Genomic DNA, 51,071 nt, shown 5'->3' with positions numbered 1-51,071 from the left:
CATTATAAAAAAAAAAAATTCCCTTCTCACCCTCCGCGGGTGGTTTCTTTCATCCTCTGAGCTCGGGTCCTCTACCAGAGGCCTGGGAGCTTGAGGGTTCTGCGCAGTATCTTGGCTGTGCCTAGAACTGCACATTTCTGGACTGAGATGTCTGATGTTGTTCCTGGGATCTGTTTGAGCCACTGCTCCAGTTTGGGGGTGACTGTCTCCCCGAGGGCCCCGATGACCACAGGCACCACTGTGGTCTTCACCTTCCAGGTCTTTTCCAGTTCCTCCCTGAGGGCCTGGTATTTCTCCAATTTCTCCTTTTTCCTGATGTTGTAGTCACTTGGTATTGCTACATCCACCACAACGGCTTTCCTCTGTTGTTTATCCACCACCACAATGTCTGGTTGGTTCGCCATTACCATCTTGTCAGTCTGGATCTGGAAGTCCCACAGGATCTTAGCTCGGTCATTCTCCACCACTTTTGGGGGTTTTTCCCCACTTTGATCTCGGGGCTTCCAGTCCATATTCTGCACAGATGTTCCTGTACACTATGCCCGCCACTTGGTTATGTCGTTCCATGTACGCTTTCCCTGGCAGCATCTTGCACCCTACTGTTATGTGCTGGACTGTCTCAGGGGCCTCCTTGCACAACCTACACCTTGGGTCTTCTCTGGTGTGGTAGATCTGAGCCTCTCTGGTGTTTAGGGCCTGTTCCTGGGCGGCCAGGATGAGAGCCTCTGTGCTGTCCTTGAGTCCAGCTTTCTCCAGCCATTGGTAGGTTTTCCTGACATCAGCCACTTCAGTTATTTGTCGGTGGTACATCCCATGTAGGGGCTTGTCCTCCCATGATGGTACTTCCAGCACCTTGTCTTCTGTTCCCCATTGCCTGAGACATTCGCTGAGCACATCGTCCGTTGAGGCTTTGTCCTTGATGTATTTATGGATCTTGGATGTTTCATCCTGGACAGTGGTTCTCACACTCACTAGTCCTCTGCCTCCTTCCTTACGGCTCGTGTACAGTCTCAGGGTGCTGGATTTGGGGTGGAATCCTCCATGCATGGTTAGTAGCTTCCTAGTCTTAACATCTCTGAAATATATTATTTTAGAACATTAATCTATATGGAAACTTTAATTAATATAATAAAAAATATTATTATAAAAGTTTGATGACATTCTGAAAGTCAGAAAATGTTACTATTATTTTTATTTATTAATTAACGTGGCTGGTTTAAAATAACTGAGTTCGTGTCGCTCAGCGGAAACTAGCGAGACAGTTGGTGCAATGCAAGGATTCTACCACTAGAGGTCAGTGTTGGATGTCTGACGCTACAGCTATTCTTTCCTGTTTTTCTTTGCTTCTTTCTTTAATTTTTGTTCCTTTCTTTCTCTCCTTTTCTTTTTCTTTTGCTATATTCATTTCTTTTCTTTGTTTGTTTTCTTTCTTCTCTTTTTTTATTTCTTTATTTAATTATGTATAAAGAAATCGCGGTAGAAGAGATTTAAAGTGATTTTTTACATTTTTATATATTTTAAGGGACAATAACACAAATTAGAAACATTTCTGTTTGATCTTATTAATAAGTACACTGTGTTTCTGGCTGCATTGTTTTGCTTTAGTCAGACAGACACACAGTGTCTCTGTCCTCCTCCTCCTCCTCCTCCTCCTCCTCCTCCTCCAGCAGATTGAACCACAAACGTCCAATTTCTGATCAGAAACATGAACACGTTGTTCTGCTCCGCTCCGCTTTTAAACTGAATCATTTAGAGATTGTTCCTCCCTCTGCTACAAACTTTAAATAAATATTCAGTTTTGTTTTTCTTCTTCGTCTCCATGTTTCACCTCGGTTTCCTATCAGCTCTGGACTCGTTAAAATGTTGTTTTGTTTCCAAACGGCTCCTGCAGCAGGAGAGGAGAGCGGGCCAAAAGGAGGAGGCTGCTATGATATCAGCAACATCTGTTTTCCTGCTGGTTCTGAATCAGTTTCCACACAGCCACGACTCTTATTCAGCTATAACATTATAATTAAAAAAAATCAGCTGTCAAGCCAGAAAGTGTTAGTCTACTGAAAAGCACAGGAACAAATAAAGGGGGAGTAAATTTCCGCCAAAAAAAACTCAGACGTTTTTAGATTAATCTAAAAAATTAGCTAGAAAAAAAATCTGAGTTTCAAATTTGTGAGAAAAATCTCAGGAATTTTTAGATTAATCTCAGCAATTTTCTAGAAAAAAAGAAGTTTTTGAGCTCAAAAAGTAAAAGTAAAAAGGAATACCTTGGGGAATTGTTATTTTATTTATTTATTTATTTAGATTAATTTCAAAGTCTAACCGTTTCGATCCAGATTCTGTCTCCAACTTTTTTAGTTAGGGACAGTGAAACTGTCATAGGAAAAACTAAATAAACAAACAACAAAAAATATGAATATTAGCAGCTTAGGTGTGTGTAACAAGTAAGCAAACATTATATTACATAAAATGAAACTCAAAATTTAGCCTGTCTGCTTTGGCTTTGTTTGTTGTAATTATTTCAAACAAATGAACACACACATTTTTTGGTGGTTTGACCTTTATGACCAAAACAAATGATGATTTCATACAAATTACAACAATAAAACTAATCAGAATAAACCTTCACAAGCCAATTAATACGTTAGAGATGAAAAGGTTAAGACGACATCAATCGCATGAATATTCAGGCAGGACTGGCCGACGCTGCTCCGTTTCCATGGTGATGCTCGGCCCCAGTTTCCCGGATGTACTCTTTTCCCTGTTCAACATGGCGCTGGGAAAGTAAGAGACTTCAGCTAATGTCAGACAGTTTTCCCAAACTTATCCCGCTCATGCTCCACTAGGCCCGGGAAAGTTTACAGACTCCCCTCCGAGGTAGCGGAAAGAGTTTCTCCGTGTCTTTCTGGGTGAGTAAGCGGCTTCGGGTTTAAAAAAAGTACTTAAAGGTTATTTTGCTGCTGCGCTCTGCGTCCAGGAGCTAACAGGAGCTAACTTTAGCCGCTCTCAGTGCTCTCCAGGCAGAGCAGCCTCTTCTCTCTGATTTAATGAAAACTCGCTCACAGCCTGATGGAAAGTTTGCAGTTTGATATTAATGGCCTAAGCCAAACGTGTTAAGTTGTTTATGAATGTAACTCCAGCATATATGACCGCCTAGTCTGGTTTTAGGAGGTGTTTCTACATTACTGTAATGTCGCTGCGCTGCTCTTCCAGAATTACGATGGTTTTGGTAAAATGCAAATTATTTTTGCCCGTATTAGATTTCTGACAGTCTCATCAGTCATTTAAAAAGTTGAACGATTTGATAAACTTTTGTTTCCTCTTACACGATGTGCACGTCGTGTTTTTATGTAAGGATTTACGAGATTTAAAGTAACTGCCCAGAGGCGAATTTTCTTTTTGTACCAACAAAAATACAATGACGAGAAAAAACATGGCTGAGTACTGAAGTATTGATTTCAACTAAAGGATTAAAAATGTTTTTAAAAAACATGTTGAAAAAACACCAACTACTTCTGCTCTGTCAGTATTTAGGTCGATGACATCACAATAGGTACAACAGTTGAGCTGGTAATCCTGGATCTCAATTTGTTTTTGTTTTCTGAATTTTAAAGTTGTTTTGAAGAAAATAATTGTTTGTTTTTATGTTACAATTTCATCTATTTTATAGGAAACATAACTGATGGGTATTGAGAATAAATTCAATAAATTAAGAGATTATAAATCTTTTTTCTTTTTTTTTTACAAAACTAAAGACACTAGAGATGCTTCATCATGTAGAAAGAAAGGGATTTTTATTCATACTTGCTGCTGTGATGGCAATTTGGTTGAATATTGCAGTGATTAGTCTTTCAATTAGTCTTTCTTTAGCATTTTAACTTTTGAAACTATTTAACTCCAGTAAAAAGTAAATAGATTTTTTTTTTGGTTTTTCTTATTTTTACAACAAGGCTGACATTTCTATTCCATTTAAGATGGTTGAGCAATGGTTGAAAATGTAATGATGTTCAGCCATTGTTTACATCCAGATTTACTGTTTGGCTTCTTTTTGTTCAGAATTATGATTCATGTCAATGACATAAAAGTTGGATAAAACGCGACATAACTGTTTCAGGCTGACACTTTGAAAACCATCGGACACATACTGTATCTGGTATACATGGAAGTGGCACAAATTAGATTTTTGGAAAAGATTGCACAGATTGTAATTGGACCATTCAGATTACTGTGAAAAAGCCAGATATTGGTCAGATTTTGGAAAAAATATTGGGTTTGGGTTGGATTTTATCTGCTGTATGAATGTAGCCTTTGATTATTGGGGAAAAGTCGTAGCTATTACATGGAATTTACCATTTCAGCAATATTGCCACTGTGAATTCAAAGTTACACTGGTTTGTGTCAGTGCTTCACTAGTAGTTCGCTGCACAGCTGATTAACATTTCCTTGTGTTCATTGTGGGGGTAAGAACAGAGCATTCCGGGTTTAAATCAGAGAATCGTGATCTTCCGACTTATCAAATCTTGTTACTGGACTGTTTGTGTGCATGAAGCTAATATTTAAATGCAAGTTGTTAGCTTATGTCGACCGAGAGGTTTACTGTTTTACTGATCTTTTAAGTTGCTCTCAAACATCAGTAGCTGCGTTTCAGTTGACTATATAATTGGAAAATCTTACTTTTCGAAAATAAATTTGCTTTATGGAGTAATGGCAATTTTGAAAAAAATTCTTGTCAATAATGTTTTGCCGCGATGATGGAGCAGTTTTTTTTTGATTGTATCAAAATTGGTTTATTTTGCAAAACTGCAATGGAAATACTTTTTTTTGCATTACACGAGTCATGTGATCAACAACAGGATGTTACTACTACTGAGAGAAACCACAAAGAAGACAACAGGAAGTGGTAGGAGGCGCGGCCTGTTTTTAATAACTTATTGCGTGAACAAACTTATTCTCGTGTGATTTTAATCAAGTTTCTTTTTCAATTGAAACACTGCAATTGCGAAATTGTGGGAGGGTTTTCACATTAGTGGAATATTGACAGAGTTTTGCACTCATTTGTAATGAAAAGCAGCTAGTGTCATAGCGTTAGCTTGTAGCATTGCTCTGTTTTAGTGTTTTTGGTTCTGATCAGCTACAGAATCTTTCATGCTCTGTGTTCATGTTGAGCCTGTGATCGTTTATGTCTGCAGTGAGTAAGTTCACTCAGTGAGTGAGTTCAGTAAAGTTGTCCGTTTGAACATTCCTGGGATGCCAGAGGTGCATGCAGGGGTCACTGTTCTCTCACATTATACATCACACCTAAACAGCAGCGCCATCTTCAAGCCCTGCAGAGCACCTGGTCAGTGAAAAGAGCAGTTATCTTATGTTTAAAAACACTTGATTGACTCTAAGTTAGTGTAATTATTAGCCGTGATCAACACTAAATAAAAAAGAATGAGTTGGTCATGTGATCTTTATTTATTTATTTGCCGTATTTTAAGGCGCACCTAAAAACCTTCAATTTCCTCAAAAGCCGACAGTGCGCCTTATAATCCTTATATATGGAGCAATATTGAGCCACAACAGGTCTAGCAGCTACGGTAAGCAGCCGCCGACTTCATTTTGCTCGTAGAAGAAGAAGCGCGCGGTGCATGCTGGGATAGTTGTCAGAACGCTGGTTGGTTAATAAAGTTTGACGGACATATCTACCTACCGACCGTCTAGAATCAGGTCGTCTGCAGGTCATGTAGCACCACGTTCTCCACCAACATGCTGTGCGCGAACGGAGACGGGTGACCATCGTCCGGCCCATTGCGGAAGGCTCTAGAAACGATAAAGTTGATAATCAAGTCGGACTGTTTTGTTGACATTCCCTTTAGTGCAGCTCCATCTAGTGCAGTGATTTCCAAACATTTTCTGTGCCCCCCTGTCCCTGGGTGTGGGGGAAGAGATCGACTTTTTTGGGAGCAAAGTGAATGTACGTAGCTGAACATAGACAACAGCTTCGATAGCCAACAGGCTACTTGTTAACAAGCTTATGGTGCTGAATTGATATTAGCTAATCATCTTCTAGCTAACTTTACCTGCATCCAACAGCTTTACTCAACCCAGTCAGTTAGTTTGGGGGGAAAACTGTGAAAACTTTGTTGCGTTTTGCTGGTTTGCTGCCATGATTCTACCACACACATGCACAGCACTGCCGCACAGGTGTAAACCCAGCGCGAGCGTCGTAGCGCTCATGTTGTGTTTAAAGGCGGCTCGGGAAAACAGGTCATCACATGGATGAAACAGTTTTAACTGCTGATAAAAGTGACAGAGGTCACAGATATGGGAAGTGTGGAAGCCCCTGCTGTACAGAGGAATAACAGAGAGTTGGCCATTCTAAGGTAAAAACCCGTCGCATTCAGCGTTCATGTTTTTTTGTTTTTTTTTCAGACGGCTTCCCGCGCCCCCCATGCAATGGCACGGCGCCCCCCCTAGGGGGCGCGCCCCACAGTTTGGGAACCTCTGATCTAGTGGATGCATAACGTAACTCCAGCCTCTACTGTTTAAATCTATAACGTCTATTATATGCGCCTTATAATCCGGTGCGCCTTATAGTGCGGAAAATACGGTATATATTTATGTATTCATACCAAAATATTGGAGTTGTGATGATAAAATACGTGCTAAAAGTTTGCTTCCTAAAGCTAACCTTTGTGTGGAAAAACAGGAAGTGGCATTAAGCCTGTCACAATAAGCAATAAATTAATTAATCACGTGACAAATTAACTCAATTTCCATTTCCATGGTTTGTTTTTCTTTTTCTTCCAAAAACTGGATGATAAAAGTCTTCAGTCTGGTGCTGTAGCTCATTAATATGCATCACAGTTTATCTCTGACTGCTCACGCAACGGAAATTAGAACAAGTTGTACAAAAAATATACAGTTAAAGAGCAGGAAATTAAACTTTATTATTCTTTTTTTATGTTCTTCACCAGCAGACCCTTCAGCTAAAACATGGTTCACTTCAGTTGATTTACAGCACGAAAGAGTTAAATGTAGTTTAAATGTTCATGTCTAACTGAAGTTTATGCTGTTTGCTGTTTTTGGTGGTTTCTAGAAACGATAGATAAAGTTGATAAGAGCAAAGTGTGGTGGGTGTTAATGCCAATTTGATTTCAACCATTAATTCAGCCACAAACAGGAAATATGATCAGTATTTCCTGATCTGCAGCAGAGAAAAGTCTCTCAGTTCAGCAGCTGATAGACGGACAGGAGATGTTGGTTCTGGTTCTGGTCGTTGTGCTTCAGCTTGAAGGAACCAGAGGAGAGCTTTATCTCTACCACGCAGATCGGGATGATGTTGTTCTGCCTTGTAACAGTCCTTCATCATTTCCCTCGTGCTCCAATGTTTCCTGGTCTTACAACAGAGATGAAAATACTCAGCAGGTTTGGAACGAAGCAGCTGCTCAGAGATCGCATCGATCTTCCAGGTTAGATGTGGACAGTAACTGCTCTCTGATCATCAAAGACATCGATCCTGATTATGCTGGATTGTACACCTGTCAACCTGGTTCAGGAACCTCCACAGAGGGCCGGGTGTATCTGAATCTTTTGCTCATTGATCTACCTCAACAAAATGTCTTTTCAACAGAGGATGATTTCACATTACACTGCTCTCTGTGGAGATTCAGTGGGTTGGATCTCTGTCCAGAGAAAAGTTTCCGCTGGTTGGATGAAACAGGAACTGAACTGACTGAAGGTGTTAGAAACGAGGAAAGAGAAGAGGAGGTCTGTGTTTCCTCTCTAACTGTGAAGCGTCAGAGCGACAACAACAGAAGATTCACCTGCCAGTTTGTTGAAGGAAACACAATGAAGGTTGAAGCTCACTACCCACATTGGTTTGACACAGTTAACAGAAGAAAACCAGTCCACATCTACCACACAGCTGGAGATGTTGCTGTTTTACCTTGTAATGGACCTTCGTCATCCGGCTCATGCTCGTCTGTTAACTGGATTTATGAGAAAAATGAAAACATGAATAATCAGCAGAAAGTTCAGAGAGGAATCGTTCAGAGTTCACCTCGTTCTGCCAGGCTGAGTTTGGACAGAAACTGTTCTCTGATCATCAACAACATCATGGCTGAGGATGCTGGACGTTACCACTGCCAGGCTCAAGATGAAAGCACTTATAACACAGATCTATATCTAAATCTGCTGATCGTCTCTTCATCTCCACCAGCTGTTGATCCAACAAAGAACGGAGAAATCACATTGTACTGTTCTCTGGTGAAACACAGCCGGTTGGATTCCTGCCCGGGTAAAAGTCTCCTTTGGTTGGATGAGACAGGAACTGAACCGACTGGTGAAGATGATGGATACAAGTCTGGAGGCCAGACTGGTTGTGTTTCCTATCTGACTGTGAATCTTCAGAGCAGCAGAAGATTCACCTGCCAGTTTGCTGAAGGAAACACGGTTGAGATAAAAGCTCACTACCAAGCTGAAGGCCCCCCCGCCTCGTCTCTGAGCGTCATCATGCTGATTCTGAAGATCGCAGGACTGATCCTGATGGTTGGAGTCACTGTTGGTATCATCAGAACCACCGGAAGAAAAAAGCCTCAGAAAGACATCAATGTTTGTTTTGCTGCTGACGACGACACAGTGAATTATGAAAATGATGAACGTTCTGCTGACTCCGCACTCCGCTGAGCTTCATCACATCCATGATGATTCGTTAAACAAAGATTAATTTTCATTGTGAGCCAGTCCTTAAGGATATTTTGCATTGAGTAGTAATTTTTAATTGTGTTAAATTCAGTTTGTTTAATGTGTTATAAGAATTATAAAAAGTTGTTTGAGAGAAGAAGTTTTAACTCTGTAAATATGTCGTTTGCTTCTTTTTTAGTGCAAATAAAAGCTTTAATGCAAAAAAAGTGAGTGTTCTTGGATTATTATTAATATGCCATTACCAATATATTACTTGAAAATGGTCTCAAAACAACAATATTATCGTTTATCGCAATAACTTCTGGGACAATTTATTGTCCAGCAAATGTGTGTGCATAATCCTTTTTATGCACACACATTTTTTAATTTTTGGGGATACAGTGATTTACACCTCCATTCTTACAAAATGTCTATTTACTTTAATTATTGTATGCTTAGTTTTGTAAAATTAGATTTTTTTTGTTGTTTAAGATATATTTTTTGGGCAGCAACTAATTCTGACTTGACAATTTTTAACTTGTGTCACAAAAAGTTTGGATACCCAGAATCTACAGGATCAAACTGTAGACAAGTCCTGGTTGGGAAATAGGAAGACATGGAGAAAATGAAGAAATAATACTTTTTTTAAAAAACGTTGCTAAAGAGCTGGACTTTGTGAACAGAAAGGAAAATCCTCTGAGGAATGACTGAACCAGCCAACTCCAACACAGGCCTGGAGGCGCTCAGAAACAGAAACAACAGCGACTGAACTGAAAAAGATATTCCCTGTTAGCCGGGCAGCAGATCCGTTTCTGACTCCATGAATCAGCTGCATTTGTTTGGTTCTAGACCCGTAATTATGGCATGTTGTAAATGTTTGCTGCAGGGCTTCATCTATGAAACGAGGCCTGAAGAATCTATTTGATTTAAAATAAAACCAAGCAAAGAATGCTGGAGGTTCCTGCCGCAGATTTAGACAAAATCTAATGAGTTTCCTGCAGGACGGGTCGCCTGTCGTCTTCTTTCTCTGACATGAGCATCAGACTGTTTTTATTATCTCTCCTGCTTCTGCAAGCACAAGCAAACTTGAATGAGGAGTTTTAGAGCGACGCGAGCCGAAGAAAAACGCAACAAGGTTGTTATTGTTGGTATCGACTGAAACGTCAGGCCCTGATATGGTGAAGGACAAGCTTCCCTTTGTTGCTGCTGCAGCAGATAAGACGTGAAGGAGCTGTTTACTCACTGCTAAATGATGCAGAGCAAAGCAAACAGGAAAATTATGCAACAATTACTTCAGCAATCAATTATTCTATAAATTATTGGGCCGATTAATTGATTATTTGTATCATTAATGGGTAAAAAATGGGCACATTTTGCAGAATTTGTAGACTGGCAAATTTTTGCACTGACTAATATTTTGATAGCAAAAAGTGCTAAATAGCAGATTTTAGTTTTTACGTAGTTTGAACAGGGTGACAGTTGAGGAGTTCTGGGTAGAACATATTTACAGACGGCTTCTTTATACCTTAAATGCAAAATGAACATATTTTTGTCCAGTTTTGGTTTAATTGCTGCTCTGAGTATGTTGTTTTTTCAACAAGTGGCCTTTTCTGAGTCTGTATAGTCCAGTTAACAATTAATTTATTAATAAATCAGTTGATTTCGATAATTGATTAATCACGATTAATCGTTTCAGCCCTAAAATTCTGTTTTCATTTCTACATCTTTATTAAAGTGAGATGTTATTTGGGTTAATTTTGTGACGTTACTGCCTGGGTGCATAAACAGATTCCTTCTTTTTAGGTAAGATAAATGTTCAGATTGGGTCAGATAAAAGCTAATTAATGGAGCGTTTCCCTTAATGTGTGTAAATATGGATATCGGCAGTAGAGGAGGAAGCAAAATGTGAACTTTATTGTAAAAGAACAATAACCTGACCTACTTTCCTCCAGTAGCTTGTGTTTTATTTTAAGGGAGTTGTAGTTTTTCTCTCTTTGAAAGGCTGATTGGTTCTTTGTCCCTATTTTGGCTTCAGTAAATGTTTGTTCTGCAGTCGTTTCCCGTTCTGGCTGTGAAATCATGCTGAGGCTTGTGTGCTCCCAGTGTTACAGAGGATTAACAGAAACAATACAGAGAGACTTGTGGATGGTGGCGGTGTGTCACCTCGGTTCCGGTCGGGTTTCAGAGGGGGAAACGAAAGCTTTCGCTAGTCTGGATGAGATGGACGAGACTTGACCCGTTCCTAGATTATTTCTCAGGATCCCGCCCCTTGAAAGAATCTCTCTGTTCGTCTTCACATAATATTTTCAAACTGTGAGTAATCTTCACACGGCTTTACTTGATCCCTTCCAGCACGGCAGCAGCTTCCCAGCAGGTTCACAGGTCACGTGATGTCTGCCGCGTCTGATTAAAGAGCAGCACTTTTCAGAGCTGTCTTTAAATCTGAGGTCACATGACGCCAGCGTTTTCCTAATGAGAGAGGTGATGATCACACCCTCATTGCTTCTGTTTACAACATGACATTATGTAATGACAACGCCACCATGACTCACATATTTACTGGACACCACTTGGGATTATAGCCAGTTTGGCCACAAATTCAGCCTGATTTCTCAATAGATTAGTTTGAGTCATTTAGCGATTAATCTAGTAATCAAAAAACTGTCCTGCTAGTAGCTGCTTAAGCTGGTAAAAGAAATGTATGAAGAACAAGATGCTAGTAAATAATTCAGAGAAAATATTTTATTTCTTAAAATGTAGCATGATTTAAACAAAAAAGGTTCAAGCCTGAACTAGGGTTGTGCGATATGGCATGGTGGTGGTAACACTATGTACCACAATATGATTTCTATAAAATCAGATACTAATTGATTGTAATGCATATATTTGTATGTGTTAAAGCTCATTTTAACACTTGTTTCTGTCTGACCGTGACATCTGCTGCGCTCCTCCTGAGTGTCGCCGTTAAACCTGAATTCGGTCCAGATAACTGACGTTTTTTTGCACCTGCTTTTTTAACGAGTTCTTCCTTTGCGCCCTCAGCCTCGCTGCTTCCCGCCTGCTTTTTTTGATGAGCTTTAGCCAGTAGTTTAGCCGCGGTTAGCCAGTAGACTACAGATCTCCATCACAGTCCAGATTTCTACCGGAGACCATTTATATTGTGGATTCCTAGCATGAACTATCTGAAAATCATTCCCAAAGCTCTGACACTGGACCAGCAACCTGATTATTATTACCATTTGTGCTCCCAACATAAGTACGCCGTGAGACCGATGTGAGCACATATATCTGTCTGAACAAATGATAATTAAATTAAATTAAAACTATATTGATCCAAAAGTGAAATTAAATAATAATTTGTGGTGTGTATGTTTAAACCAGCTGTTTATTTGGGGTAAAAGCACATAATAAATAACCTTAATACCTTTGTCACTTTTTTCTTATCTCTTGTATTTATAAACAATAAATTTAATCTATTTCTAAGCATGAGTTAGCAAGTATCGGGCCTCGGCCGATTCTTGTCCGTCCGGTTTCTTCCTTCCCTCTCAGTCGGTATTTGTTTCCTGCTGAAACAAATCGTTTCTGGATCTGTTATTGCTGCTAAGTGGATATTCCTGTTGTCTGGAAATTCATACCACATTTTCAGTCGCTCATGACTCACCGACGCTTGTTTTCACCGAAGCATATCGAGGACACGTAGTATTTTTATCTGCATCCGAAGCATTTTTCTGTTGATCTTTTGACTAATTCACTTATGAGAGGTGTGTTTCATGTAACATTTATTACTTATACATTGTATATCCTTCACTTTACGCATATTTAAAATATTTTCTGCAGTGCAGTTTGGTCTAAACGGGTTTCAAGAGACATGAAGGTAAACCCTTTATTAAATTGGTAGAATTTTTTTGTGCTAGATTGAGGATGAAGTGTTTGGTTGTTATTAGTTGGTTCCTTTTATCCTTTTATTTTAAAATAATTTGGAAGTGGACTGAACTTTAATAGTCAATTTCCCATGCTTGTTTTGTGCCACTTACTGTCATAAAATTGTTAACTCTTGAGGCCCAAAATCGGACAAAACTGGTCTTTTTGATTATCAATAGCTACAGCAGATTAAAGGTTACTTATATTTATTTTTATTCATTTATTTTTGAAAATACTGTCTACTTTTGGTAATTCTCCTTCAAAAATGTTAGGATTTATGAGCAAAACAGGCATAAAGATGCACAAATGTTTAATAAATACATGAAAAATGTAATATTTCTGGACAGGTCTGAAGTCATGGAAAATATTTAATGCAGTAAATGTGAATTTTTACTATTGTTTTATAAGCTGTTACAATAACAAACTTTATTTCTGGGACAGTAAATAGTCCCAGAAATGAATATAATCATTTTGAGACTATTTACAACAAATTTGCTAAAGACATAATAACGCAAGTACATCAGTAAACTTTACTTTCCAAAGAACAGAAAAAAAGACTATGAAGTCTCAACAAAACAACATTTTCCTTCAAAACATAATAATCAATAGTCACAATGACATATTTTACTGGATGATAAATTGTCCCAGAAATTATTGCAATAAACATTTTCCAGTAATGCGATGACATAATAATGCAAGAACACATTCTCATAGATCAATTAGCTTTAAGAACATTTGACACTCGACCCTAAAGGTAAGTTTATAACCAATTTAAAGTAGCCTTGGGGTTTATTAAAAGTATCTCTTTGTTGTTCAGTGTGTAGAAATCTGGAAAAGGTTTCCTCAGGCGCAGTCAGAAAGTCTGTTGAAATGTGTGGAAGTCAGCTTGTGTACTCATTTACCCTACTTTCTCAGCTTGTCTTCATCATTGACCTTTCCACATTCCACAACCTGCGCCTGAAAGTCGGCCCTCATTGGCTGCAACACTGCGAGCTTTGTTTGAACTTGGCCTCTGGATTGGCAGCTTTGTGCGTCTCTGCCGTTGATACGTCGGCTGAACCAGTTTCTGCTGTATTTTTACTCAGGAATGTCAACAGGCTTTCTCTTTGCTCAAGTAATAAATACATTCCTGATCGGCACCTGGAAATAAATTCACCAGTTTCCTTCATTAAACAGCCAAACTTTTCATTCAGTCGTTAATTATTTCTCTTTGTAAACTATTTTGTTTTTGCTTATCTGATTGCATCCACACTCAAGCAAACCAAACTATCCTTGGAGGGGTTTGACTGGGTTTCTGACATCATGCTCTGTAATTTGGCCTTGGCTGTGTCTGTGTTTTGCTCAGTTTGGTGATGAATGTGCTTATATTAACAGGCAGACTTGGTATTTCACAGCAGCGTGCTTTGATTAGATAAACAGGCTAATTTGAGGCAGACTGTCACCGCTTGTTGTGTAAGAGGGAGTCATTCTAATGGCAAATACACATTTGCGAGGCTGGAAGTTGAATGTATTCTTGTTTTTAAGGTTTTCTGGTACGTCTTCTTACTGAAAATATCCAGGACAGCCTCGTTGGTCTGGCATACCGAACGATTACCCCGTTTGTTTTATACCTGAACATGTGCAGAATGAATGCAACGATAAAAAGTGAAACCAAAACAAAATGAAGAGGGTTCCCAGAAATCACCAAGCATTTTTTGAGAAAACATTTTAAGGTGTAACACCTGATCTACACTTAACTACTCACCTGAAGCACTAACTACTAACTACTCACCTGAAGCACTAACTGCTAACTACTCACCTGAAGCACTAACTGCTAACTACTCACCTGAAGCACTAACTGCTCACTTGAAGCACTAACTGCTAACTACTAACTACTCACCTGAAGCACTAACTGCTCACTTGAAGCACTAACTGCTAACTACTAACTACTCACCTGAAGCACTAACTACTAACTACTCACCTGAAGCACTAACTGCTCACTTGAAGCACTAACTGCTAACTACTAACTACTCACCTGAAGCACTAACTGCTCACTTGAAGCACTAACTGCTAACTGCTAACTACTCACCTGAAGCACTAACTACTAACTACTCACCTGAAGCACTAACTGCTCACTTGAAGCACTAACTGCTAACTACTAACTACTCACCTGAAGCACTAACTGCTCACTTGAAGCACTAACTGCTAACTACTAACTACTCACCTGAAGCACTAACTGCTAACTACTAACTACTCACCTGAAGCACTAACTGCTAACTACTCACCTGAAGCCCAACTACTCACCTGAAGCACTAACTACTCACCTGAAGCACTAACTGCTAACTACTAACTACTCACCTGAAGCACTAACTACTCACCTGAAGCACTAACTGCTAACTACTAACTACTCACCTGAAGCACTAACTACTCACCTGAAGCACTAACTGCTAACTACTAACTACTCACCTGAAGCACTAACTGCTTTTCAATTGACCTTATAATTTTGCAATTTGACGTTTCAAAAATAAATTTGCTTAATGGAAACACGCCAATTTAGGAAAAACGATACGTTTTTGATCAGATTTTGCTGATAGGATGAGGTATTTGTTTTTTGGGGTTTTTTTTGGCTGTATCTAAATTGGTTTATTTCGCAAAACTGCAATGGAATTATTTTTTTTTTCGCATCACATGATCAACAACCAGATGTTGCCACTGGAGGAAACGACAAAAAAGACGACAACAGGAAGTAATTGGAAGGTGATGGCGCGGTTCCACTGTTGATTAATACAACCTATTCCAGTAAAACTACAGGAATAGGTTGTTTTCTAATTTTCCCACTCTCAGTTTTGGTCCTTGAACACATCACAGTTTGTTTTAGATGTGCATCATGTAAGAAGTTACTCATTTAAGATTAAAATAGTACTCTATAAAAGATAAAGTACTGAGTTACTGATCAGGTTGTCTGATTTATATTTAGAAATAATGACATCAGAAAAACAAAAATAAACTCATATGCAAATTCTAGTAGTTTAAAGATTAAAATGAAAAAAAGAAATGCAAATAAAGGAGAGACATTTTTCCTCTAGTTCCACCACTGATCACTAATGCAACCTTGATCCATGTAAAAAACAGAAAAGAACAGAAATAGGTTGTTTTATAATTTCCCCACCGTTAGTCTTGGTAAGACATCTGTCTGTTTATCCTCAATTTATTTTAGTCAAAAGTAGCAAAACGTACAGTGTAGTAAAAGTACTCAAGTAGATGTAACTCGTTACTACCCACTTCTGGTTCCACCACTGTTGACTAGTAGAAACTTGATCCATGTAAAACAGTGCAGGAATACGCTGTTTTCTAGTTTTCCCACCGTCAGTTTTGGTCCTTGAACGCATCACGTTTTTTTTAAAATTTGGTCTCTGTAAGAAGTTACTCATGTAAGATTAAAAGAGTATTCAATGAAAGCTACTTAAGTACTGAGTTACAGACCAGATTATCTGATTTATAGTTAATGACAGACAAACAAAAATAAACTTTTATATGCAAATTCTGGTAGTTTAAAGACCAAAATGAAAAAAATACAAATAAAGGAGAGACACTTCGCCTCTAGTTCCACCACTGTTCACTAATACAGCCCTGATCCATGTAAAAAAAAAAAAAAAAAAAAAGTACAGAAATAGGTTGTTTTTTAATTTTCCCACCGTCAGTTTTGGTCCTTGAACACATCACTGTTTGTTTTACTCGTTTTGTAAATGTCCGCTGCCCACCGGTTTATTATTTAATTTGGGAGAAAAACCGAAACAAAACCAAACCTGGAAATGAACCTCCCAACAGGAAGTGTAAAAAGTCAAATGTGCGTCACGTGACCGTGCAGGTAAAACACCTGCACGTCCGTTTGTGAGGTGAGGGACGGAGAGGAGGAAGAGGCGTCGCTGTTTGTGATTTCCAACCCGTTTGGCTGCTGACAGAGCCGCGCTAATCTCCCTCCCTCCCCCCGGTGACCGGCTGTCTCACCCGGTAACGTCACGACACTGAAACCAAAGGAATGCGACACGCTACGTGTTTCCGAGCCCACGGCTTCTCCACTCGGTTCCGCCGCTTCCACGGTTAATGTCGCCGCTTCTCAGCTGGATTCCTCCGCGGAAACGGATCCGGTGCTGGTTCGCTGGACTCGGTTCTGGTTCCTAGTGAGTATTACCGATCACAGCTGAGTTTCATCGCGACGGAAGGAAAGTTTGATTTCTCTTGAAACCTCGCGGTCGGTTTTGGGATCTGAACAGCAGAATAAGTTTTATTTTTTTGTTATTTCTCTCCCAGTGTTCCCATTCAGACCTGTTGCTGACTGTGGAGACAGCTGTTGGACTCCACCATCACAGTCATCTGTCTTTATTTGCACAAGTGTTAGTGACACATGGAGCCGAGCAGAGAGGGGGAGGATGGCGATGTTTGCACTTTTAACCGGAGTTTTAATGGAAAAAAAGGGGAAATGTAGATTAAAATTTCAGGCATTTACAGATAAGATGGAGCTGCTGCTGCTGCTGACTTTTTGTTTTTGTGCTTTCAGTTGAAACCTGGAGGAATAAATCCTATTTTTAATCAGCAGTAATAAAGTAATTATCTGTTACCACTCACTGCTTACCAGCTTAAAAAATAACAAAGTTTAATAATTTAAAATGCAGCATTTTAAATGATTAAACAGTTATCATGTTAGTTATTATTCACAATTATTTAAGTTCATAACAGTATTGTTTATAATTGTGATGAATTTCTTATCAAGATAATATTTTGATTTATTGTTGTCGCCATAAATTCCAGTTAATGTTTAAAGAAACTTAAAACTGTCAAGACTTTTACTACTTTTCTCCCTTTTGTATAATAAAGGTGTATCAGAAAATTTGAAAATATGACTAAATGCACTGACTTGTGCATTTTAGTATCATAAATCACACCTTCTGATGTGACTGGAGGCCTAAAGAAGCAAATTACAATATAAATGTTTTTCAGAGGCAGTATTTGTATTTGTGAAGCTATAATTGATGTGATGCACAGTCACAGCTTTACAGTTTCCTAAAACCGTAGTTATAAATAGCTCTTATTGTCACTTTTATAGTTGTCACAATAGTACCACAAAAATAATGTGATAACATTTTAAGCCCATATCGCCCACCTCTAGTTTTTATAACGTCGACTCAGCAGATTTCATCAGGTTAATTGCATACAAAGTTTAGTGAACTGTAAGTCTTTTAAGGCCTTTGTAAATCTGGGAATCCTGCGTCTGCTGCAATGAGGGAACAACCTATGAATTATCACCTCGGATTCAGCAGCGGTGAGCTAATATTAGAGCATCGCAGCAACAAGGGCAGCCTGAATGCAGCGTTATGGTGGATATCTTTAAAGCCAGAATGCTCCTGTCCCGTAAAAGAGCTGCGACCTCGAACTAAAACGTGAGGAATTGTTGATTTTTGGCTGGTGGATTTATAGATTCTGCCCGTTTCTGTGGCTGGTTCCCAGTCATTCAGAGGAAGTTGATGATCTTAATTCTGTGGTCGGCTGACATTGTGGTCCGTATGTAAAAAGCCATTTAATTAAATTTCAAATGTCTAAGAAATGCAGAACAGTATTTGCATTGGATTAAACTCATTAAAGTTGGGATTCATGTCGTAATTACTAACTTCAGCACCATTATCCGTGATTAATGGATTAATTTGCTTCAACACAGAGAGATTATGGCATAGATTGGGATAATTCTGAGTTGTGTGAGACCTCATGGTTGCACCGTTTACTTCACTTCCTGTTCCAGCTTGTGCCTCGTTTTAATTAATATAGAAGCACATTTTCTGTGGTGTTAAGAGTTTTCTTTAACTCAGAAGGAGAGACATTTGACTTTAAATGAGCCCTCCTGTTTGTAGCAAGCTGAGCTGACAGTCAGTTGTGCATCAGTTGTTACTGTTTTCACGCATGATAATCTGGTGCATTCAGTTCTGCTGGGGATCAAAGTGGCAACATTTAATACATTTTCAGTTTTTTTTTAACTGCATAGTGTCAAACCCATTTGAAACTGTTCTCCTCCTCGCCTGTGGGGGCGCTGCATTATGAACCACTGAAGGAAACAACATTACAACCTCTAAAGAAGACATTGGCTATGTTTCCATTCACCATATAATTGCGCAAGTTGACATTTTTAAAATTTGCTTTATTTTATTTTAAAAAATCATTTGATAGTTTTGTTGCTAGGATAAGTTTGGTTAGTTTTAGCTGTATTAAAATTGATTTGTTTCGCAAAACTGCAACGGAAACACTTTTTTTGCATCACACGAGTCACATGATCAACAACCAGATGTTGCCACTGGAAGAAACCACGAGGAAGAAAACAACAGGAAGCAGTAGGAGGATGATGGTGCAGCGAGTGTTTTTTAATGACTGATCACGTGAACAAACTTACCGACGTGTGATTTTAATTACGTTTCTTGTTATTAGAAATTTGTGAAATTGTGATTTTTCAACATATTGACAAAGTTTTACCCACATTTGTAATGGAAACACAGCTATTGAGCGCAATTAAATTTTTCACAAAATGGAAACAAAAATGGAGTTTCATCAGATTTTATAGGTTTCTCTTTTGTCTTTGACTAAAGACATCAAGCCATTTCTGCTGCTAGCGCTAGGCTAATGCGTTTGTCTGGGTTGTATTTACCCAGAATGCCCAGCTCTGTAGTTCACTTCCTGCTTTTGGAGCGGTCTCTGGTGTGTTTGGTGTTCACATATGCATTAAAGCTGCACCAAAGTTCACTTGTACCGAACCGGCACCGAGGTTTGTAGGTGGACCGGTGTTTGTTTATTTTGGTTTGTATCAGACAAACGGACCGGAGTTTCTCGACAAACGGACCGGAGTTGGATTACAGCGTATTAAACATGGCTGGTGGGAATGCCTCCGTATTTTCCTGTGTGGGTCTTTGGTAGAAGGGATGTTTTCTGTTTCTGTCTGCGTTGGTGTGGACGCCTGGTGTTTGTGGGTCCACAGCTTTAGAAGCATGTGGTGCGACAGCAATAATCTGTCCCTGTGAAACGAGGCCTGGTGTGGAAACAGTCGTCTTATCTTGGATGTGAACAAAACAAAGGAGATGATTTTAGATTTCAAGAGAAACTGGGTTCATCAGGTCAAACACTATTTTACTTGTTGGAGAAGAAGAACTGGTGGTGGAAAATTGTCTGAGCTGCATTTAATATCCCTCTGGGATTAATTAAGTGTTTTTGAATTAAGGCTGCAACTAATGTTTATTCTGATGATTAAGTGATTAATTAAATAAAATAATTGCCACATTCTGCAGATTTTTCATTCAACCATACAAGCGTTTTTGTTTTTTTTTTCAATACCAGAAATACATAAAAACATGCAAGTAAAGAATTCAGTTCCTTTTCTAAATAAGAAATTAAAGATTTTATTTGCTTAAATGCAATAAAATAATTTCTTTAGTGAATGCAAATGATGTCTGCAGCTAAAAAAGAACTTAATCTGAAAAGCTTCGCCTTTTCTGCTGGACTTGGCATCACTGCAGTCTAGGACTGATCTATTGATTATATTTTTGGATTAACCAATTAAAAATTGAATAACAAAAGGTGCTTGACAGATTTCTTTATTTTTAACAGATTTTGAACCAGGTGGAGCTAAAACTGCCACTTGAGCTGTGGGTGAAATATTTACAGTCTTGTAGGCAAAATGTCTATTTTGGTTTAATTACTGCTCTGATTGCTGGTTTTCAGTGATTGGACTTTTTTCCCAGTCTGTTATACTCAGTAAATCGATTACTAAATTAGCTTACTATAATTATAGTATTCAATTCATTGCAATTAATGCGGTGCTAAAACTTTTATACAATACTAGCAATATTTTTAAATGAATATAAACAAACTTATATTCCTTTTTTAACATTTTATTGCTTAAAAGGTAATAACAGCATTGCTTGAACAAGGTGAAACTAAAGCTGCCACTTGAGGAGTTTCAGAGCTTAAATATATTCACTGACAAAGGTGGGGGTTTTTTTCTTAAAAGCAAAATGTGTGGCTTAATAATTCCCCCAAATATGTTGTTTATAAAAATGGACTTTCTTTGACTCTGTATACTCCAGTTAATGATTAATCAATTACTAAATTAGTTGATTATTTCATCAAACGATTAATCGTTTCAACCCTAAATGAATCAATTTTCTTCTGAGTCCAATAATATGCATCATGTCATCTGTTTAAACCGAGTTTGTTTTTACTCTCCTGCCAACTTTATGAAGAAGAAGAAGAAGAAGAAGAAATCTGGAGCATATTTTGTCCATATGCTTACAGCCTAAATCTCTTTATATAGTTCAACTTGTATCATTATTCACTCAAACTGGCATCTTTCACAGTGCAGACCACCCACACAGTAGAATCAGGCCAGAAGACAGCGGCTCTGTCCAGAACTCATCAGTCCGGTTCGGTCCACAGAGCAGACAGGCTTTCTCGCTGTTCAGCCAGGCATGGATGGACAGACTGCGAGGGACCGGTTCGCTCTGGGCGGAGGGCGGGAAACGGGAAAACTCATATGACTCGGGGATATAAAGGGTGGATATATACAAGGTTTTATATTTTTACCATTATTGGTTTTTAGAGAAAAGTATGACGGCGTATTAAGGCTGCTGTAGATACAAAAACAAACGTTCCCCAAAAATAGCACAAACATTTTGAGATTAATCTCAGAAAATTTCTACAAAAAACTTGGACCTTTTTGAGCCAAAAGCCAGAAATCTGAGAGAAATTATACTCAGAAAAATTCTAGAGAAAATTTGAAGTTTTAAGTTGGAAATGCAACTCAGAAAATTTATAAAAGTAAAAATAATTTTAATTAAAAAAAAACACATTTTTGAAACTCAGAAATTTCTAAGATTCATCTCTAAATTTCATTTTTTTAAAGAGCTGAGACTTGATTTAGATGTGAGTTTTACCATCAGTTTTTATCTTGTGCACTAAAGAAGCTTCAAGCTGGACCTGCTGCCCATGTTTTACTGTGAAAGGAGCTTCTACTCCTTCATTATGCCGCCCTGCCTTTATGTCGTAATTTATTCCTTATTCTGAGCACAGACTAAGGAATATTATATAAACCAGAATTTAGCAGATTGTCATACTTGCTTATGAAAATTAAGATACTTTTTTATTGTTTTTACGATGATGGAGACCAAGACGTTTGGATTTCTAATCCAAAGCGATGCTGGGTTAAGGTGGAGCCAGAATATCAGAAAATCTTTGTTTTCCTGAACTTGGAAGTGATTTTTTTATTAGTAAATCTCCACCAGAGTTTCCAGTTAAAAGAAAAGTTTTCGTAAAACATCTTCAGGTATGTTTATTGTTACGAAATGTTGATGAATTTCAGTCTAAATATTTTATTTTCTCGTTTGGTTTCCATTAATCAGAGCTGCTTCGTTGAGCCGCTGCCCTGTGATCCGCTTCCTGTTTGTCATTTTTCTCGCCTTGCATCACATCTTATGATTTCTTGGCTCCTCAGGGCTGCAGTAAAATCTTGTTTTTTGCCCTCAGCGATTTGGAACCAGATGAAGGATAAAACTTTCAGAGCCAAAATGTTCTTTTACTCCCAGGCTGTAAATCTGAAAATGTCAGAATGATTCATGAGTGTCAGAAACTTTCCCTGATGTTATGGACGAAGCAGCGCTTTACTTTAAGAAGTATTTCATAATTATCTGGTGTTTCTATTCTAGATATTTCAGTTAATGGTTAATTATTACCGTTAGCTGACGATTACTTCAATCCGATTAATCGTTTGAGCCCTAAATGTCAGCAATGGAGACGCTTTTACACCGTAGGTAAATATAAATATTGATACGACTGGAACAATGACAATTATAGCTAGGTGATGAATTGTCCCAGTAATTATTGCGATAAATGATAATGTTGCTGTTTTGAGACCATTTGTGAACGGCAGATAACACGACAACCCAAAACAATAAGTAAAACAGAAAAAACACCTAAAAGCAAAACAATAAAGAAGAGGGATTGTGACGTCTGTAAACATGTTTGAACCAAAAAGTCACCAGACACACAGCTGCAGTTTCTGTTAAAGTTTTATACGTTTTTTATTGACAGAAACACATTTTTTATTTTTTTTTTGTATTTTGCCTGATTTTATTTATTGTATGAATTTTTGTTATTTTGGTTGTTAAAATACCAAAATTTCCTCTTAATTTTCTATTTTTGTCCATTTTATGATGTAATTTTTAAACATTAAACGATTGATAATTTGATCAGTTACTCAAAACTTGAGTTGATTTTTTTTTTACCAAATACTTTTCCACTCTTCAGTAAAGATTTTCTGCCTGAGTCCAATCTTTGGGTAATCTCCCAACCTCTGGGCTCTAAACACATTTTTATTTTTTAAATACCATAAAATATTAAGTTTACATGGACTAACCCTAATTTAGATTCTATGCATAAACGTCTCTGGTAAATATCTCCAGTATTTTGTCTCGCTCTGCTGCTCCGGTGCTACATTGGTAGCGACCGAGTCGTTTTCTTTTCGTTTCTGTTTCTGGGTGGGTCTCGCTTCACATCAAACATCCCTGCTGTGAAGGTCTGTAGTAACTCTGCCTGGGCCAGCAGCATGACTCACGGCCTCTGGCTTATGATCCACCCTAATCGCCCGAGTCGGCGCTCCCACCCAGCTCTCCGTCATTCTGTCCCACAATCCCTGCATCTTTTTTTTTTTTTTTCTTCTAGTCTGTCTTTATTATTTAAGAAGCGCTTGAAGGTGTGGCGCCGTTTAGTTGTAGGAAATAACAGAAAAATCTGCTGGATGAAAATGGAAAAATCCCCCTTAGCGGTTTAGCATGCTGCTACCCAGCAGGACTCTGTTTTATTACTGGGAGTGTTTTCTCTTCAACCTGCAGGTTTTTATGCAGCCTCTGGTTTTCAGAGGGCGTCTGATGTCCCACACTGCAAAAACACAAAATCCAGTTAGAGCAAATATCTTAGTATGCTTGAAATAAGACAGACGATCAATAAATCAAACAAATTTTATTTGTATAGCACATTTCAGCAGCAAGGCATTCCAAAGTGCTTTACATAATTAAAATAAAAACAGCATGTGACATTCAATAAACAGAAAAAGAGAATTAAAAAAGGTTAAAAAAGATAAAAACATTAAAACCCGCACCCCTTGTAGGACTTCAGTTAAACGTCTCACACCTCAGAGTTTTAGTTAAGATGTCATTTAACAAGGATTCTCACACCTCAGAGTTTTAGTTAAAATGCCATTTAACAAGGATTCTCACACCTCAGAGTTTTAGTTAAAATGCCATTTAACAAGGATTCTCAGACCTCAGAGTTTTAGTTAAAATGCCATTTAACCAGGATTCTCAGACCTCAGAGTTTTAGTTAAAATGCCATTTAACAAGGATTCTCAGACCTCAGAGTTTTAGTTAAGATGTCATTTAACAAGGATTCTCAGACCTCAGAGTTTTAGTTAAGATGTCATTTAACAAGGATTCTCACACCTCAGAGTTTTAGTTAAGATGTCATTTAACAAGGATTCTCACACCCCTAGATATAGATTCATTTAACTGGGACGTTTTCCGGGGGGCTTTACATAGACAATGTGAAAGAGAAATAAAAAGTTAATAACTAAATGAAAAGTAAAGATAAAAACATTAAAAACATCGAAGACAAGTAACTTTTCAGCAAGAAATAGGAGTTTGTTCTAGGTCAGTAATTCCTTAAAACTCCTGAAAAAAGTTCCTGTTACAGTTGCAGATTATTTCAGTTACAACATATGAAAATGTCTTGTTTTAATCAAAATAATCTGCCAGTAGAATAAGTACTTTTTAAACTCAACATTAAGGATTTATTGGCTTAAATCAAGCTCCGACAGATTTCTAAAAAGTTTCTTGTAAGTTAAGATATTTGCACTAGAAGCTGGACCAAAACTACTTGGTAAGATTTTGTGTTTTTGCAGTGCACTGGTCCCTGTAGATGTTTCTCAGTCGTAGGAGATTACTGCTGCTCAGCAGGCAAAAAAATAAAAAATATTAGGTCAGCAACGTTTAATCAGCTGGTGACCCGATTTCACCAGCTAGCAAACATGTTTAAAACCTAATTATTCTTCTGGCCTTTCTGTCTCTGTAACTACTGAATACAAGCTTTTACTCCTGCTTGTCTCGCGTGAACCGTCTGAAATGAACAAACAACTTGCACTTGATTTTCATGCTAGAACTGAGTTTGACCTTTTTTATTGTCCGTCATTTAATGCTGAAAAATGTATCAAAATATAAGCTTTTGATTTCACTCCACCCATAATTATTGTGTTTTAAGTAATAAAAATGCTGCTAAACTGTTGACATGATTTTCCTCTTTTATCCACAATTTCCTCTTCAGTTGCACAGATTTTCTCCTTCCACTCCACCGGATCTTTTTTTTAAATTTTTAGACGGTTATGAGGTGGAAACATGAAGCTGCTCCTACATATTCAGCTATTTAGGGGATTCTAATGGACCTAAAATAAGAGAAGTTTGATCTTATTTAACTGTAGATGGTGAGGAAAATGTTCTGCCTGTATCATCATCACATCATTAATCCATACTATTGCACATTTCTCTAATGTTGCAGCCTGATCTTGTATCTAGATTTACATTTATGTTCCTGCCAGTAGGCCAGTTATTGTATCAAATGTTGCTGAATGATAAATTGTCCCAGAATTTATTGCGATAAATGATAATATCGTTGTTTTGAGACTAGGGCTGTGTAATAATATCGATTTTGCGATGTATATCGATATTTTCTTTCCTAGAAAAAAATCGATATCCATCCTCAAGTATCGTAACATCCAACTGTCACCTTGCTCACTCACTGCTTGCTTCGTCGGGAGAGTGATTCGGTCATCAGGCTTAGAGTGATTCCTTCACATGTTAAGTGTTGAAAAGGTATCAAACTATTCAGAGCAGGTACTTGGTGAACTTTATTTACTTTACAAATGCATGTAAGCTACAGTTTGTACTGTTTCATTTAAAAGAAACATGTTTTCTCACCACTTCTTTGATTCATTTTGTCCAGCTGTCGACTTTAAGTCTGTGTCCAACCAGAGCCAGGTATTGTGTAGTTGGTGCTTTTTATCAGTTTTCAGTTAAATTAATTTAATCCAACTCTATAACAGTCACAAAATGTCACCAAAATCACTCTGTCCGTCTAAAATCTTTCAGAAAATAGCAAAAGTGTATTGAATTGCATTGTTTGCTTAATATCGCCATATATATCGTATCATGAGCAGAATATCGTATACCGTATTGTGAGATTATTGTATCACTACTTGAGACCATTTTCAAGTAATAAAATGGTAATAATAATTCAAGAACACATTCTCAGTGATAAAGTGTAGATGTAAAACAAACAACAAACAAAATGAATTATAAAGTCTTCGATGCCTTCATGCTAGCTGCTTTTTTCCTCATTAGTATCGTCTTGCAGTTCATTGTTTTCCTTTTTGTTTTGTTCTTTGCTGCTTTCATCTTTCTGGCTTGACTTGGTGCTTTAACAGCTCACATCTTGTTCATTTTCTCCTCTGGGTCATAAAAGCTGCTGTTAATGTCCAGGAAGTGACCTTTTAAAGATGCTCTCCCCTTCAGGAAATGCTTGGAGCTGATGTCTTGTCATCAATATTGGGTTCAAGTTTTGTTTGAGCCTGATGATGACCTTTAGCTAAAGGTCAGAGCTAGATAAATGCCACCATCCAGCCTATTAGTCCCTGGGCTGAAATGTGCAAGCATATGAGATATCAATGCAATAAAATGTGTGCATAGCAGTTTTATTGTGCTGGTACACTAAGATTTTTCTTTTGTATTTATTTGCTAATCACATTGCCGTCTTCTCTTCTCCCTCGCTGCAGATCTGATGCTAGCTTGCAGCCGTTGCCACCATGTTTGCCAAAAAGAAGAAGTCTCGAATCCAGATCTCTGCTCCGTCCAACTTCGAGCATCGCGTCCACACAGACTTTGACGAGCAGGAGCAGAAGTTCGTCGGGTTGCCGCGCCAATGGCAGTCCCTCATCGAAGACACGGCCAAGAGGCCAAAGCCTTTCATCGACGCGACGATCATCACCACCGTAGAACCGCGAAAGGTAAGAGGAGCTGCTCTCAGTTTTATTCATATTCATAACTTTACGCTGAGGCGTTGGCGTCCATTCTCAGTCATACAGGAAATGACGGTTGTAAGTGGTTAAATGGAAAGCAACTGGGCGTCTTCTCTTGTGTCTCGAAGATGCTTCGCGTTTCGCCCAAAAGGCTTCTTCTGTTTCTGAGAAATGTATTTGGACGAGAAGTAAAGCATCTTCAACAAAATGGAAGAATTTGAGTAAATTTCAAACCCTAAACTGATGCTTGAAGGTCCTCAACATACTTAAAGAGGCACCAGTCAAATATAAAACGTTGTCATCTGCATAAAGGGGAACTTATAACTGTAATTGTGTTACTGCAGTGTTTAAATTTGAATCTTGGTGGCGTTTTTAGTCACTTTTGAAAAGCAGGCGTTGACATTTCTTAAACATTTATTCAGATCAGGTGTTGAAGAACATGCAGAAGCTAAGTTCAAGTCTCTGGGACTGAACTTGGGACAGAAAACCTTCAAAACAACTGCAACCGCCTTAAATAACTGAATCCTTTTAGTTCTGCACATGCTCTAGATAAAAACTCGTTTTCTGTCGTGTCTCGAAAATGTTTCACTCAAAAGGCTTCTTCGCTTCCAGTGTGGAGGAATATTTTTGGTCGATATTTTCAACAACATGAAAGAACTTGAGTAGCTTCCAGCCGCTGAAAGGTTTCTTAAACCTCTAAAGTTGCATCAGTCAAATAAAGAACGATGTCGTCTGCATAAAGGTTCACTTTTAACTGTAACTGTATTCATTTCAGTGTTTAAATGTGAATCTTACTATCAGTTTTAATCACTTTTGAAGACGGAGTTCTTGAAATGTTTGAAAATGCTTGAATTTCCTTAGGTGACTTCAAGGTTTGGAAAGTGCTTGATTTCTGTATAAAGTCCTGAAAAGTGCTTGATTTCTGTATAAAGTCCTGAAAAGTGCTTGATTTCTGTATAAAGTCCTGAAAAGTGCTTGATTTCTATATAAAGTCCTGAAAAGTGCTTGATTTCTCTATAAAGTCATGAAAAGTGCTTGATTTCTCTATAAAGTCCTGAAAAGTGCTTGATTTCTCTATAAAGTCATGAAAAGTGCTTGATTTCTCTATAAAGTCCTGAAAAGTGCTTGATTTCTCCATGAAGTCCTGAAAAGTGCTTGATTTCCCGATAAAGTCCTGAAAAGTGCTTGATTTCCCGATAAAGTCCTGAAAAGTGCTTGATTTCCCTATAAAGTCCTGAAAAGTGCTTGATTTCTCTATAAAGTCCTGAAAAGTGCTTGATTTCTCTATAAAGTCCTGAAAAGTGCTTGATTTCTCTATAAAGTCCTGAAAAGTGCTTGATTTCTCTATAAAGTTCTGAAAAGTGCTTGATTTCTCTATAAAGTCCTGAAAAGTGCTTGATTTCTCTATAAAGTCCTGAAAAGTGCTTGATTTCTCTATAAAGTCCTGAAAAGTGCTTGATTTCTCTATAAAGTCCTGAAAAGTGCTTGATTTCTCTATAAAGTCCTGAAAAGTGCTTGATTTCCCTATAAAGTCCTGAAAAGTGCTTGATTTCCCTATAAAGTCCTGAAAAGTGCTTGATTTCCCTATAAAGTCCTGAAAAGTGCTTGATTTCCCTATAAAGTCCTGAAAAGTGCTTGATTTCCCTATAAAGTCCTGAAAAGTGCTTGATTTCCCTATAAAGTCCTGAAAAGTGCTTGATTTCCCTATAAAGTCCTGAAAAGTGCTTGACTCCGTATAAAGTCCTGAAAAGTGCTTGATTTCCGTATAAAGTCCTGAAAAGTGCTTGATTTCTCTATAAAGTCCTGAAAAGTGCTTGATTTCTCTACAAAGTCCTGAAAAGTGCTTGATTTCTCTACAAAGTCCTGAAAAGTGCTTGATTTCTCTACAAAGTCCTGAAAAGTGCTTGATTTCTCTACAAAGTCCTGAAAAGTGCTTGATTTCTCTACAAAGTCCTGAAAAGTGCTTGATTTCTCTACAAAGTCCTGAAAAGTGCTTGATTTCCGTATAAAGTCCTGAAAAGTGCTTGATTTCCGTATAAAGTCCTGAAAAGTGCTTGATTTCCATATAAAGTCCTGAAAAGTGCTTGATTTCTCTATAAAGTCCTGAAAAGTGCTTGATTTCTCTATAAAGTCCTGAAAAGTGCTTGATTTCTCTATAAAGTCCTGAAAAGTGCTTGATTTCTCTATAAAGTCCTGAAAAGTGCTTGATTTCCGTATAAAGTCCTGAAAAGTGCTTGATTTCCCTATAAAGTCCTGAAAAGTGCTTGATTTCCCTATAAAGTCCTGAAAAGTGCTTGATTTCCCTATAAAGTCCTGAAAAGTGCTTGATTTCCCTATAAAGTCCTGAAAAGTGCTTGATTTCCGTATAAAGTCCTGAAAAGTGCTTGATTTCCGTATAAAGTCCTGAAAAGTGCTTGATTTCTCTATAAAGTCCTGAAAAGTGCTTGATTTCTCTACAAAGTCCTGAAAAGTGCTTGATTTCTCTACAAAGTCCTGAAAAGTGCTTGATTTCTCTACAAAGTCCTGAAAAGTGCTTGATTTCTCTACAAAGTCCTGAAAAGTGCTTGATTTCTCTACAAAGTCCTGAAAAGTGCTTGATTTCCGTATAAAGTCCTGAAAAGTGCTTGATTTCCGTATAAAGTCCTGAAAAGTGCTTGATTTCCATATAAAGTCCTGAAAAGTGCTTGATTTCTCTATAAAGTCCTGAAAAGTGCTTGATTTCTCTATAAAGTCCTGAAAAGTGCTTGATTTCTCTATAAAGTCCTGAAAAGTGCTTGATTTCCGTATAAAGTCCTGAAAAGTGCTTGATTTCCGTATAAAGTCCTGAAAAGTGCTTGATGTCTCTACAAAGTCCTGAAAAGTGCTTGATTTCTCTACAAAGTCCTGAAAAGTGCTTGATTTCTCTACAAAGTCCTGAAAAGTGCTTGATTTCTCTACAAAGTCCTGAAAAGTGCTTGATTTCTCTACAAAGTCCTGAAAAGTGCTTGATTTCCGTATAAAGTCCTGAAAAGTGCTTGATTTCCGTATAAAGTCCTGAAAAGTGCTTGATTTCCATATAAAGTCCTGAAAAGTGCTTGATTTCTCTATAAAGTCCTGAAAAGTGCTTGATTTCTCTACAAAGTCCTGAAAAGTGCTTGATTTCTCTACAAAGTCCTGAAAAGTGCTTGATTTCCGTATAAAGTCCTGAAAAGTGCTTGATTTCCGTATAAAGTCCTGAAAAGTGCTTGATTTCCATATAAAGTCCTGAAAAGTGCTTGATTTCTCTATAAAGTCCTGAAAAGTGCTTGATTTCTCTATAAAGTCCTGAAAAGTGCTTGATTTCTCTATAAAGTCCTGAAAAGTGCTTGATTTCTCTACAAAGTCCTGAAAAGTGCTTGATTTCTCTACAAAGTTCTGAAAAGTGCTTGATTTCTCTACAAAGTCCTGAAAAGTGCTTGATTTCTCTACAAAGTCCTGAAAAGTGCTTGATTTCTGTATAAAGTCCTGAAAAGTGCTTGATTTCCCTATAAAGTCCTGAAAAGTGCTTGATTTCTCTATAAAGTCCTGAAAAGTGCTTGATTTCTCTATAAAGTCCTGAAAAGTGCTTGATTTCTCTATAAAGTCCTGAAAAGTGCTTGATTTCTCTATAAAGTCCTGAAAAGTGCTTGATTTCCCTATAAAGTCCTGAAAAGTGCTTGATTTCCCTATAAAGTCCTGAAAAGTGCTTGATTTCCCTATAAAGTCCTGAAAAGTGCTTGATTTCCCTATAAAGTCCTGAAAAGTGCTTGATTTCCGTATAAAGTCCTGAAAAGTGCTTGATTTCCGTATAAAGTCCTGAAAAGTGCTTGATTTCTCTATAAAGTCCTGAAAAGTGCTTGATTTCTCTACAAAGTCCTGAAAAGTGCTTGATTTCTCTACAAAGTCCTGAAAAGTGCTTGATTTCTCTACAAAGTCCTGAAAAGTGCTTGATTTCTCTACAAAGTCCTGAAAAGTGCTTGATTTCCGTATAAAGTCCTGAAAAGTGCTTGATTTCCGTATAAAGTCCTGAAAAGTGCTTGATTTCCATATAAAGTCCTGAAAAGTGCTTGATTTCTCTATAAAGTCCTGAAAAGTGCTTGATTTCTCTATAAAGTCCTGAAAAGTGCTTGATTTCTCTATAAAGTCCTGAAAAGTGCTTGATTTCCGTATAAAGTCCTGAAAAGTGCTTGATTTCCCTATAAAGTCCTGAAAAGTGCTTGATTTCTCTATAAAGTCCTGAAAAGTGCTTGATTTCTCTATAAAGTCCTGAAAAGTGCTTGATTTCTCTATAAAGTCCTGAAAAGTGCTTGATTTCTCTATAAAGTCCTGAAAAGTGCTTGATTTCTCTATAAAGTCCTGAAAAGTGCTTGATTTCTCTATAAAGTCCTGAAAAGTGCTTGATTTCTCTATAAAGTCCTGAAAAGTGCTTGATTTCCCTATAAAGTCCTGAAAAGTGCTTGATTTCCCTATAAAGTCCTGAAAAGTGCTTGATTTCCCTATAAAGTCCTGAAAAGTGCTTGATTTCCCTATAAAGTCCTGAAAAGTGCTTGATTTCCCTATAAAGTCCTGAAAAGTGCTTGATTTCCCTATAAAGTCCTGAAAAGTGCTTGATTTCCCTATAAAGTCCTGAAAAGTGCTTGATTTCCCTATAAAGTCCTGAAAAGTGCTTGATTTCCCTATAAAGTCCTGAAAAGTGCTTGATTTCCCTATAAAGTCCTGAAAAGTGCTTGATTTCCGTATAAAGTCCTGAAAAGTGCTTGATTCCTATAAAGTCCTGAAAGTGCTTGATTCTCTACAAAGTCCTGAAAAGTGCTTGATTTCTCTACAAAGTCCTGAAAGTGCTTGATTTCTCTACAAAGTCCTGAAAAGTGCTTGATTTCTCTACAAAGTCCTGAAAAGTGCTTGATTTCTCTACAAAGTCCTGAAAAGTGCTTGATTTCCTACAAAGTCCTGAAAAGTGCTTGATTTCCGTATAAAGTCCTGAAAAGTGCTTGATTTCCGTATAAAGTCCTGAAAAGTGCTTGATTTCCTATAAAGTCCTGAAAAGTGTTTCTCTATAAAGTGCTTGATTTCTCTATAAAGTCCTGAAAAGTGCTTGATTTCTCTATAAAGTCCTGAAAAGTGCTTGATTTCCGTATAAAGTCCTGAAAAGTGCTTGATTTCCCTATAAAGTCCTGAAAAGTGCTTGATTTCTCTATAAAGTCCTGAAAAGTGCTTGATTTCTCTATAAAGTCCTGAAAAGTGCTTGATTTCTCTATAAAGTCCTGAAAAGTGCTTGATTTCTCTATAAAGTCCTGAAAAGTGCTTGATTTCTCTATAAAGTCCTGAAAAGTGCTTGATTTCTCTATAAAGTCCTGAAAAGTGCTTGATTTCCCTATAAAGTCCTGAAAAGTGCTTGATTTCCCTATAAAGTCCTGAAAAGTGCTTGATTTCCCTATAAAGTCCTGAAAAGTGCTTGATTTCCCTATAAAGTCCTGAAAAGTGCTTGATTTCCCTATAAAGTCCTGAAAAGTGCTTGATTTCCCTATAAAGTCCTGAAAAGTGCTTGATTTCCCTATAAAGTCCTGAAAAGTGCTTGATTTCCCTATAAAGTCCTGAAAAGTGCTTGATTTCCCTATAAAGTCCTGAAAAGTGCTTGATTTCCGTATAAAGTCCTGAAAAGTGCTTGATGTCTCTACAAAGTCCTGAAAAGTGCTTGATTTCTCTACAAAGTCCTGAAAAGTGCTTGATTTCTCTACAAAGTCCTGAAAAGTGCTTGATTTCTCTACAAAGTCCTGAAAAGTGCTTGATTTCTCTACAAAGTCCTGAAAAGTGCTTGATTTCCGTATAAAGTCCTGAAAAGTGCTTGATTTCCATATAAAGTCCTGAAAAGTGCTTGATTTCTCTATAAAGTCCTGAAAAGTGCTTGATTTCTCTATAAAGTCCTGAAAAGTGCTTGATTTCTCTACAAAGTCCTGAAAAGTGCTTGATTTCTCTACAAAGTCCTGAAAAGTGCTTGATTTCTCTACAAAGTCCTGAAAAGTGCTTGATTTCCGTATAAAGTCCTGAAAAGTGCTTGATTTCTCTATAAAGTCCTGAAAAGTGCTTGATTTCTCTATAAAGTCCTGAAAAGTGCTTGATTTCTCTATAAAGTCCTGAAAAGTGCTTGATTTCTCTATAAAGTCCTGAAAAGTGCTTGATTTCTCTACAAAGTCCTGAAAAGTGCTTGATTTCTCTACAAAGTTCTGAAAAGTGCTTGATTTCTCTACAAAGTCCTGAAAAGTGCTTGATTTCTCTACAAAGTCCTGAAAAGTGCTTGATTTCTGTATAAAGTCCTGAAAAGTGCTTGATTTCCCTATAAAGTCCTGAAAAGTGCTTGATTTCTCTATAAAGTGCTTGATATTCAAACTGCAGTTTTGTAATAAAGTGCAAACTAACTAATGTTTGAGTAAAATCCTAGATTTGAAAATGTTACAGTTGAAACTAGATATTTACAGATAATTAAAAGACACAGATAATTTTTTTTTCCAGTCTGAAGTTAAATAAAACCAAAGTTTTCTAGATTGGGGTTAGTTAGAATAACCCAAATTATTTAGATTTGCTAAATGCCAGAATCATGAACATTTTTAGAGAATTTTTCTTAACTTTTTCAGACGAATCAGGTCAAAATTTCAAAACATAAACTTTCGTTTTATTATAGTTTACGATCACAATGTATTAATAACAGTAATATCATATAATGGGAAAGTGAAACTGCCTTTTGTTTGTTTTATGGATTTAACTCCAAACTGTGGTGTTTTTAAAACATACCTTGAAAATTCTTGAAATGTTCTTGAATTTTTACCATGGAAAAGCTCAGTGAAGAATATATTGCCCAAGCATTTATTTAAATTTAAAGAGTATGCAGGATAGCAGAAAGAGCAGAAAACTTTGAAAATGACTGGAACCAACTGGATGGTTTCCATGCTTCAGATTAAAAAGCTGCATTTTTCTGTCCTGTGACGCCAGACGATCGTACGAGGCACGAAGCTGGGGGCAGACGGCTCTCTAACGTGGCTGCTGGACGAGTTCGACACCATGTCCGTGACCCGATCGAACTCCCTGCGGCGAGGCAGCCCCCCCACTCAGCCCCGCCGCGACTCCAGCTCTGCAGGCGGAGAGCAGGAGAACGGCGACCCCCGACTCAGGCACCACACACAGCCAGACAGGTGGGAGAAACCACGTTCCTGTGGCTTCCTTTTCTAAAAACTAACAGAAAATAAAAACATTTCCAAAAAGAGGCTTTTATCGCAACCAGGCTGATAATTATTTCAATTATTACATTTGAAAATAATTTACTTTTAAGAGTATTTTTACTACGCTGCACTTTGAGTAATTTTATTTTGAAGTGTCTCTGTTCTTAATTGAGTAAAATGTCAGGATTTTCTACCAAAAACATGTTTTAACCAAACATTCACCAGACTCACACCTGCAGCTTTTGTTAAAGTTTTGTAAGTTTTTTACTGAAGGAAACCGATTTGGGAAAAAATAATTGTGGCTGATTTTTGTTATCTTTAATTATTTATATAAATTATTGTCATTTTTGTTCTTAAAATACCTAAATATCCACTTAACATTTGGGTCCATCTGATGATTTAATTTTTAAACTTTAAATTATTAATAATTTGATCAGTACTTTTTACCAAATACTTTTTTACTCTTACTGGAGTAAAAACATGTTGAAGTAGTTTTGCTGGTGCTGAGGTACAATTTTAGAGTTGATCTGAATTAAAAGTTCAAATAAAAAGAAGCTGTCAAACAAAATGGCCGACATCACTCTGCACTCAGCTGGTGGGAAAACCCAAAATCGGATCGATTGATTAGAAACGGACTGGTTTATTGGTGTTGCTGACTGCATGTTTGGGGTCTCAGGGACAGACTGAGGCAGGACCACCCTGCCGGGGGCGACCCGCAGCACGGGCAGCGGGGCGTCCAGCCCCGGGACCAGGGCGTGCAGGGCCGGCCCCAGCAGCAGCCGAGGGGCCAGGAGCCCAGCAGGGCCTACAGGGAGCGGTCCGGCTCGGGACAGCAGCCTCACAGAGACCCCCGGGACCAGGTACCAACCGAGACCCAAATGATTCGCTCACTAAACGTTACTAACTAGGGACGCACCGATCCAGATGTTTAACTTCCGATACCGATATCTGAGGTTCAACCTGATGGCCTAAAACTTCTGATCAGTGCATCTCAGCTTTTGATTCTGCAGATTTTTCTTCCTTTTTATACCATTAAATGTAGCTGAGAACCAGCCTGTTGTTGTATTTTTATCAACCTCTCCGTTTTTCAGGACCAGGTGATCCACCGGGACCAAGCCGGCGACATCCGGCCCAAGTCCAGCTATGTGGCGCGCGACGGCAGCCCCACGTCTCCGAGGGACAAGAGGCCGCTGTCGGGGCCCAACATCCGAACGCCCAACCTGCCGGTGAGCGAAGGCGTGATGAAGACGGCCCAGCAGAACACGCGGCCGTTCAACACGTACCCGAGGACGGAGAGCGACGGAGGACGCAGTCCAACGGGACAGGTAGGAGTCGGCCCAGATGATCGAAGCTGCTGCTGGATAGTTCAGGGAAGTATTTTCTCCTCTAGACCGGATCCGGTATTTATCAGGGTCCGGTATTTATCGGGATCCGGTATTTATCAGGGTCCGGTATTTATCGGGATCCGGTATTTATCAGGGTCCGGTATTTATCTGGGTCCGGTATTTATCTGGGTCCGGTATTTATCTGGGTCCGGTATTTATCAGGGTCCGGTATTTATCAGGGTCCGGTATTTATCGGGATCCGGTATTTATCGGGATCCGGTATTTATCGGGATCCGGTATTTATCGGGATCCGGTATTTATCGGGATCCGGTATTTATCAGGGTCCGGTATTTATCTGGGTCCGGTATTTATCTGGGTCCGGTATTTATCAGGGTCCGGTATTTATCAGGGTCCGGTATTTATCAGGGTCCGGTATTTATCAGGGTCCGGTATTTATCAGGATCCGGTATTTATCAGGATCCGGTATTTATCAGGGTCCGGTATTTATCAGGGTCCGGTATTTATCAGGATCCGGTATTTATCAGGGTCCGGTATTTATCAGGGTCCGGTATTTATCGGGATCCGGTATTTATCGGGATCCGGTATTTATCAGGGTCCGGTATTTATCAGGGTCCGGTATTTATCAGGGTCCGGTATATATCAGGGTCCGGTATTTATCAGGGTCCGGTATTTATCGGGATCCGGTATTTATCGGGATCCGGTATTTATCAGGGTCCGGTATTTATCTGGGTCCGGTATTTATCAGGGTCCGGTATTTATCAGGGTCCGGTATTTATCAGGGTCCGGTATTTATCTGGGATCCGGTATTTATCTGGGATCCGGTATTTATCGGGATCCGGTATTTATCAGGTTTTAAACATCTGCTCGCAATCCTGGAAAATGCTTGAATTTCAAATAGATGTTTTCAAGGTTTGGAAAGTTTTTGATTTCTGTTTAAAGTCCTTTAAAGTTCTTCATATTCAAACTGCACAGTTTGGTATTAAAGTTCAAGCTAATGTTTGATTAAAGGCAGAAATTTGGAAAATGTTATTTACAGTTTAAACCAGATATTTTCATACACCTCATAAAAAGTCTGACGTGATTTTCTTTCTGCCTGAAGTTAAATCACACTAAACTTTTATTATTCTATGTCTGTTAGAATCACCAAAATTATTAATATTTACTAAATGCAAAAAACCTGATAATATTTAGAGATTTTCTTTGTAACATTCTTTGTATTTTGTGTTTGAGTAGAAAGGTAAGTTACCTCAACCTGTTTGAATTGTTTTAATATAAACAATATTTATTGATCTTAATGGCTCAATGATCTATTGATCTGTGTATTTGAAATAAAGGTTCGATTATAATTTGTACTTTGTACGTTATTGAAATTATGGACATTTTGTTAAATTAGTGTTTTATTCTCAGTGCTGCCGCTAGATCAAAGCATGGAGATGTAGATATTAACTCAGTGCAAAGGGAAAAATAACGCTGAAAAACCTTTGAGGAACAATTAAAACCACTTTTTCTTGCCGTTTGTGTCGGATACGCTACACGCAGATTAGTTGCCATAGCAACTGACAACAACTAAATTAAATAAATTAGCTACCGCTGCTAATAGCTAAGCTAACACGGTGGTAGATAAGCTACTGCTGTTATTAGCTAAGCTAACACGGTAGTAGATAAGCTACTGCTGCTATTAGCTAAGCTAACACGGTGGTAGATAAGCTACTGCTGCTATTAGCTAAGCTAACACGGTGGTAGATAAGCTACTGCTGCTATTAGCTAAGCTAACATGGTGGCAGATTAGCTAATGTAAACACCCACTCAGAGTTGATGAGTTGACAGATCATCAACTCTGATGACCTGTCAGAGTTGGTGTTTGTCGCCTTTTCATTTTGTAAGTTTGTGATTTTCTGCTGTTTTTCGTCTCTACCGTCCAGGTGGTGCGACACCATGAGTCTTCCCCCCAGAACGGGCCCTCCAGCAGCTCCGCCCGGGGTTCCTCCAAGCCCCCAGTCAGCCTCCCTCATTCCCACCACGCCTCCCACCCCAGCCTGACCCCGGACTCCTCCCAGCTGCCGCATACCCCCCACCCCACCGTGCCTGCCCCGCGGCCCCCCGTCCCCGCGTCGACCCCGGGGTCGGGCGCGGCGCCGCAGGGCCGCTCCCCGCAGCGGGAGCCCCAGAGGGTTTCCCATGAGCAGTTCAGAGCGGCGCTGCAGCTGGTGGTGGACCCCGGCGACCCGCGGACCTACCTGGACCACTACATCAAGATCGGCGAGGGATCCACGGGAATCGTGTGCATCGCCACGGTGAAGACGACCGGGAAGCTGGTGGCCGTGAAGAAGATGGACCTGAGGAAGCAGCAGCGCAGGGAACTTCTCTTCAACGAGGTACGGCGTTAACATCCGGCCGCTTTGACCTCTGACCCCTCCTGGAGGTGGACTGTGGCTGTAAACATTCCAGCAAAATCTGCTGCAAAACCACGACAAGTCAACAGAAAATGAAAAATGAATCCACACTGCAAAAACACAAAATCTTACAAAGTATTTTTGTATAATTTCTAGTTTAAATGAACTAATACACTTGAAATAAGACCAAATTAACTTAAAAGTAACTTTTCTGCAGGTTATAGGAGCTTGTTTTAAGTCAATAATTCCTTAAAATTGATGAAAAAGTTCCAGTTCTGCTGGGAGATTATTTCAATATGAGATTTTTCCCATGTTGTAGTGAAACTCATACTTTTTAAAATGTAAATACATTTAGATTTAGCAAAATGTTTCAGTTGATGACTTTGTATTTTTGTTTTTATGATGAAAAGCACTTTGAACTTGCCTGTTTGGTGAAATGTGTTGAACAAACTTCACTGACTTAATCAATATTAAGGAATTATTAACTATTGACAGGCTCCTATATCTTGCTGAAAAGTTACTTGTAAATGAGTTTTGTCTTGTTTCAAGTGAACTCAGGTGTTTGCACTAGAAACTGGACCAAAAATACTTGGTAAGATTTTGTGTTTTTGTAGTGTTTCCACTCATTAAATCATTTCTTTGCTGCCCAAAACAGATGCCAAAAAGATTTAATTTAGATGTAAAATAAGCCGTGTTTCCATCCGATTGTCATCAAAACTTTGAGTGAACTTTTAAAATGTTGCAAACGTGGAAATGAATGGAAAATGTGAATTAGGCCAGTTTCTGTCTACAGGTATAGAGCAAATCAACCAGGCAGATGTTGTCGGATGTTGCCGTCATGCGTGGCTGCGATGAACGAGATCTAGAGGTTGTAAACCATCATGAACCGCACATCTGAGAAAACCGAATTATCGGATCTCAGATGGAGGTCTGAACTGTGCCTCTGGTAAGGCACAGACCCACTAATGAAGGGGAGAAGCTCGTTACGTCAGAGCTTATTTAGCTACTTCAGATCTGATGTGTTTCCATGAACTTTTTTTAGTGGAAAAGCCAAAAACCACCTCAAACGAGCATAAAAACCTTTTTTCAAAATTGAGGAAGTTATTTCTTATTTTGGGCTGCACAGTGGTGCAGCTGGTAGAGCTGTTGCCTTGCAGCAAGAAGGTTCTGGGTTCGATTCCCGGTCTTTCTGCATGGAGTCTCCATGTTCTCCCTGTGCATGGTGGGTTTTCTCCAGGTACTCCGGTTTCCTCCCACAGTCCAAAAACATGACTGTCAGGTTAATTGGCCTCTCCAAATTGTCCCTAGGTGTGAGTGTGTGTGTGCATGGTTGTGTGTCTCTGTGTGTCTCTGTGTTGCCCTGCGACAGACTGGCGACCTGTCCAGGTGACCCCGCCTCTCGCCCGGAACGTTAGCTGGAGAGGAACCAGCAACCCTCCCGACCCCACTGAGGGACAAGGGTGTCAGAAAATGGGTGGGGATGGGATGGGTATTTCTTATTTTGCCGTTTCCATCAACATTCTGTAATGCGATGCATCGAAATGCAGATAAAAAAAACAGTTCATGGAAACCTGGTTGTTGATTAGATTAAAAGGAAACATGCAAAATACAGGCCACCTGGTCTGTAGACAGTTAGAAACTATGCAGAACATCATCCATAGATCTATATAAACTATATTTCTGTGTCTTAGAAAATTATAAAGGTCTAAGTTTATACCTAGAAAGTTGAGTGGAAGGAAAAAGTGCACCAGATACGGACTGTAGCTATAGAGTGAATTGAAGTACATATTCAAGAAAAAAAATATTTACCATTTAAAAAAAAAAAATAAAAATTAAATTCTATGGCCAACAGAGGAAAAAAACTACTTTACGCCACCATCAGGTAGGAATGAGTCTCAGCTGTGTGATTACAGTAACAGCAGTTCCTGGTTTTGTTTTTCCCGGTGGCGGCAGGTGGTGATCATGCGGGACTATCACCATGACAACGTGGTGGAGATGTACAACAGCTACCTGGTGGGCGACGAACTCTGGGTGGTCATGGAGTTCCTGGAGGGAGGAGCGCTCACCGACATCGTGACGCACACCAGGTGACGGCCGTGAACCCGTCGTCATGGCGACGCGGCTGCTTGCTCTTGGTTCTTCTTCTTTCCAATAGAAGCTGCAGGTCCTGGAATGTCTTGGATTAAAAATTGGACGTCGAGTGGGGAAAATGTTTCGGTTTGAACATTTTCCAACCAGTTGGAACCAGAAGTTTACATACACAATGTTTACAAACACACTCTGGTGTTTAAATATGTCAGAACCAAACGAACCCTGGGGGAGTTTTACACTTAAATTTCAATTAATTAGTAACTTCCAACACCATTTAGCGCATTTTATTATTGTTTTGGATACAAAAATCCCGAACTGGAACCCTTGTTAACCCTTGCATGTTTCTGGTACACCCTTAAATCTGATGCACAAGCTATAAAAATATTTGTTGTTGAGTTCATATTTATATTTATTCAATAATTTAGCAACAAAAAGCAGTTTTTGAATTAAAATTGATATTTATTTTCGATTGTTTAGTTATCCACCTTGTAATTAACCTGATTAAATATTTTAATCGAGTCCCATCAGTAATTTTATTCTGAAACGTGGAGAAAATATGGAACTAGAAATGTGTGAAAATTCACTGCAGCTTATTTATCAGAAACTTTCCACCTTGTTATGAAGAAATCTGTCTTTGAATCTACTAAAACATTTAATAGAGATGGAATAGAAACAGTTTTTTGTTTTCCTACAAAGGAAAAAATAAGTTAAAAAATACTAAAAATAAATGTTTTCATTGAACTGATGTGATATCAGCAGAAATATTCCTGTCCAGCAGGGGGCAGTGTTGCACAAAGTGATGGAGAATCTGTGCTGTGATCTGGTATTTTTCCACAGTTTTAATGTCTCCAGTGTCTCTGCTGCTTTTCTTGGTGCCAAATTCAAATTAGTCACCCGTGAAATTCAGTGAAACTCTAAAATCTAGAAAAACTGAATCCCAGATGACTTTGGTTTCTGTTTGACTGCGCAGGATGAACGAGGAGCAGATCGCCACCGTGTGTCTGTCGGTGCTGAAGGCGCTGTCTGTCCTGCACACTCAAGGCGTGATCCACAGAGACATCAAGAGCGACTCCATCCTGCTGACGCATGATGGCCGGGTACGTAGCCGCCGGACGCCGAAAACACACAGCGCCCTCCACGTCCAAGAAGCTTCAGAATAAACTGGTCTGTTCAGAAATATTGGCATCTTTACCGTCTGCATCCTCACAGAAAGAGGGACGTTTGTCCATGTTCTGTTTGCAGAAGCTCCACAGGCCTGGTTCTATCGCTTATCTTTCTATTCTTCTTCTCCGTCTTCAGATTTTATCTGGGATTTTTGAGTCAATTTGGTGGTTTTTCATCATATCCCTCATGTTTTAAGTTTCGGGCATTTTAAAGAGCTCTGACACGTTTCACTGGGCCCACAGCATCACACATTTACCACCTTACTCAACAGTGAGGTTCATTTGAAGTTTTTCACGCAGAAGTTTTAATCTAAGGGTGTCAAAGCTGCATCATCTGCTCCACCTCCAGCTGCTGTGGTTCTTTCTCTCTCTGCTCTGAGTCAAACCAACCTGTTCCCCTCCTGGCCTGTGGGGGCGCTGCACCAAGAACCACTGAGGAGAATGACACAGAGTGAAACTTTAGTCTTCATGACATGTAAACAAAAATGGAGCAGCGTCAGATTTTAGCAGTTGGAGGATTTCTATTTAGTCTTTGATGAAGAACCATGAGACGTTTCTCCAGCTAGCGCTAAGCTAGCAGGTGTGTTTGGTTGTATTTACCCAGAATTCCCTGCCCTGCAGTCCACTTCCTGCTTTTGGAGCGGTCTCTAGTCTGCTTGGCGTTCACATCTGCATTCAAACCGCACTGTAGTAGCGCAGCACATAGGGTGATTGACAGTGCAAAGACCCGCCTCCTGGCTCTGATTGGTTGTTTCTAGTTAGCACTGGGAGAGGAGCTCAGTGTTTACAAAGTCTGTGATAATAAATATGTAAAATATATTTTTATGAAAGTTACATACTGCAGGCTTAAGGCCTTTTACAGATAATTATTTATTTATTCACATTAGAACCAATCCTTTTTTTTACTTCTAGTTTTAATTGCAGTTTAGAGCAATAAGTTTCCCACTTCTTTAAAAAAAAAAAAAAAAGAACTTGGGTTGCGATGTAGATAAAATCGGTCTGGAGTTGAGAGTGGCCTAATTTCTAGTTTTCTGGTATTGTTGCCGAGCTGCAGCAGACACCAGATCACTTCCTGCGTGGTGACAAGCAGGTTTCTGCTTTCTGCAGAAAATGAAACCAGCCTGGTTGCATAGCAACTCCGAACTGAGAAGCGCCTCAGTTTGCTTGGTGTCACAGTCAGCAGAACAGTTTATTGCACTAATGTTGGCGATGCTATGCTAGTTCAGGTGAGTAACAAACAGAGAAAGAACATTGCAGTCACTCTGTGTGTTGGATTCTGTTTACTTGCAGGTCCGTCAGTCTTTCATTGGGTAAAACCTGAGCTTTGCCATCTGTATGCATCATAACAATTAAATTGAAGCTGTAATATACTAGTTTTTGTATTTCTTATAAAACCAAATAAACAATTTAATTGTTTCTGCCAGGTTTTTGGTCATATCTCTAAGGTTGCATTGGTAACAGCAGCGCATCAGAAGCATCTCTTATTACTGATATCAATTAATTTACAGTAACTTCCAGACTATATGTTGTTACGTTTTCAAATGTAATATATAGTTGTTACATAATTATTAGCCACTATTATGTGGCTTATGGGCTGCACAGTGGTGCAGTTGGTAGAGCTGTTGCCTTGGGTCCGATTCCCGGTCTTTCTGCATGGAGTCTCCATGTTCTCCCTGTGCATGGTGGGTTTTCTCCAGGTACTCCGGTTTCCTCCCACAGTCCAAAAACATGACTGTCAGGTTAATTGGCCTCTCCAAATTGCCCCTAGGTGTGAGTGTGTGTCTCTGTGTTTCCCTGCGACAGACTGGCGACCTGTCCAGGTGACCCCGCCTCTCGCCTGGAGCGTTAGCTGGAGAGGCACCAGCACCTCCTGACCCCACTGAGGGACAAGGGTGTAAGAAAATGGATGGATGGCTGGATATGTGGCTAATATAGACACATTGCAGCGTGATGCCTTGCATGCGAGATCCCACCTCCCATTTATCCACTGAAGGGCCAAAACCTGCTAGCATTGTTTTAGCTGTCAAGTTATCAACGTAACGCACCAAGTCTTAAATCTACACATCACATGTGAAAGAAGAAGGGACGCAATGCTTTGATGCTAATTGCCAACTTTACAACAACTAGATGAAAAGGTCAGGAAAAAGTTTTAAGAAAAAAATAGCGAAGAAGAGCTAGCTATGCTAGCTTGACTCTGACATCCTGAATGTAGATGTGCTGCAGAATTTGTTGTTTCAGTTGAGTAAAAAAGGCAACAAACACACAAACTGTGACAGATCATCAGTAGAGCAATCTACCGTGTTTCCCCAATTGTAAGACGTATCGGGGGTTTCAGGGGGGTCGGCTAGGGAAACACGGGGTATTGCCGCCTCCCTCTCATCTAGCTGCGCGCCGCCTCCTGCCCACGTCCGCACCATCCCCTGCATTTCCTTTTATAAAACTGTTTTGTGGTGAATACAATACTGTTCAGGTTGTTAATAAATGTTCATTTTATGGTTAAAACAAAAAATTCGACAATTGTTTTCCAATATAAGACATACCCCGAAAGTAAGACATAGTGGGGGTTTTGGGGATAAAAAGAAAGTAAGACACTGTCTTACTTTCGGGGAAACACGGTACCTCCGCTGTGTTAGTTTAGCTAACACCAGCAGTAGCTAATTTACTGCAGTGATCACTTATTGATAATCCCAAAATAAACACGAAGCCTGAAGACATAAAACATAAATAGTCTGAATGTTCACGCGCAAAATATCCGGATGTAAACATCAACGCTTCAACGCGTCAACGAGGATGTTTACCTTGAGATGAAAGAGACGACAAAGATCGTATTTTCCAGACAATTGACAGGAAGAGGAAAACGTATAGAAAGTTGCACTATTGTATAAAAATAACATTTATTTATAAATTGTTAAACTTGAGCAGCTTTTGCTACTCAATTCATTTTTTATGGATAAATAATCACTGATCAATCTTACACTGATTGATTTTCAGTCGGAGCTTTTCACATCTCCAGATGCTTTGTTCACTAAAGAAATGCAATGTTTTTGCATTTTATTTTTGTAAAAAGGAAAAATCTGCAGAATTTGGCCGTTTTTAATGCAATTTACTCGTCAGAACAATCGATTGTTAGAATAATCTGTTAATAAAATAACCATTAGTTTCCGTCTTAACCTGGATTAACTTGCTTTATTGATCCAAAGCGCTGCCTCTCTCTCTTCCTTTTCAGTTGCACCAAAACAAAGCCAGGTTTCTTAACTTGCTAGTTTCAAGTCGAGCCTGAACCTCTTGCTCATGATGATCAACAAATGTGCAAGTCACACATTCTGAGTTTAGATGAGCTAATGTGTAAACCACAGTGGAAGCTGACTTTTGTCTGTGGTTTGGCGTCTTCGCTTGTTTCACCCAGAGTTCTGGACTCCAGCTGCTGCTGCTGCAGGCGTCGTTTTGTCTCTTTCAGGCCAGGAAAGAGTCGAAACGAAAACACAGTTACCCACAATCTGTTTCATCGCCTGCTGCTAATAATGCAGACTGATAACCCAGGCTTTGACTCTCTGAGGTTTGTTTTTGTCGTCTGAGACGCCGAAACGTGTTTCATCTTCTAATAATTGACAGACGGAGGTCAAAAACGTGACGACTTTCAAAAATGAGAGCGCGCTCCAGTTGTAGTGGGATGTTTTCCTAGAAAATGGCTTCACAGAATCGATAAATGATTAATCACGATTAATCGATTACTGAAACCATCGCCAGCTAATTTAGCACCATAACATTACACTTAGATCTGTCGCAATAAGCAATAAATCAGTTAATTGCATGGTAAATTAAAACAAACTCAATAATTTCCATTTGCATGATTTATTGTTTCTCTCTTTCCCTTCTTTTCTAACTTGATGACAAAAGTTTTCGTTCTTGTGTTTTGGTCTCAACTTGCTCTTTTAGCATCAGTTTTATTTATTTGTTTTGTTTATTTAAAATGTCTCAGTTTTATTAAATGTTCATCAGAATTTAAAGCTTATTTAATGTCTTCATTATTTATTAACATTAAATTGCATGAAAATGGCCTCAAATCAACAATATCATCGTTTATCGCAGTAACTTCTGGAGCGATTTACCGTCCAACAACATTTATCATGACGGGCTCCACTGCTCTCGTTATCTTAAAGGTGAAAAATCTCCCGTATCGTTTTGACTTGATGATGAACTCTGCAGCTGTGCGGCTCCAGCTCGGTTCTCCGTATTCTCACACTTTCAGCCTTTATTTTTGGACATGTGCAAAATGTTTGGATGCAAATGTCCCTTTTCTCTACCAAATAGAGATGATTTGCTTGCAGGACTCCATGGTTTTGGTTTGCAGTTCTCAGAGCAGGCTGCAGAGTTTGGTGTTTGGGTGTGAGGGACTTTGTGGTTTGACCTTGCAGGGGAAGCAGACCCAACCAACCCTGAAGCGTTTCTCGGCAGAAGGATGGGCGTGTGTTTGACCTTCCTCATGAACCTGCTTGCTGTTTTTTAAACTTCTCTTATTGTTATCTGATGCTAAATTACTGCGCTGTTTAGTTAAATATATCCATATCAGGTGTTGCGTGGCATCCGCTGAGGTCATGTTACACATTTTGTTGTATGAATGTTTGTTTAAATGAGTCTCTGAACCAGCTTGTTTCATTTCCCTCTCTGGGTCTGAGCGCTGCAGACGGCCTTGTGGTCGGCGTCACAATCCGCTTCTCAACATTACTCAGCCAGGCCCAAACTTTCTGAGAAAGAGAAGGGTGGGTGCTCATCTGTCCACTGCAGGAGGCTGCAAAGTTATGCCCACATAACGGCTCAAACAAAAATACCACTTTGTTTTGGATTAAAACGGCTAATAATTAGTTTCTAACCTGTAGGTTGCTGTCACACCCAAAAGCAACAGTTGGCTCAATTTGATTTGGGACCAAAGTTGCAAAACCGCAAAACCTCACAAGGTATTTTAAGTCTAGTTTCTCGTGCTAATATCTTGGAATAAGATTAAACTAATTTACATTTCTAGTTCCACTGACAGAATTATTGACCTAAAACAAACTCCTGTATCTGGCTGAAAAGTTAGTTGTAAGTTAGTTTTGTCTTATTTCAAGTGTACCAAGATGACTTGCATTAAAAACTGGACCAAAATTATTTGGTAAGGTTTTGTGTTTTTGCAGTGTATTTGTTGTGGTTCTTTCACGCTGCACTGTGCCAAACATACCAAACATTTTGGAAAACCTGTTCCCCTCCTGAACTGTGGGGGCGCTGCACCAGGAACGACTGACGAAAACGGCACAAAAACCTCTAAAGAAGAGACGGTGCAACTTCCTTCTTCACCAAATGTTAACAAAAATGGAGTAGCGTCAGATTTTAGCGGTTGATGAATTTCTTCTTTGTCTTTGGTTAAAGATGACGATCCATTTCTCCCGCTAATGCTACACCAGGGGCCCCGGGCCACAAGTCGAGAATGCTAAAGAATTTGGACAACAAAGCAGAAAACAACTGATAATCCAAACGATTTGGAAACTGTCTGTTTTTCTTTTATTTTTGCGTTTTTTGTTTAATGACTTTTTGTGACCAGGAATTGAAATTTTAATCGTTTGTTTTGGTTGTATTTACCCAGAATGCCCTGTGTTGTAGTCCACTTCCTGCTTTTAGAGCGGTCTCTGGTCCGCTTGGCGTTCACAACAAGCATTGAACAGGGCTGGTGTGAGTGCTGCCTTCATCAACAGTCTCAGCATCGCTGTGTTTGCATCTCCATCTCCAGGTGAAGCTGTCAGACTTCGGTTTCTGCGCTCAGGTGTCTAAGGAAGTCCAGCGGAGGAAGTCTCTGGTTGGAACGCCGTACTGGATGGCACCAGAGCTCATATCCCGGCTGCCGTACGGACCAGAGGTGAAAATTACTGATGAATTGTTCTGTTTTCACAAAACTAATGTCCATGAAACATGCGGGTGGAAACAATCGGGCGACTGAACGCTTCCTGTGTTTGTCTTTGTTGATGTTTTCCGTTTGCAGGTGGACATCTGGTCTCTGGGCATCATGGTGATAGAGATGGTGGACGGCGAGCCGCCGTACTTCAACGAGCCGCCGCTCAAAGCCATGAAGATGATTCGAGACAACCAGCCGCCCAAACTGAAGAACCTGCACAAGGTGAAACAGCTGAAACGCCAAAACCAGGATGCGACATGTTTGTTTCGTTGTGAGGAATGTGAAACGTGGATGTTTCCCCACGTCGTCTTCAAGGCCGAAATGTTTCTTTACAATGTCGTAAGAGTTGAGACACAAGATGGGAAACAGAGTTGAGTCATCTGAACTTTTATTCTCTCTCACTGCTGCTTTCATAATCAGAATAAATCAGAATGAAGCAGAAGCCTTTGGAACATAAATCCGTTTCATCGCAGCGATCACTTAATGCCTCTTTAAGTCGTAGTTTTGGGTCATCAGAATCAAAATGTCTGTAATCGTATCTTTACTGTGAAATGTGTCGGACGAAGCCGACACCTTCTGTCCAGCTGACGGGTTCATCATCTCTGGTTCAGGTTCTAATCAGCTTCATCGTTTCCATTCATTTCTACTGAGCTGTGAAGCGACACGAAAACAGCAGAGCTGCAATTATTTCAGTTATCAGTTATTCACACAGTTAAACACTGACGACTATTCAGACAACAACGCAACTATTCTAACAATTGTTCTGACGATTAATCGATTGTTCTAGTTATTACACAGACGATTAATCGATTGTTCTAGTTATTACACAGACGATTAATCGATTGTTCTAGTTATTACACAGACGATTAATCGATTGTTCTAGTTATTACACAGACGATTAATCGATTGTTCTAGTTATTACACAGACGATTAATCGATTGTTCTAGTTATTACACAGACGATTAATCGATTGTTCTAGTTATTACACAGACGATTAATCGATTGTTCTAGTTATTACACAGACGATTAATCGATTGTTCTAGTTATTACACAGACGATTAATCGATTGTTCTAGTTATTACACAGACGATTAATCGGATAAGAAAATTGGCACATTCTGCATATTTTTCAATAAACGTTAAAAATCCGTTAACATCTATTTTTTTAAACGAAATAAACGTTTTACAAACACACTCAGAACGGTAATTAAGCCAAAACTGTACAAAAGAAAATACATTTTGCATCTAAGATGAAAAAAAAATCTCCTGTTAAAGCACCTTTTCCTATCCAGCCATTAATTGATTAAACATAATCAATAGACATGTGACTGTACGCTGCAACAGGTTTCAGCTTTTCACATGTTGATGGTAAAATATTTTACTAGCTGCAGATTCCAGAATCAATCAATCACTCAATCAATCACCAAAGGAACAATATCTTATTTCATTTTAGGCAATAAAATGTTTATGTTCTTCTTTAAAAGTGTAATTAAATTATTTATTTGCATCTTCAATGTATTTTTAATAATGTGTAAAAAGGCTTTTAGTGGTTGAATGAAATGTTTTTATCCGATTAATCGATAAAACAATCGATTAGTGACATAATTAGCTGTAGCCGTAGTTTAAGCTCCGTCCGAGTGGAGAACAGGATGGGCCCCAGTACCGAGCCCTGAGGTTCTCCATCCGAATGATGAAACGTTCAGGATTTTCTTTTAAGTATCTATTTATCGCATAAAATAAGCTTATTATGTTGTTATCGTTCGGTGACATGGTGAATGAAATCTCATCGCTTGGCTGCAGAAAAACCATCCATCCATTTTCTAACACCTGGTCCCTCAGTGGGTCAGGAGGAGCTGCTGCCTCTCCAGCTAACGTACCGGGCGAGAGGCTGGGTCACCTGGACAGGTCACCTGGACAGGTCGCCAGTCTGTCGCAGGGCAGCACAGAGACACACAACCATGCGACACACACTCACACCTAGGGACAATTTAGAGAGACCAGTTAACCTGACAGTCATGTTTTTGGACTGTGGGAGGAAACCGGAGTACCTGGAGAAAACCCACCATGCACAGGGAGAACATGGAGACTCCATGCAGAAAGACCGGGAATCGAACCCAGAACCTTCTTGCTGCAAGGCAACAGCTCTACCAACTGCACCACTGTGCAGCCCGCTACAGAAAAAACAATTTTACAAAATATTAAAACCCACAGAAAATCACAACTGCACATAAATATACCAGTAATAATATATTGCTGAATATATATATAACATTTTCAGACAGTCTGTGTGACAGCCTGTGTGTCCCTGCAGGTGTCCCCGCTCCTCAAAGGCTTCCTGGACCGGATGTTGGTGCGTGAGCCGCCCCAGAGGGCGACGGCCAGCGAGCTCCTGAAGCACCAGTTCCTGTCCAAGGCCGGCCCGCCGTCCTGCATCGTCCCCCTGATGCGGCAGAACAGGATGCGATGAAGCGCGGCGCTCCACACCTCCGGGGCTGTGAAGGCGACTCGGGCGGATCAGAACCCTCCCCGCACCACCCAGGCGGTGCGGGGAGGGTTCTGCGTATCCGCTGTGAGTCACTGAACTGTGGGGGGCACCGCGCTCCCCGGATCAGAGGCAATAACGACGAATGCGTGGGTGAATGAGTGTGATGCTTTTTTCTTTTTGTTGCTTTGGAGTACAGCCGGGTTCGAAGGAGTCGGTGACGGTTGGAGTAACTTTTTAAATCTCACTTGCCGACAATCTGCCAGCGTTTCCACTACAGACACTGATCCCGACCTCTGGACCCTGAATTTACTACTGACAGCGGCGACCTTTGGACTCGGACTGTATGTTGTAGCCATAATTATCCTAGCTTCCTGTTGCCAACGAGCAAAAACACACTAAGTGAACATGTAAACACTGGAGTCATGGTAGCAGAGGACTTTTTTTCTTCCACTTGTCCCCTAATAGTCCTGTGTAAAAACGGTGAACATAGAGGAAGCGTTGATAATTTTTATTTTTATGTTTTTATGATTGTTGTATTTTGTTTATTACGATGCAAAAACACATAATCTTACCAAATATTTCTGCATAGTTTGAAGTGCAAATATCTCGATACATTTGAAATAAGACAAACTAACTCAAAAACAACTTTTCAGTAAAATAAAGGAGCTTGTTTTATGTAAATCTGCTAAAATTGATTAAAAGCAGGACAAATTAAACTGATTATTTAATTTATATCAAGATATTTTGGTAAATAATCTTTTACATCTATATAAAGGAATATTGCTTCTTTACAATAAGGCTTCCCTTATCGATGGTCAATATTTAAGATATGTTATTAGTTAATCTTTAAGCACTTTATAAATCATTAATAACTGTTAATAATGCATTAATTATCTAGGTTTGTTGTACTGAATATTTCAGACTACCTTGTAAGAACAATAAACATTTGCAAACATATTTTTGTTATATCTTCTCATTCTTAATTCAAGTTATTGATGATTTATTAAGTGTTTATAGATGAATAAATAACATATTTATAAACTATTACTCGACTATAAAGGGAGCTTTATGGTGACGTGATACACAAGCTCCTGTATTTTGCTGTCAAGTTGTTCATAAGTTATTTTCTCTTATTTCAAGTGTAATCAGATATTTGCACTAGAAAGAAACCAGAAAAACTTGGTTGGATTTTGAGTTTTTGCAGTGTGCAGAGTGAACGTATGGAGCAGTGGTGATGAGATGCTTCCTGCAACACTAAACCCTTCAGAAGAGACGCTACGGGAGCATTAACCAATCAGCACACAGTCCCATAACACCAGGTCAAATTTTACTAATTCCTTCTTTATGTTTTAATAACTGTAGCATTTTTTAGAACAATAGGCTTTACTTTATGTTTGATTTTTTTTATATTTAATTTTTTCACTGTAGAAAATGAACTAAAAAACTGAAACTTCTTGAACTCTTGTGATGTTTTTTTTTTATGTCTCCTGCTACTAACAAACTGTTTTTACAGTAAACGACAGATGAAGTTGACCCGTCTCGTTTCTGAATGACGCTTTTTCTCCATTAAATGCAGCCGGGATGCCAGCCGTCCTCTGAGGAGGTCTGCAGGTTTATCTGTCTGATTTGAACTGTAAATGTTTGGTTTTCCACATCCAGAGGACCAGCTAAACTCAATCTGTTGTATTGATTAAGTGATTCCTGTTGTAAACACAAGCTGCTGTCCTCTGGATCCGCTGCAGTGTGAGGGCAA

At 39.1% G+C, this 51,071-nt stretch overlaps 2 protein-coding genes across 3 annotated transcripts; both read left to right on the top strand.

The window, feature by feature from the left end:
• Window positions 1-2,696: 2,696 nt before the first annotated feature.
• On the top strand, window positions 2,697-50,851 carry pak4 (p21 protein (Cdc42/Rac)-activated kinase 4). 2 transcript variants are annotated; one of them, XM_008426655.3, is made up of 11 exons: window positions 2,697-2,900; window positions 26,465-26,695; window positions 33,692-33,891; window positions 34,595-34,778; window positions 35,010-35,243; window positions 37,187-37,639; window positions 39,611-39,744; window positions 40,719-40,845; window positions 46,673-46,798; window positions 46,922-47,056; window positions 49,145-50,851. In XM_008426655.3, the coding sequence occupies exons 2-11, from the start codon at window positions 26,495-26,497 to the stop codon at window positions 49,298-49,300; spliced, it is 1,950 nt and encodes a 649-aa protein (XP_008424877.1). In that variant the 5' UTR covers window positions 2,697-2,900; window positions 26,465-26,494; the 3' UTR covers window positions 49,301-50,851. The 2 variants fall into 2 exon arrangements, with proteins under 2 accessions (XP_008424877.1, XP_008424880.1); XM_008426658.3 differs by lacking the exon at window positions 2,697-2,900 and adding an exon at window positions 16,261-16,739.
• LOC103475227 (uncharacterized) lies at window positions 2,913-8,810 on the top strand. The gene has a single exon (XM_081614586.1). It carries the CDS (start codon window positions 7,231-7,233, stop codon window positions 8,659-8,661), a length of 1,431 nt encoding a protein of 476 aa, XP_081470712.1. The 5' UTR covers window positions 2,913-7,230; the 3' UTR covers window positions 8,662-8,810.
• Window positions 50,852-51,071: the final 220 nt, after the last annotated feature.

This window comes from Poecilia reticulata, chromosome 13 (assembly GCF_904066995.2).
Source record: "Poecilia reticulata chromosome 13, P_reticulata-male-v2, whole genome shotgun sequence".
Taxonomy (NCBI): domain Eukaryota; kingdom Metazoa; phylum Chordata; class Actinopteri; order Cyprinodontiformes; family Poeciliidae; genus Poecilia; species Poecilia reticulata.
This window is presented reverse-complemented; position numbering and strand designations above follow the sequence as displayed.

Bases quoted from the DNA above. Each gene is read 5' to 3' on its own strand.
- pak4 (XM_008426655.3), top strand. From the start codon at position 26,495: ATGTTTGCCAAAAAGAAGAAGTCTCGAATCCAGATCTCTGCTCCGTCC. The intron at 40,846-46,672 runs GTACGTAGCCGC...CTCCATCTCCAG, and splicing joins TGCTGACGCATGATGGCCGG to GTGAAGCTGTCAGACTTCGG. The intron at 47,057-49,144 runs GTGAAACAGCTG...GTGTCCCTGCAG, and splicing joins AACTGAAGAACCTGCACAAG to GTGTCCCCGCTCCTCAAAGG.
- LOC103475227 (XM_081614586.1), top strand. From the start codon at position 7,231: ATGTTGGTTCTGGTTCTGGTCGTTGTGCTTCAGCTTGAAGGAACCAGA.